The following is a 72,089-nucleotide window of genomic DNA, read 5'->3' on the forward strand; positions in this document are numbered from 1 at the left end:
CTCGTGGCAAAGCGCCCGGGCCCGACGGCTTCACAGTGGAGTTCCTCATCGCCGCGTGGGACACCATCCGCGACGACTTTGTCGAGGCCTTTGGCAAGCTCTACAACCTTAACGGTCGTGGTTTCCACAAGCTGAACGAGGCCCTGCTCACCCTCCTTCCCAAGCACCCGGAAGCCTCGTCCCTCGCCGAGTACAGGCCGATCAGCCTCATCCACCTGTTCGCCAAGCTGTTCGCCAAGGTCCTCTCCCTCCGGCTCGCGCCGCGTCTCGGCGAGCTTATCTCCACCAATCAGAGCGCCTTCATTGCTGGCCGTAGCATCCACGACAACTTCATGCTTGTCCAACAGACTGCCAGGCAGCTCCACAATCTTCGCCTACCGCGCGTTCTTCTCAAGCTGGACATCGCGCACGCTTTCGACTCAGTTTCCTGGCCCTTCCTCCTCGAGGTCCTGCAGCACCTGGGGTTCGGGCCTCGATGGCGCAACTGGATCTCCATCCTCCTCTCCACGGCTAGCACCAAGGTGCTCATCAACGGGCTCCCGGGACCACCGATCCGTCATTGCAAGGGGCTTCGCCAGGGCGACCCCGTGTCCCCCATGCTCTTCGTGATCGTCATCGACGTCCTCAACCGTCTCTTCCAGCGTGCCACCTCTCTGGGCCTCCTGCAACGGCTCACTGATCGTCACATGGCCTCCAGCCTCTCCCTCTACGCGGACGACGTCGTGCTCTTCTGCCATCCCGACGCGTGCGACCTCTCCGCGGTGCGCCACATTCTCGGGCTATTCGGCACCGCCTCGGGCCTCCGCACCAACCTCGACAAATGCACGGCCTTGCCCATCCAATGCCCTCCTGAGGTCCGGGACTCCATCTCCAACCACTTCCCGTGCCCGATCGGTGAGTTCCCCGCCAAGTACCTCGGCCTCCCGCTCTCCATTCGCAAGATCACTGCCTCCTCCCTCCAACCCTTCGTCGAGAGGCTGGGAAGAAGCTTTCCCCATGGTGGGCGTCTATGCTGTCCCGCGGCGAGCGGTTGGCCCTCATCCGACATGTGTTCTATGCGATGCCCACCCACATTCTGATCGCCATGTCGTTGCACTCTTCCATCCTCCATCAGGTGAATCGCCTCGTCCGTGCTTTCCTCTGGCAAGGACGCAAGACCACCAATGGAGGGCACTGCCTCGTCAGCTGGGCCAAGGTCTGCCGCCCCTGGCCTACGGGGGCCTTGGCATCCCCGATCTGCAGTGTTCTGCCCATGCCTTGCAAGCCCGCTGGCTCTGGCTGCGCAAGACGGACCCCTCCCGCCCCTGGCAGCACCTACACATCCCATGCAACCCGGCTGTTCAGGCCATCTTTCGCGCCTCCACATCTTGGCAGATTGGCGACGGCAATTCCTGCCTTTTCTGGGATGACCACTGGATCGACGGGCTCTCCGTCGCCGAGCTGGCCCCGCTCCTCCATGCCCTCGTCCCCCGCCGTATCCGCAAGGCTCGCACCGTTGCCGCGGGCTTGCCCTCCCGTGCCTGGATCCAGGACGTGCGCGGGCACCTTTCCCCCGAGGCTTTGGTGCAATATGTCCTCCTCTGGGCGCGGCTCCAGCAGGTCACTCTCTCCGACGAGTCAGACGTCCTCACCTGGCGCTGGACCACGAACGGCGTGTACTCCGCCAAGTCCTGTTACAAAGCGCTCTTCGCCGGCTCCATGATCGAGCCTTCCTGGCGCCTCACCTGGAAGTCTTGGGCACCCCTCCGCATCAAGGTCTTCCTTTGGCTCGCCTTTCAGGGGCGATGCTGGACCGCCGATCGCCTCGCTCGGCGTGGCCTCACGCACGCCCCGCTCTGCCTTCTTTGCGACCAGGAGCCAGAGACCATGACACACTTACTCGTGGGCTGCGTCTTTTCCAGACAAACCTGGCACGAGGTTCTCTCCTGGCTGCGAATCACCGACATGCCGCTCCCTTGCCCCGGGACGTGCTTCCGCGACTGGTTCTCCCAGTCCGTGCAGGACGCCCCCACCGCCCTTCGCAGCGGCCTCGCCTCGCTCATCATCCTTACTGCATGGCGCATCTGGAAGACACGAAATGCATGCGTCTTCGATGGAGCCTCTCCCTCCATTCCGCTCATAGTCAATGACATCAAGGAGGACGCCCGCAGCTGGGCCACCGCCGGAGCCAAGGGGCTCAGCAATCTGCTCCCACCTACGTAGTTCCCCTCTAGGGGGCGCGCATCCCCCCTTCTCTATGTATGCGCCGATGTAGCCCTCGCTCATGCCTTTGGTGTACGTGCTTGCGATGCTACCCCTGTATATGCTACCGTTCTTCCCCCCTATCTATGCAATGATACGCAAGGCTTTTGCGTATTCGCGAAAAAATATATTTTAAAGTGTAGATTAACTCATTTTGCTCCATATGTAGTCCGCATTGATATCTCTAGAAAGACTTATACTAGTATTTAATAACGGAGGGAGTAGATGATTTGGAAGTATGCAAAGTGGATAGGTGGTATTTGTTACATATAAATAAGTATATACTGACGGAAGCGTGTCGTGCGCGACGTAGTCGATACGGTGCTTGTCGAGGAGCTCCTGGTTGATAATCCAGGGAGCATCAGGTATGACTTGGTCGACCCACCTTCAATAAGATTCATAACAGAATGTAAGAGTAAGAAAAATTGCATTGCATTTGTTATGGCGCTGCTAGAAGGAGGACGCGAGAGGGCCGGCGGGGGCCTTTTGCCCATGGCCAGGCAAGAGGGAAGGGATTTCCTTCTTAATTCTTGCTTGATTAGATTGATACATCTTCCAAGCAAGGCTTACTTGACCCCTAAGCAAGCGACCCTTATCTCTAATTAACCCTAAGACTAATGGGCCCGTTAGGCCCATTAGGTACTCTAACAGCATTGCTAAAAAGGACGAGATTTTGAGCCAAAAAAAAAGAGTGAGATAAAATGCTTGCAATGGCGAAGCGATTCGTAGCGCTCCTCCTCGGTCATGACTGTCTTGCCCTTGTACCACTGCGTGACCTCGTCGCTGCAGCAGCCCACCAGCAAATAGGTGTTGGGGAATCTGAGGACAGAGACAAGAGTTCCAAACAAGGACATCATAATTCAGAACCGAAGGAGGTTTGCAACTGTGAAAGCAGGAAGGGGAGGAGAGCTCTCACGATTTCTTGGCCCGTTCGAGCGCGCGAGCATGGCCGAAGTGGAAGAGATCGTAGATGCCGTCGGCGTACACCCTGACAGCGACAGGCCGCTGTGTCCCCGGTGACGATGCCAACCGTCGCCGGCGGCTCCTGGCCCTGGCTTTCCCTTTCCTCCTCCGCTGGCTTCATCACCGCCGTTACCACGTGGAAACGGAGCCGCAAAATGCAACGGTTTCCTTTTCAGAGCGATGAGGCCACAATTCAAGCACGGCCATTGCTATTTACGGATACATAACAGATATGTAGTCCCAACGGTTTTTTCTTCTTTAACTTTGCATTTTTATTATCCTTTGTGAATTGCTTGTCATTATCATATTATTAGGGGGTTACAGTACATACGATCACACCTCATCAAACCTGTCAAGTTTCTCCTTGCATGAACTAGAAGACTCCAATCCTGCCAATCATGGTAAATTTGGCATTTGTTCATCAAACTACATAATAATTCACAAAACACATTAGAACTGAAAAAAATGCTTTCACTCTTTTACTTGCAACACATGATAATTCACAAAGGAAGGAGAAGATTGGAATTTGTACAATTTTCAAGGACTATTGAAATATGTGACTCAATAAGTGAACAAATTAACATTACACCGTAATCTGTATGGAGTAGTCAACAATTACTATCGCGATTTCTTCAACAAAGGAGCAGATCAGGAATAAGTACCCGCAAACCAAAAGTAACTAGACATACAAGCCAACCAAAGAAGAACATCTGAATTAGTCTGCATTTCATGGACAACTATGGGAGAGCTGAATTTGCTTCCGGAACGTCATCATTACTGCTGAGGCTGCCCTCCCCCTCCAAGAACCTTCCTAATATTCTGCCGCTGCTCCGATGACAGTCTCTTCGGGAAATCAACATCGAACCTGATTCTCAAATTGCCTCTCCTCCCATTTTCTTTCACAATAGGCATCCCCTCCTTGGCGATTGCAAGCTCATATCCCGGTGTTACCACGTCTGTCAGCTTGATCACCAGGTCACGCCCGTCGAGGGTCTTCAGATTCACTGTGGTTCCTGCCAATGCATCCACCAGGTCGATCTTCTGGTATATCAGCAGGTCGTTGCCTTCCCTCGTGTACTCATCATGAGGCTTCTCGTCGATGACAAAGACGAGATCGGCGGCGAGCTGGTTCGGCTGCTCATTGCCCTTGTCCGGAAATGTGATCTTGGTCCCTTTCTTCCATCCGGGTTTTATATCGATTGTCAGAATCTCCGATTCAGTGCCTAGTTGCCTGTTCAAAAATGAACAGGTAAGAAAAAGGTCATATGGGAGAAAATGAAATGGGTATGCATCAACCATCATGTTCTTGACATCTCCATCTGACTCCTGTATGGGGCCAGTTTGGAATGCAGGATAGAAATTCATGGAAATATCAGGGAATCAGTCCAATTACCCATTAGACCTGACAATGTTCCTGGATATCTTCATCTTGCGTGTCGAACCAGAGTATAGCTCTGGAAGCGTGCATGTAAGCTTCGTCTCCACGGGCGGTGGCTTCCGGGGCTGGCTAGAGCTGGCGCCGACAGGATCATTGTATGATCTGAATTTGCTCTCGGTGCCACCACCGAACCCACCAAAGGTGCCGGCGCCTTCTGTCTGGAACCTCATCGACTTGGCGCGCCCCATCCCCTCAAAAGGCTTGCTGCTGCCGAAGAACTCAGCAAAGACGTCCTCGGCATTCCGAGGATTGAAGCGGTGGTTGGTGGAGCCATTCATAGATGACGACGAGCTACCGGCGTCCGCGGAGGCCTTCAGGCCCTCCTCCCCATATTGATCATATATTGTCCTCTTCTGCGGATCACTCAGAACCTGAAAGACAGTAGATGTTGGTCATAAAAGAACTCCAGCAACCTGCGCAAGCATTACTTTGAAGCATCACCGTAAAACTTGTAAACATTTTAATCATAGTAGTACAATTCTTGCAAACAGATTAGCAGGCAGGCATAATATCTAGTATATTTGTGTGTGCAAAAATCAAGATTGATATTGGTCATAAAATCCAGCGATTTGAGCAGAATTATCTTAGACAGTTGACACGCTAACATTTTTATTATCGTAAGTAGGATTCTTGCAATCAGATTAGCATTTTTTTGTGTGTGAAAAAGTCAAGATTGACATAACAAACGACACATAACGCCCATAAAACTGACATGGCTGCAACGCTTTGTAGATCGCAGTCGAAACAGATAGTACTATGATGGTTGCAAGCGGCATTTGTAAGAAGGATTAAAATGGGAGAGCAAATGGGTTTGATTAGAATAGCAGTACCTCGTAGGCCTCGGAGATCTTCTTGAACTTGGCCTCGGCCTCTGCCTTGTTGTCGCCGGGGTTCTTGTCGGGGTGCCACTTCATGGCCAGCCGGCGGTACGACTTCTTGAGGTCGTCCTCCGTGGCGCTCCGGTTGACCTTGAGCACGCTGTAGTAATCCAGCCCCATCTTCCCCAACGCTCATGCCAAGAAGAACAAGGACGGACAGGAACGCACGCCGACGACCTCCCGTAACGGATCCGCACGGCGCCAACGAACTCCGACCCGCCCGGAACAAATGCGTGGAACTGGACACGATTCAGAGCAGGAGCGGCAATGGGAGGGAGGATAGCAGCGTCCCACTTTCCGTTCCGGTATTTGTTTTATCCAAATCCGATGGAAGCAGCCAAGATACCCGGCCAAACCAGCAGCGCCAAACGGGATCGAATTGGAAGGGGTCAAGGGGAGTTTGCGGGGAGGGAGAAGAAGAGACAAAGCGGTGTAGGAGATCTTGGAAGGAGGAAGAGGAGGAGGAGGAGGAGGTGGTGGCGGGGATGGAAGGGACGACGACGACAGCGAGAGAGAGGGGGGATGAAAGAGACAGACAGGGGGGAGACGCGTTGCGGCATTATTGGCCCTGATGCTCTCCGCCCAAATCTTCTTCCTTTCCGTGCTTTTTTGCCTTGCGGGAAGTAGCTACGCGCCATCCGCGGGCGGCGTATCACGTGGGGCCGCCATGTGGGCCAGACCAATCCACCTGGCTCCCGTTTATTCGTTGGGTGGTAGGAAGCCTTTGTTTGGTTGCTTCTAAGTGGATGCTATTTTTAAAGGCCCCCGCTACGCGTCCGCCGGCGGATGTGTTAGAAACATTCGCCGTCCGGAGAACCGTTGGATTAGACATCTGACAGCCGTCGGATGCAATCATCGCCCGCAACTGACCAGGTCATTATTTCCTGCAACAACCTTTCTGTTTCAGAAACCGCCGTCCACCAGGCACAGCTCCGCCAGCGCGGCGGCAGTCGCCACCACCGCAAAAATTGCTGCCACCGGCGCGCGGGGGCACCTAGTCCTTCAACACAAAAATCCTGCAACAACATGACGCACCACATCGCGCGGCAGATGCCGGGATCCGACGCAGATCGAGCTCGTCGGGGCCGCCTCTTCGAGAACAATTGCGGCCATCGTTCTCAGCTCCGACCACGGTCGCGGGGCTTCCTCCACGAGCTGGAGTATCATCCTGGTTCACAAACCCTCTGGTTATGTTTCCTGAAACTACTTCTACCAGATCAAATCAGGGCAGTTGGGTGAGTTTCCTGGCTCTCAAAAAAACATGAACTCTTGTGTGTCTCTGAAACTCATGGAAACCTATGTATCAGAAACATAGCTAGAATTTCCTATTTGTTTCATGTGTGTGGCAGCTAGAAATTCACTTTTGTTTCATGTGTGTGAGTGGAACCAAGGCAAATCCCCACACACTTGTCTGCATGCTCTATCTCTGCAAAACATGATCCTCTCTGTTACTTGTTATTTATCAACCTATGATACGATTTTGAATGTGTGTGCTTATGTGAGAAAAGGCCATTGACCGAAAATTTGTGTGCAAATGAAGCTGAAAAACCGTTGATAGATGTATCTGTGTACCTGAATTTATAAAACAACAATAGAACTGTTGATACCATGTAGAGGAAAAAGTACTTTCACACAAGACCTCTCTATTTACATGAAAAAACATGTGCCTTATTTCAGGGAGCTGGTGCTAAAGGGGAAGAGAGCTATGTCCAAAGGAACTTTTCTGTCGATAATCATGAAGATTCAGAGGGGTTGCTGCATGCTGATGATGTGATGCAAGATGATTCGGATGATGGAGATGTTTCATCGCAGCTGCTATCGCCCTATGTTGGCATGGTGTTTGACACAATTGAGGATGCCCAGAAATTCTACAATGACTATGCCTTCAAGTTGGGGTTCGGCACACATATATCTTCTACAAAGTACAGCCAAAAGAGAGGCCAGAAGCAAGAGGATGCAATAATGATCAAGAGGGTCTTTGGGTGTGTGCACGCTAGAAAACCCGATAAACCGGGAACAAGTAGCACCTCAAAGAGCATTGCAACAGAAACAAGCAACTCCAGCAGGCGACCTGGTGCTGAAATGGATGTGACAAGAACACGTCAGAAGAACAGGATTCTCCGTCATGATTGTAAGGCACACATGATTGTTGGGCTTAGGGAGTGGAGATTGACAGTCACTTGCTTTGTTGCGGAGCATACACATCCACTGATGCAACAACCAGAGCATGTTAACTACCGCTCGCACCGCAAAATACCTGCTGAGGATTATGAACTCTTGTTGATGTTGCATGATATTAACCTATCAAATTCAGATTGCATGAGTTTCCTTAGTACGATACATGGAGCTGACCCCAGGATACTGCCGTATGTGAAGAGGGATGTTGCGAATGAACGTGCAAAGCTTCGGGAAGTGATAACACAGCAAGACATGGATATGACAGTGAAGTACTTTGAGAGAAGGAAGGCCGAGAATCCAGAGTTTTTCTTTGGAAAGCAAAAAAGATCCTGCCATGAACTATGTGACTCCATTGTTTTGGGTTGATGGGAGGACAAGGGCGCTGTACCCAAAATATAAAGATTGTGTGTTCTTTGACACAACTTTTTGCACCAACATATACAACATGCCCTTTGGTCCTATAGTTGGTATCAACAACCACCTCCAAACCATTTCACTCGGATGTGCCTTGTTGCCAGATGAGACTATTGAAATGTTCAAGTGGGTCTTTGAGTAGTGGATGGTTGCAATGGATAATGAGCATCCAAAGAACATAATGATTGACCAGGACCAAGCAATGGCAACAACTATAGAGCAGGTGCTCCCAAATACTTGCCATAGGTGTTGCAAGTTTCATGTGTTTAGCAACGCGCGTTCTAAGTTGGGGTGGCTGCTGAGCAGAGATGAGGCGTTTGCAGATGTGTTTTACACTTGTATCAACAACTCTGAAACGATTGAAGAATTTGAGGAAACATGGCAGCGCATGTTGCATTGTTTCGAGGTTGCTGAAAACAAACACTTGAAGAACATGTGGCGAATAAGACATATGTAGGTTCTAGCGTACTTCAAGAACAAATTCTTCCCGTTCACAAGCACGACAGGCAGGTCCGAGGGGCTCAACTCATATTTCAAGACAATGATTTGTTTAGCTGATTCTGTATGGAGGTTTGTGCAACAGTATGAACTGTACCAGGAAACTGTGCTTGATCGTGAGGACAATGCTGGCTTCACTGGTGAAATGACTGCTCCTCCACTATACTCTCGGTAGGCCAGCTTCACTATACCAAAGCAAAAAATAAAAAAAATGTTTTGTCATGATTTGTTTTGTGAACTTTGCTTCCTTTTGTGATGTTGCAGATACAACATTGAGCGCCAAGCTGTTGATTACTACACACGCAACGTCTTTGGTGTTGGGGAAAACGAACACCTATGGGATCAGGGGCGATCCCCTCTACGTTCGGCGGGGAGAGGAGCTGCACGAAGAGCAGGTCTAGCGGTCAGCACAAGGGGATTTTTACCCAGGTTCAGGCCGCAAGGATGCATAATACCCTAGTCATGCTTGTGTGTATATATGTGTTCTTGAGCTTTTGAACTAGCTGTGGTGCATGTCCAGTCCAAAAAGTCCCAATCCTCTCTCAGTACGCCTTGGGCCTCCTTTTTGCTATAGTGCATGAGCATATCACTTGGCGCCGTAGGACAAACACATTTAATGCGCTGCCTACGTGCCCTCTTACTTTATCGGGGACGGCAACAGAAGCCATCTCATTCGTCGCCGCTCTTCCTTGCCTTGACATGCATCCAGGCTGTCGAGGCATGCCGTGCCACGCTGGCTAGCTAGCTGCTGTGTTGGCGCGATGGTAGAGCCTCCACGAATATCTGCATGCCGCCACGCAGGCGCCTGCTTAGTTGGCACGCTGGTCGTCGCACTAGAGTGGTGGTGAGGTGTCAAATCCTTGCCGGGCGCGGGCCTGGCCGCGGTCCAGCAATCGTCCCTGGTAAGGCTTTCCGGGGGACCTCGCGGTCATCCCCGGCAAGAGGTCTTCGTCTTCTGGTCCCACGTGGACCCGCAGGCCATCAATCTTCATGAAGATCTGCATGCTACCACGCATGCGTTCCCAAATCTTGGCCTTAATGTTGTCGATGGTGTCAGGACTCTCAGCCTCAAGCGTGATGGCCTTGCTGGTGCTGTGTAGGTTGCCCCGGCAAGGAGCTTGCCGGGGTTACGTATGCCGCCCCGACAAGGACGCTGCCGGGGGAGGTTCAGCCTGTCCTCTGCTCTTTGTTCGTTGTCTTGAGTGTTGTCTTAGCAGTCTTGTGTTTTGTCTTCTGCTGTCCTGTCGGGCCCGACCACAGGCGTGGCTACGACTACCCATGCACAAGTAAGGGGTACAGAAAGAACCCATACTTTTGTACACCAACAGGAGCCCCCGGGCCTGGGCCACACATGAGCGCAAGGCGTAGTTGGGCCAGGCCCAAAGCAGTGCGTGGGCGCGCGTGGCAGGGACTTAACTTCCACGATCTCTCATCAGTTGCGCTTCCCCACGACCCGCGTTGAGTGCGTGATGTGGGGGTCGTGCATGGGACGGCCGCAGCACGCCTGCGTCACTTCACAGTTAATGGTAAAAAAGGGCGGCCCACGCCTTCCCCATAAAAGAGGAATCTGCAGGGGCGCCACTCATTTACCCCCTGCGCCCTTCCCAATCTAGGAACCGCCGTTCCCCTCTTTTTCCTTGAGCAAAAACCAGAGCCCCACGCCTCCACTTGCCATCGCCGTGCCTCCATTGCTTCTCGATCCCTCGCCTCTTCTCAGTCGTCATGGTGCCCAAAGCAAGCAAAGGCAAGGGAGTGGCCAAGGCCACCGCGGGGAAGGAGATGCCGGAGAGCGAGCTGGTGAAGCTGCGGAAGAATTTCGCCCTCTTCGTCCTGATGGTTGACGCGCTCGTCCTCAGGGAGAAATTCAAGCCCCTGTGGGGAAGGGAGACGTCGGGGCATCCCGCCACGAAGATCATCCCTGCTCGCTTCGCCAAGCCCGGGTCAGGCAGATATCCTTTCTTCATTGATTATTTCTCCTGCGGGCTCTGTCCCCCTTTCTCTGACTTCTTCAACGACATCATGCACACGTACAACTTCCACCTCCTGGATTTTACGCCGAATGCCATGCCATGCATGGCCTTCTTCGCCCACCTCTGCGAGGGCTTTGCCGGGTGCACCCCAATACGACGCTCTTCCGCCATTACTTCGTCCCCCGCATCCAGACGAGGGGCGCCATCACCGGTTGCGTCACTTGGATCCCAAGGGACCATAGCAAGGGCGTGTACCCGGAGGGCTTCACAAAGGACAAGTGGGATGAGTGGCGGGGCCGGTGGTGCTGGATCGAGGACAAAGATCCACAGGAGTTCTGTCAGGTCCATCAAAAGCCGCCGATCTGCAACGATGACTGGAGCAAGCTCGACGCCAAGGACGAGAAGCTCATGATTGCCATCACCAGGATCCACCGCCTCACTGCAGTCGGGCTCACGCTCGAGATGATCGGGGCCGACTTCATCCGCCGCCGCATCGCTCCTCTGCACAACAAGGGGAGGCCGGCCTGGGACTACAAGAATATGGCCGACATCATGAGGCTTCGCCCCGGCCTAAATTACAATTTCACTGTGATCGAACACGCGCATCTTTGCAGCGGCTCTTTCAGCGCAAGGTCGATGAGACCAGCGAGGCCGAGAAATCCAGCAAGGCTGCCAAGACTGGCAAGGTGGACAAGCCGTTCCAGTTGCCAGTGGGGGTGGTCCCGCTGAGCAATAACTCCTGCCTAACCGCCATCTTCGCCATGATGCCGGTGTTCAACGCACACGGCCTCGACCCGACCTGGGTCAAGCCTGAAGCAAGATTGTGCAGGAGTTCTTCGACAATCTGTCGAAAGGATACATCCGTGCCAAACCACACCTTATCCACCCCACCACCGAGGAGGAAATGGAGTACATTGCCTCCAAGTTGGAGGAGGCGACACTTCTCGAGGAGGCCGACATCTTTGGCACTGTGGAGGACGAGGGCGAGGAGGCCGAAGAGGAGAGGAAGCTTGCCGCATGGAAGGAGTCTGCCGGTGGGCCCAGCGGCAGCGGTGATGGGCCTCCCCTTGTTGAAGAGACGACCAAGGATACGGCCGAGGAGGCGGCCGAGGGGACGGTCGAGGGAGCGTCCGAAGAGGCGTCCGAGGCGGACGAGTCTTCAGCCCCGAAGAAATGCGTCCTGCGGCGGGCTGACTCCGGCAGGGCCATGCAGCGGCAAGGGGCTCAGGCGCAACCCATGCACCAGATGAGGCGTGCGGCCGCGGAAGCGGTGGAGAAGGCCGTGGCGGCGAAGAGAGCCGCAGCCGCTGCTTCCTCCTCGACCAAACGCGTCGCCGCTTCTTCCTCGACCAAGCATGCAAGGACCCCGTCTCCTTCTCCTGCGGGCACCATCTCGGTGGCCGATTACGACCTTGGGTCTTTCAGCCCGAGGAGGAAGAGGAGGTCAGAGTGTCGTGGAATTGTCACGGCAGATGTCCTTAGTGTCAGGACTTAGTCGCGAGGCCAACGCATCTATGCGGTAGCTTGAGAGGGGTTGGGCGGAATCGAGAGACGCAACACAAGACAAGGATTTAGACAGCTTCGGGACTCGGGAAACATCATCCGGTAAGAACCCTACATCCTGTTTGTGGCTAGGTCTCATTATGCTCATGAGAGGAGTTGCCGTAAGCCGGCTCTCCTAGTTATGTCTAACCTAGCCCTTATTCAACCTCTCCTCTTAGGGTGCCCCGCCCCTCCTTATATAAGCTGAAGGGGTGGGTTACATGTAGAGTCCAACTCGGACTTAAGACTTAACCTATTTTGACGTCTTACCATGGGCTTCTCACCATGGGCTTCTTAACGTCTTGGGCTTCTTACAATCTGGCTTACCATCTGGCTCACGGTCTGGCTTATGATCTGACTTACCATTTGGGTTATGGTCTGGCTTACGATCTGACTTACCATCTAGCTTAACATCTGCCGGCTTAACTGTCTGGCTTATATGACTGTGTCTGCCGGGTTACATGACTGTGTCTGCCGGGTTATATGACTGTGTCTGCCGGGTTATATGACTATGTCTGCCGGGTTATATGACTGTGTCTGTCGGCTTACAATGCCTAACTGTTCCCGCCGGCTTATAATCTCCCGGGTCACCAATGAAACATCAAGTCCCAGCCGGGTCATATCTCCGGCCGGGTCATACTACGGGGTATATCCCCGACATTAGCCCCCAGTTTAATTTGGATTCATCCATGTTAAACTGATCCTGTAAACAAAACACAAAAAAAATTTAACAGGTTATGCTCCGGGTTAAATATTCTTGTAAGCCGACACCTGGTCATCCTTAACTCCTTGTTATTTCCTCCTTCGAAAATCTGGGTCAATGAGCCAACTTCATAATCAATTTGCTGACGTTGGTTTCTCATAGAGAAAGACTGTAAATAATAATTCATTTGACTCAGCTCCCAAATGCTTAAAAATATTGGTCTTGAAATACTCATGTTACCTTCAACCAGCTTAAAGATGAAAAAACTTGCCGGGTTTATAAATAGATGATGCCAAGTCATAATTGTTGCCGATGCCGGGTCAAAACTGAGAATTTTGAAGATTTCTCTCCCTCATATCCATATTACCTGTAGCCCCCAAGTCTTGAGCAGAACAAAGTAATGACTTAAGACTTGCTTCAACAAAAATATTATCACTTTGAAGAAATCCATGTTGTTTATCTCAATCACTAGTCCAAACTGAGTATTCCACATATGTAGCCCCCAAGTGCCGGGTCATTATGCAATAATGAGCAGGAACTTTGTAGATATGATCATGTATACTTGAACAACAACGTGTAGCCCCCAAGGGCCGACTCATTATGATATGATGAGTCGGGTCTTCAATAAGGCCAGTAAAAATGACTTTGCATTAGCCCCAAGTGTTATGGTGCATGCTTGCAACGACATGAGACTTGCACATTTGATGTAATCTCAACTTGAATAATGTAGCCCCCGAGTGTCGGGTCGTAAGCTTGCAGCGACTCGGGACTATTCCTTCCATTATAGAATAAATTATATCTATTGATAAAATAATATCCATTGCGCGAAGCGACTTTGAAAAACCTCAATCATAATATTGGTTATTGATAACCATAATAAAAATCCAGCCATGTTGGCTATTAAAGATTTGAATAATATAACCCGGTTTGAAAAACCGGTTCCTGTGATATTGAATCGTACTGAACTTCCAAATGTTTATGATTATCTCGTCCAAAGTCAGGCCGGGTTAATCGAAACCACATATATACTTCAGATATGAGCAAAAAGTCTCAAAACCCAAAAGATTGTGTTCAGAAAACTTAATCCAGACAAAAAGAAAATCAAGGCTTCTGATTCGAATACGATCAGTAAACCGTTCCAAAGGGGTTAAGCTAGGATTCGAATACGATCATGCAGCCCCAGTGGCTTTGGCGTTGCCGATCAAGAGGGTATCGACAGCTATGTTCTCTTTGGTTCGAATACGACCTATCTTTGAACAAGAAGCCCCCAAATGACCTTGAGAGTTGTTTAATGACGCTGATTCGAATACGATCCACGTCGGACCCAAAAGAGGTTAAGCTATGATTCGGATACGATCAAGAAGCCCCCTAGTGATTTTGGCAGTGTGCCGATCAAAAGGGTTTCGACAGCTATGTTCTCTTTGGTTCGAATATGACCTATGTTTGAACAGGAAGCCCCCAAGTGACCATATATTAGCATTGCACCGATCAAGAGGGTACCGACAGCTATGTTCGATGAGAAGGAAGCCCCCAAGTAACTATAATAAGATAAGCCGTAAGGCAGGATACCTATGTTTGAACCGCGCATCATGGTAGCAAGTTCTTTTTGGCAACCTTTAATTTTTCTTAGAACTCAAACTTGCGAGAGATTAATTCTTTTTGAACCGGAACTTTAAACCGGAGTTGAGAGCTTCAAAGCTTTGTAAGAGACAAATTTACCTTGAGCCGGATGTTGAACCGGATTTGAGAGCTTCAAAGCTTTGCGGGAGAAAGATGTCTCTTGAGCCGGATTTTAAGCCGGAATCTTTAATTTGAACCGGCAATTTTCTGACGTCCTTTAAATTTTCATCAATATGGCGGTGTCCTCCGGAACCGGGTTATCATTCCCTCCAATGACCCGGAGTTCCCGAGTCATGTCATTGTAGCCCCCGATCCTTAAGACGACTCGAGGAGTTGTCTTGAGATTCTCCAGATTTGACCGTGATATAAACCGGTACGAGTCATTCAATGTCTCAGTGATATAACTTGTCTTGCACTGGAGAACTTGCAAGCCAGAGTAATTGCTCTTTTAAAGAAATCAATATATAATATAAATATATTGGATGAATTTCACATGATGCGTCAGGTCAGTAATTATCACCACGGAGTTGATGATCACCATGGTGAAGCTGAAATCAATCACGGCCGAGCCGACCGCACGAGCAGACATATGAGTCGGCCGCGGTGTTGTAAGCCGGTGTGGACGAGCAAGTTGTCCTTTTTGTTGTAAGCCGGCGCAGACACGTGAACCGACCGCAAGAGCGGGCGGGCGAGTCGTCCGCGACGTTGTAAGCCGGCGTGGTTGCGAGAGAAGGCCACGGCGTTGTAAGCCGACGTGGTCGCGAGAGACGGCCACGGCGTTGTATGCCGGTGCGGGAGTCCGTTGAGTAACGACAACCACCTGTGCTAAAAGATGTTGGCATGCCTCCATCTCCGCGGTATAATATCACTTTATAATAAATAATTCTCCTGCATGTCAAATACAACAGGGCAAAGTAGTTTTGCTCGGATGAATTAATACATGTTTAAAAATAAATAGGATAAATAGCACCTGATTTTTGTCGGATAAGACAGATACTGATGCTGTACTTGTAGTAATTTTATATACTACAATCGGGCAGCTAATCCTTTGACCTTTGTAACCTTCAATGAGAAGAGACTGCCTTTGGTACCGCAGCTACACAGCAAGACGTGCCTGCAGGAACGCGGCGTAGCATCAGGCAGCCGGATGGCTCTGTGTACACACGCGCGCGCAGCAACAATAGAGGGCGAGCAGCTATGGAGGTCGGCCGTCACACCGGTGAGTCACTGATACGGGTCACACGATTCTCCTCCAGATCATGGTGATTTTGACTAATCCACATTCAAATCTTCCAAATCTCGGTGTCTTTAACAAAAGCATTTCACAGTTGCTCATGTGATGTCGTACTCAAGTAGTACTTTCCAAATCACGTCTTAGTAGTTTTTTGTTTAAATAATACTCCAACCTGACAGATCACTTTTTTTCCTTTGGACTGTTTTGACATGGAAGTAGCATGCAACGATGATGGTTAATCCCCTCCAAATATTGTGACAGCCATATAGACAGCATTTCAGACTTGCACTGTTGACGCTGAACGGTATCACATGAGCGGGAACAGCATCGTGCGACGCGACGCACTGCAAAGGCGGGAACAGGGCCCGTTTGGAGTGAGGCCGCGATGGTGAAATAGGCCATGCCGCCGCCGCCGACGGCTTGAGGCAGGGCGACTCGGGCGTAGGCGGAACAGGCGTGGAGAGCCGACAACCGGCTGGAACAGCCAACCGGCGAGCACGGCTGAGTGTGGGGGCGCGCCCATGGAGGAGGCCAGCACGTAGGGGCGTGGTGACCCAATAGGAGACAGAGTGCAGATTGCGGCGGCGGCTCAAAACTGGTGGAGCGGCCGGCGACTCACAGCTGTTCCTGCAGCACACTGGCGACACGGGACAGTGGTGGCTCATAGCAACGGCGACTCGCAGCTGGAGCGAGGGACACGGCGGCGCAGAATCGGAGGCGCGCGGTGATGACTCAGATTGAAGCGGCCATCGACCCTGGCGACAGAAGCAGGTCGGGGCCGTGGCCGTGCAGAGTGAATATAAGGCGCCCCGGCCTGACCAGGATATGGGACACCAATGAAAGCAGCGCGGGGTTGGTTTGACCCGGAGGCAGTGCGACGAGGCGGAGCAGCCTGCTGCAGAGGCCGACCGGGCACGCTACGGTGGCAGAGGCGTCCGAGTTCTGTGCGACGACTGTATGCATCTCCGGGTCGTGGTGGATTTGATCAATCAATATGCAGGTCGTTTTTCTGCTGGATCGTGCTCCTTTTTTTTATCCATGTGCCTATCCATAGGAAGTAGAACTCCGACTTGAACATGGTAGTGCTCTTTTAAATAATGTAGCTTTGATCCTTGTGCTCATCAGGCAGTAATAGTACGATGGTTAATGGAAACGTCCCTTAGCTTTTGGATTAGCTTCTGGACCTTATAATCTCTTTGCAGCTGTCCTCAAAATTGAGATAGATATTCTATTCAATTGTTGCCTGCTAGTCCTCAGTCAATCTCCGCATATAATGTTTGTTTCTTTATCCCTTGGATCTCTGTGGCGATTCTTTCGGGACTTGAAGCTGTAAGTGGATGGGGAGACGTGGCCAAGCTTCTGGCCGGTAGTGGCGTACAGCGGCTGGTTCGGATAGATGATCCATATGCAGACTAAATACTACTCTCTCCATTTCTTAAATATAAGTCTTTGTAGAGATTTCATTATGAACTACATACGGAGCAAAATGAGTGAATCTACACTCTAAAATGCATCTACATACATGCGTATGTGGTTCATAGTGAAATCTCTCCAAAAACTTATATTTAGGAACGGAGGAAGTAGTAACGATGGACTAGTATAGCCTCACATTATTTAAAATGGCAACTTGTGGTAGTACTTTTCACGTGAGATGCCTTGGAAAATCAATGGTTGTTGGGAGCCGTGCCGCTGCCACTCTCTTGCCGCTCCAGAGACGTCAACGTCTTTGGCAGAGCCGAGGTGCTCGAAGGCCGCAGAAAACCGGAGGACTTGCGCGTGCAGAGGCTTGCAGAAAAAATGACTCGCCACGGGTCTGGCGGCTCAAGGTTGCAGCGGCGCGACGACCCACCGCAAAGATGAAACAGCGGTGGTGGCGCGAGGCTTAGGCAGCCGGGCGGCTTATGGCACGGCCGTGACCGCAACAGCAGCCACTCGGTGATGCGGCGCGGCAGCCATGAAGTAGCGGCTCGGAGGTGCACCGGTGGCGGGTCGAGCGAAAAAAACCCGGCAGCGACTCGAAACAGAAACAGAAGCGGAGACTTAAGGCCTTTCGGTCTGGAGCGAGCGGTAGGGCGAGCCCGTGAAGGTCGAGTCCCATCATCTGACTTCACGTGTTTTATCTTTTGACCACTTGCGTATTAGCAACAATAGATAGCATCATGATGGATTGTCTTGATCGCCTTCCCATGCAGCAGTTTTTGGTAAGTAAAAAATTTGGAGTGGTAGATCAAACTCACCATCACGTGGCAGAGTAATAATTGAAGTAATACGATTGTCATTGTTGTCTCGTACGAACAGAGGCGTCTTCAGGCTTCTCGTGAGGACACCGCAGCGGGACCGATCCTTGCATGTGCGTGTACCTAGTTTGGCCTATTGGAGGAAAACAAGGACTACGACGATTTGACCATAGCGCAGGATTGCACCGAATCAGTCTTGGTATATCCATCCCGCAATTCGAGAAAGGAAACCTACAGCGGAAAGCTTAATCTCGGTCTTGGCGATCTTTCTGCCTCTAATTGTTTGACACCTCGGTCTCTGAATCGCCCGTCAGATGTCTCATCTTGATGCTTTTGTCAGTACGCGCAGCCAATAATCCACCATGGAATCTCTTGGTTTTAGATAAAATAGTACTTGGCGAGTCCCTGATCTTTAAGCGAGTCGGCAGATTCGTCGAGCCGCTCTTTTAGTAAGTCGTCGCAAAAACTTGATCCCTGTTGGTCGGCGGCTCAAAAAACTTCTTCAGATGAACCTCAAGACGACAGCGGCAGGCGGCTCGCAATTCAAATTTCTCTTTCACATATCATAAATCTTGAGGCTGATGCCAACCTTTTCAAACCGGTTCTTCTTCATCCGGAAAATTGCAAACTTCTCGAAACCCTAAAAAAGATCCCTTCAAGAACTCAACACCACCGTGCGCAGGTCCCACGGTGGGCGCCAACTGTCGTGGAATTGTCACGGCAGATGTCCTTAGTGTCGGGACTTAGTCGCGAGGCCAACATATCTATGCGGTAGCTTGAGAGGGGTTGGGCGGAATCGAGAGACACAACACAAGACAAGGATTTAGATAGCTTCGGGCCCCGGGAAACATCATCCGGTAAGAACCCTACATGCTGTTTGTGGCTAGGTCTCATTATGCTCATGAGAGGAGTTGCCGTAAGCCCGCTCTCCTAGTTATGTCTAACCTAGCCCTTATTCAACCTCTCCTCTTGGGGTGCCCCGCCCCTCCTTATATAAGCTGAAGGGGCGGGTTACATGTAGAGTCCAACTCGAACTTAAGACTTAACCTATTTTGACGTCTTACCATGGGCTTCTCACCATGGGCTTCTTAACGTCTTGGGCTTCTTACAATCTGGCTTACCATCTGGCTTACGGTCTGGCTTATGATCTGACTTACCATCTGGCTTACCATCTGGCTTACGGTCTGGCTTACGATCTGACTTACCATCTGGCTTAACATCTGCCGGCTTAACTGTCCGACTTATATGACTGTGTCTGCCGGGTTACATGACTGTGTCTGCCGGGTTACATGACTGTGTCTGCCGGTTATATGACTGTGTCTGCCGGGTTATATGACTGTGTCTGCCGGGTTATATGACTGTGTCTGCCGGCTTACAATGCTTAATTGTTCCCGCCGGCTTATAATCTGCCGGGTCACCAATGAAACATCAAGTCCCAGTCGGGTCATATCTCCAGCCGGGTCAGCAATGAAACATCAAGTCCCAGTCGGGTCATATCTCCGGCCAGGTCATACTGCGGGGTATATCCCCGACACAGAGGATGAGGATGAGTAAGCACTTTGCCTCCCCCATCCATTCTCTGATTCTTCATCCGGATTGAAGGAAATATGCCCTAGAGGCAATAATAAAGTTATTATATATTTCCTTAATTCATGATAAATGTTTATCATTCATGCTAGAATTATATTAACCGGAAACTTAGTACATGTGTGAATACATAGACAAAACATATAGTCCCTAGTATGCCTCTACTTGACTAGCTCGTTAATCAAAGATGGTTATGTTTCCTAACCATAGACATGTGTTGTCATTTGATGAATGAGATCACATCATTAGGAGAATGATGTGATGGACATGACCCATCCATTAGCTTAGCATTATGATCGTGTTAGTTTCATTGCTACTGCTTTCTTCATGACTTATACAAGTTCCTCAGACTATGTGATTATGCAACTTCCGAATATCGGAGGAACACTTTGTGTGCTACCAAATGTCACAATGTAAATGGGTGATTATAAAGGTGCTCTACAGGTGTCTCTGAAGGTGTTTGTTGGGTTGGCATAGATAGAGATTAGGATTTGTCACTCCATGTTTCGGAGAGGTATCTTTGGGCCCTCTCGGTAATACTCATCACTATAAGCCTTGCAAGCATTGTGACTAATGAGTTAGTTACAGGATGAAGTATTACAGAACGAGTAAAGGGACTTGCCGGCAACGAGATTGAACGAGGTATTGAGATACCGACGATCGAATCTCGGGCAAGTAACATACCGATGACAAAGGGAACAACGTATGTTGTTATGCGGTTTGACCGATAAAGATCTTCGTAGAATATGTAGGAAACAATATGAGCATCCAGGTTCCGCTATTGGTTATTGACCAGAGACGTGTCTCGATCATGTCTACATAGTTCTCGAACCCGTAGGGTCCGCACGCTTAACGTTCGATGACGATTGGTATTATGAGTTTATGTGATATGATGTACCGAAGATTGTTTGGAGTCCGGGATGTGATCACGGACATGACAAGGAGTCTCAAAATGGTTGAGACATAAAGATTGATATATTGGACGACTATATTCGGACACCGGAAGTGTTTCAGAGAAGTTTCGGATATAACCGGAGTGCCGGAAGGGTTATCGAAACCACCGGAGAAGTAATGGGCCTTATTGGGCCTAAGGGAGAGAGAGAGAGGGGCGGCCAGGGGCTGGCCGAGCCCCCCCCATGGGCCTAGTACAAATTGGGCTAGGGGGAGGGGCGCCGCCCCCTCCTTCCTTCTCCTCCCCCTCCTTCCTTCTTCTCCTAGTAGGACTAGGAAAGGGGGGAGTCCTACTCCTACTAGGAGGAGGATTCCTCCCCCTTGGCGCGCCCTAGAGGGTCAGCCGGCCTCCCCCTTGCTCCTTTATATACGGGGGCAGGGGGGGCACCCTAGAACACACAAGTTGACAATTGTTTTAGCCGTGTGCGGTGCCCCCCCTCCACAGTTACACACCTCGATCATATGTCATAGTGCTTAGGTGAAGCCCTGCGCCGGTAACTTCATCATCACCGTCACCATGCCGTCATGCTGACCAAACTCTCCCTCGGCCTCAACTGGATCAAGAGTACGAGGGACGTCATCGAGTTAAACGTGTGCTGAACGCGGAGGTGCCGTACGTTCGGTGCTTGGATCGGTTGGATCGCGAAGATATTCGACTATATCAACCACGTTAACTAAACGCTTCCGCTTTCGGTCTACGAGGGTACATGGACACACTCTCCCCTCTCATTGCTATGCATCACCTAGATAGATCTTGCGTGATCGTAGGAATTTTTTTGAAATTACCGCGTTCCCCAGCAGTGGCATCCGAGCCAGGTCTATGCGTAGATGTTATATGCACGAATAGAACACAATGAGTTGTGGGAGATAATAGTCATACTGCTTACCAACATGTCATACTTTTATTCGGCGGTATTGTTGGGTGAAGCGGCTTAGACCGACATTACACGTACGCTTATGCGACACTGGTTCTACCGACGTGCTTTGCACATAGGTGGTTGGTGAGTGTCTGTTTCTCCAACTTTAGTTGAATCGAGTGTGGCTATGCCCGGTCCTTGTTGAAGGTTAAAACATCACACTTGACAAAAAATTGTTGTGGTTTTGATGCGTAGGTAAGAAGGGTTCTTGCTAGAAGCCCGTAGCAACCACGTAAAACTTGCAACAACAAAGTAGAGGACGTCTAACTTGTTTTTGCAGGGCTTGTTGTGATGTGATATGGTCAAGCATGATGTGATATAAATTGTTGTATGAGATGATCATGTTTTGTAACAAAGTTATCGGCAACTGGCAGGAGCCATATGGTTGTCGCTTTATTGTATGCAATGCAATCACCATGTAATTGTTTTACTTTTATCACTAAGCGGTAGCGATAGTCGTAGTAACAATAGGTGGCGAGATGAAAATGATGCTACGATGGAGATCAAGGTGTCGCGCCGGTGACGTTGGAGATCATGACAATGCTTCGGTGATGAAGATCATGAGCACAAGATGATGATGGCCATATCATGTCACATATTTTGATTGCATGTGATGTTTATCCTTATGCATCATATTTTGCTTAGAACATCGATAGCATTATAAGATGATCCCTTACTAAATTTCAAGGTACAAGTATTCTTCCTGAGTATGCACCGTTGCTACAGTTTGTCGTGCCGAGACACCACGTGATGATCGGGTGTGATAAGCTCTACGTTCACATACAATGGATGCAAGCCAGCTTTGCACAAGCAGAATACTCGGGTTAAACTTGACGATCCTAGCATATGCAGATATGGCCTCGGAACACTGAGACCGAAAGGTCAAGCGTGAATCATATAGTAGATATGATCAACATAGTGATGTTCACCATTGAAAACTACTCCATCTCACGTGATGATCGGACATGGTTTAGTTGACTTGAATCACGTGATCACTTAGATGATTAGAGGGATGTCTATCTAAGTGGGAGTTCTTAATTAATATGATTAATTGAACTTTAATTCATCATGAACTTAGTACCTGATAGTATTTTGCATGTCTATGTTGTTGTAGATCAATGGCCCGTGCTATCGTTCCTTTGAATTTTAATGCGTTTCTAGAGAAAGCTAAGTTGAAAGATGATGGCACCAACTACACAGACTGGGTCCGTAACTTGATGATTATCCTCATTGTTGCATAGAAGAATTACATCCTGGAAGCACCGTTGGGTGCCAGGCCTACTGCAGATGCTACTGATGACGTTAAGAACGTCTGGCAGAGCAAAGCTGATGACTACTCGATAGTTCAGTGTGCCATGCTTTACGGTTTAGAATCGAGACTTCAAAGTCGTTTTGAACGTCATGGTGCATATGAGATGTTCCAAGAGTTGAAGTTAATATTTCAAGCAAATGCCCGAGTTGAGAGATATGAAGTCTCCAACAAGTTCTACAGCTGCAAAATGGAGGAGAATAGTTCTGTCAGGGAACACATACTCAAAATGTCTGGGTATCATAATCACTTGACTCAGCTGGGAGTTGATCTTCCAGTTGACTGTGTCATTGACAGAGTTCTTCAATCACTGCCACCAAGCTAGAAAGGCTTCGTGATGAACTATAATATGCAAGGGATGAACAAGACTATTCCCGAGCTCTTTGCGATGCTAAAGGCTGCGGAGGTAGAAATCAAAAAGGAGCATCAAGTGTTGATGGTCAATAAGACCACTAGTTTCAAGAAAAAAAAGGCAAAGGGAAGAAAGGGAACTTCAAGAAGAACGACAAAAAGGTTGCTGCTCAAGAGAACAAAACCTAAGTCTGGACCTAAGCCTGAAACTGAGTGCTTCTACTGTAAAGGGGTTGGTCACTAGAAACGGAACTGCCCCAAGTATTTGGCGGATAAGAAGGATGGAAAAAGTGAAATGTATATTTGATATACATGTTATTGATGTGTACTTAACTAATGCTCGCAGTAGCGCCTGGGTATTTGATACTGGTTCTGTTGCTCATATTTGCAACTCGAAACAGGGGCTACAGGTTAAGCGAAAATTGGCTAAGGACGAGGTGATGATGCGCGTGGGAAATGGTTCCAAAGTCGATGTGATCGCAGTCGGCACACTACCTCTACATCTACCATCGGGATTAGTTTTAGACCTGAATAATTGTTATTTGGTGCCAACGTTGAGCATGAACATTATATCTGGATCTTGTTTGATGCGAGACGGTTATTCATTTAAATCATAGAATAATGGTTGTTCTATTTATATGAGTAATATCTTTTACGGTCATGCACCCCTGCTGAGTGGTCTATTCCTATTAAATCTTGATAATAGTGATACACATATTCATAGTGTTGAAGCCAAAAGATTGAAGTTTAATAACGATAGTGCAACTTACTTGTGGCACTGCCGTTTGGGTGCGCATGAAGAAGCTCCATGCTGATGGACTTTTGGAATCACTTGATTATGAATCACTTGGTGCTTGCGAACCGTGCCTCATGGGAAAGATGACTAAAACTCCGTTCTCCGGAACAATGGAACGAGCTACTGACTTGTTGGAAATAATACATACCGATGTATGCGGTCCAATGAGTATTGATGCTCATGGTGGGTATCGTTATTTTCTTACCTTCACAGATGATTTGAGCAGATATGGCTATATCTACTTAATGAAGCATAAGTCTGAAACATTTGAAAAGTTCAAAGAATTTCAGAGTGAAGTGGAAAATCATCATAACAAGAAAATAAAGTTTCTACGATCTGATCGTGGAGGAGAATATTTGAGTTACGAGTTTGGTCTTCATTTGAAACAACATGGGATAGTTTCACAATTAACGCCACCTGGAACACCACAGCGAAATGGTGTGTCCAAATGTCATAACCGTACTTTATTAGATACAGTGCGATCTATGATGTCTCTTACTGATTTACCGCTATCGTTTTGGGGTTATGCTTTAGAGACGGCTGCATTCACTTTAAATAGTCCGTTGAGACGACGCCTTATGAACTTTGGTTTGGCAAGAAACCAAAGTTGTCGTTTCTTAAAGTTTGGGGCTGCGATGCTTATGTGAAAAAAGCTTCAACCTGATAAGCTCGAACCCAAATCAGAGAAGTGTGTCTTCATAGGATACCCAAAGGAAACTGTTGGGTACACCTTCTATCACAGATCCGAAGGCAAATCTTTGTTGCTAAGAATGGATCCTTTCTAGAGAAGGAGTTTCTCTCGAAAGAAGTGAGTGGGAGGAAAGTAGAACTTGATGAGGTAGTTGTACCTTCTCCCTTATTGGAATGTAGTTTATCACAGAAATAAGTTCCCGTGATCCCTACACCAATTAGTGAGGAAGCTAATGATGATGATCATGAAGCTTCAGATCAAGTTACTACCGAACCTCGTAGGTCTTCCAGAGTAAGATCCGCACTAGAGTGGTATGGTAATCCTGTTCTGGAAGTCATGTTACTAGACCATGATGAACCTACGAGCTATGAGGAAGCAATGATGAGCCTAGATTCTGCGAAATGGCTTGAGGCCATGAAATTTGAGATGGGAACCATGTATGAGAACAAAGTGTGGACTTTGGTGGACTTGCCTGATGATCGGCAAGCCATAGAAAATAAATGGATCTTTAAGAAGAAGACCGACGCAGACGGTAATGTTACTATTTACAAAGCTCGACTTGTTGCAAAAGGTTTTCGACAAGTTCAAGGAGTTGACTACAATGAGACTTTCTCACCCATAGCGATGCTTAAGTTTGTCCGAATCATGTTAGCAATTGCTACATTTTATGATTATGAAATTTGGCAAATGGATGTCAAAACTGCATTCCTGGATGGATTTCTGGAATAAGAGTTGTATATGATGCAACCGGAAGGTTTTGTCAATCTAAAAGGTGCTAACAAAGTGTGCAAGCTCCAGCAATCCATTTATGGACTGGTGCAAGCCTCTCGGAGTTGGAATAAATGTTTTGATAGTGTAATCAAAGCATATGGTTTTATACAAACTTTTTGTGAGCCTGTATTTACAAGAAAGTGAGTGGGAGCTCTGTAGCATTTCCGATCTTATATGTAGATGACATATTGTTGATTGGAAATGATATAGAATTTCTGGATAGCATAAAGGGATACCTGAATAAGAGTTTTTCTATGAAAGACCTTAGAGAAGCTGCTTACATATTGGGCATCAAGATCTATAGAGATATATCAAGACGCTTAATTGGACTTTCACGAAGCGCATACCTTGATAAAGTTTTGAAGAAGTTCAAAATGGACCAGTCAAAGAAAGGGTTCTTGCCTGTGTTACAAGGTGTGAAGTTGAGTCAGACTCAGTGCCCGACCACTGCAGAACATAGAGATAAAATGGAAGTCATTCCCTATGCTTCAGCCATAGGTTCTATCATGTATGCAATGCTGTGTACCAGACCTGATGTATGTCTTGCTATAAGCATATCAAGGAGGTACCAAAGTAATCCCGGAGTGGAGCACTGGACAGCGGTCAAGAACATCCTGAAATACCTGAAAAGGACTAAGGATATGTTTCTCATTTATGGAGGTGAAAAAGAGCTCGTCGTAAATGGTTACGTCGATGCAATCTTTGACACTGATCCGGATGACTCTAAGTCACAAACCGGATACATATTTTTATTGAATGGAGGAGTTGTCAGTTGGTGCAGTTCCAAGTAGAGCGTCGTGGCGGGATCTATGTGTGAAGCGAAGTACATTGCTGCTTCGGAAGCGGCAAATGAAGGAGTTTGGATGAAGGAGTTCATATCCGATCTAGGTGTCATACCTAGTGCATCCGGTCCAGTGAAAATCTTTTGTGACAATACTGGTGCAATTGCCTAGGCAAAGGAATCCAGATTTCACAAGAGAACCAAGCACATCAATAGACGCTTCAATTCCATCCATCATCAAGTGTCGTAAGGGGGCATAGTGATTTGCAAGATACACACGGATCTGAATGTTGCGGACCCGTTGGCTAAGCCTCTTCCACGAGCAAAACATGATCAGCACCAAAGCTCCATGGGTGTTAGAATCATTACTATGTAATCTAGATTATTGACTCTAGTGCAAGTGGGACACTAAAGGAAATATGCCCTAGAGGCAATAATAAAACTATTATTTATTTCCTTAATTCATGATAAATATTTATTATTCATGCTAGAATTCTATTAACCGGAAACTTAGTACATGTGTGAATACATAGACAAAACATATAGTCCCTAGTATGCCTCTACTTGACTAGCTCATTAATCAAAGATGGTTATGTTTCCTAACCATAGACATGTGTTGTCATTTGATGAGCGGGATCACATCATTAGGAGAATGATGTGATGGACATGACCCATCCGTTAGCTTAGCATTATGATCGTGTTAGTTTCATTGCTACTGCTTTCTTCATGACTTATACAAGTTCCTCAGACTATGAGATTATGCAACTCCCGAATACCGGAGGAACACTTTGTGTGCTACCAAATGTCACAATGTAAATGGGTGATTATAAAGGTGCTCTACAGGTGTCTCTGAAGGTGTTTGTTGGGTTGGCATAGATAGAGATTAGGATTTGTCACTCCATGTTTCGGAGAGGTATCTCTGGGCCCTCTCGGTAATACTCATCACTATAAGCCTTGCAAGCATTGTGACTAATGAGTTAGTTACAGGATGAAGTATTACAGAACGAGTAAAGGGACTTGCCGGCAACGAGATTGAACGAGGTATTGAGATACCGACGATCGAATCTCGGGCAAGTAACATACCGATGACAAAGGGAACAACGTATGTTGTTATGTGGTTTGACCGATGATCTTCCTAGAATATGTAGGAACCAATATGAGCATCCAGGTTCCGTTACTGGTTATTGACCGGAGACGTGTCTCGGTCATGTCTACATAGTTCTCGAACCCGCAGGGTCCGCACGCTTAACGTTCGATGACGATTGATATTATGAGTCTATGTGATATGATGTACCGAAGATTGTTTGGAGTCCCGGATGTGATCGCGGACATAACGAGGAGTCTCGAAATGGTTGAGACATAAAGATTGATATATTGGACGACTATATTCGGACACTAGAAGTGTTCCGGAGAAGTTTGGAATATAACCGGAGTGCCGAAAGGATTATCGGAACCACGTGAGAAGTAATGGGCCTTATTGGGCCTAAGGGAGAGAGAGAGGGGCAGCCAGGGGCTGGCCACACACCCCTCATGGGCCTAGTCTGAATTGGGCTAGGGGGAGGGGCGGCGCCCCCTCCTTCCTTCTCCTCCCCCTCCTTCCTTCTTCTCCTAGTAGGACTAGGAAAGGGGGGAGTCCTACTCCTACTAGGAGGAGGATTCCTCCCCCCTTGGTGCGCCCTAGAGGGCCGGCCGGCCTCCCCCTTGCCCCTTTATATACGGGGGCAGGGGGCCACCCTAGAACACACAAGTTGACAATTGTTTTAGCCGTATGCGGTGCCCCCCTCCATAGTTACACATCTCGGTCATATCGTCGTAGTGCTTAGGCGAAGCCCTGTGCCGGTAACTTCATCATCATCGTCACCACGCCGTCATGCTGACGAAACTCTCCCTCGGCCTCAACTGGATCAAGAGTACGAGGGACATCATCGAGCTGAACGTGGAGGTGCCGTACGTTCGGTGCTTGGATCTTTTGGATCGCGAAGATGTTCGACTACATCAACCGCGTTAACTAAATGCTTCCGCTTTCGGTCTACGAGGGTACGTGGACACACTCTCCCCTCTCGTTGCTATGCTTCACCTAGATAGATCTTGCGTGATCATAGGAGTTTTTTGGAATTATCGCGTTCCCCAACACGGATTGCTTCATCTTGATTTGATTTCATCCTCGCAGGGACACGGAGACGCTGGCTCAGAGGGTAGCGAAGAGAGCCAGGGTCCCGACGAGTGATGAGCCCCTGGCAAGCACTCCACGTGCGTCGGGGATGATCTTCATCAGCCCGGAGACCAGTCCCAGCGCAACCCCAAGCGTAAGTCTCTTACTTATCTCTTGCTGGTGGGCATGGGAGTGCTTACCCTTGTTGTTGACCTTGCCGGCTTTGTAGGAGGAGAGTAGCAGTAGGGGAAGCCACTAAGGGCCACCCCAACACGCCCCCCCTTGATCACACCAAGCAGAGGGGTGTCCCAGGCAAGGGCATCCACCAACGAGCCTACGCGCATGGAGGAGGAGGTGGTGGGCACATGTGCTGGCGACCCCGTCCCCGCAACGGATGTTGCCGAGGAGGGAGACGCGTCCTCTCCACTTGTCACAGGTAAGCTACTCGCCTCTGCTCCTTGCCATCGTCACCGTGATTTTCTTTCTTTTCTTTGTCTTTAACTTTTTGGTTTTGGCCCTGCCCCACTCTCCTTTTCGGTCTCCAAATCCTCCCCTAGTAAACCAGGTGGACGCCGATGCTGCGATTGAAGAAACCGCCAAGGACGCCGAGGCTGAGGCTGCCAACATTGCTGCCGAGGAGGCCGCCAAGGGATCCGCCGAGGAGGCCGGCAAGGCCGCCGCTGAAGAGGCCTCCAAGGGGCCTGCCGGGGAGGCCGACAAGGCTGCTGCCGAGGAGGCTGCCATGGGGCCTGCTGGGAAGGCCGGCAAGGCCGCAACTTGGGAGGCCGCCAAGGAGCCTGCCGGGGAGGAGGTGGTCGATGACCAGCCTTCTTCCTCCTCAGCCCCTGCCCCAAGCAAGTACTTGAAGGTGGGCGGTGATCTGTTCATCAGCCTCCCAGGGACGGCAAGCACTGGAGCGCCAGCCGAAGGGGAGGTGTTTGATGACGAGGTTCTCGCCACTGCCACACTCCAGGTTGTAGATGAACCGAGCACCAGCAGCAACAACACTAAGGAAGATCAGCTCTTCCAGGCCATGAGCGCTAACTTCCAGAAGCTCCAAGCGCTCTACCGCGCCCGCCAGGACAAGGTGGACTCCAGAATGGCTGCCGTGGAAAGGCAGAGGCAGACTTTCAGGAGCGTGTTGCTCAGATGAAAGTTTGGTTCACCGAGGCCCGGGAAGATCTGAAGGCCACCCAAATCCATCTGGACGAGCGCCAACAGGAGCTTCTTCTGAAGCACGCCGACTTCGACAAGGCATAAGAGGTGGCGAAAGCAAAGGCTGCCAAGGTAGAGTCTGACCAGACGCAGCGCCGCATCTTGCTCGACGCCCAGGAGGACTTGGTTGCTCGCGAAGCGGCGCTCGCCGCCACGCTTCGCGCCAAGGAAGAAGAGGTTGAAAAGCTCGTCGTGCAGCGGACCCAGGAGCTGAAGCAGGAGCATAAAGAAGCACTCGATGCTCTGGCCCTGGACCATGCCGACAAGCTAAAGGAGGCCGTCGACGGTGCTGAGGCCGCAGAGGCCGCCAAGGTTGAGCTGGCCGGCAAGGTGGAGAAGCTGGAGCTGGAGCTAGAGGAGCTGAGGAAGGAGACCTCGAAGCTGAAGAAGGACAGGGACATGACTTCCCACACCTTGGCGGAGCTGCAAGTCGCCATCTCCAACAAGACCAAGCTGCTCTCAAAGGCCAACGATTCCATTGCTGATCTGAAGCTAAAGCTGGAGACCTAGGAGAAGATGCTTTCAGAGACCAGGGCCGCGAGCAGACCCTGATCAAGGATCTCGCGGACGAGAAGCTGCTGCTGCAGGACGCCGCCACCTCTCACAACGAGCTCGTGGCTAGCACGAAACTTTGGACCAGCCAACTCGTGGATGTTGCGGAGAGGCTCACCGCAAAGCTGTCCACCATGGGCATGCCAAATGTCAGGTTCTCCCATGAGGTGAACGTGACCGACAGCGCCAGGCTGACCCTGTTCTTTGAGGGTGTCTTCGATGCCCTGAAGCTGCTCCACTCCACCAGGGTGACTTATCTGATCGAGGAGTCCCAGAAGCTTTGCCGGGGCGCCTTGACCAAGGTGCTCACCAAGGTGGCGCACTGGAACCCCAACATCGACTTTGCCAAAGCATTGGATAGCTTGCCGGAGTATGCGGACCTGAAGGCGCTCGAGGAGCGTATCAAGCCCATCATCAGCTGTGTTGTGGAGTCAAGAGGTTGGAGGGCCAGCGCCGGGATTAGCTACTCCATTCCTTGTTGCCGCTGTGAGTTCGCACCCAAGACAATTTTATCTTAAGTTAGAACCATGGCAATCACTGATGTAATATAACTTTGCTATGCTTTGAACTGAATGCATGATATTTCCCTATTTGATTTCTTTTTGTATGTACTATACCCTACGCTTAGTTGGATAGGCTTGCCGACGCGTTAACCCTTGTCGTGGGCGCTTTGAAGGATGGATCCTTAGCAGCCTGCTTGGGGGTGTCGCTGCCGGGCAAGCCACCTTGCCGTTCTTGGCGCAACCACTTGAGCTGTTAAGAGGACTCGAAATAGAATAAGGGTGCAGCCAATAGTGGCAGGGTTCCTTCGTGTGCAGGTTTTCCATACAAAGACCGAGACCATTTGTAACACCCCGAGACCGATGCGCTAGGTGTCTTCCATTTATGCGTCGTCATTGCCATGTCATTTGCTTGCGTGTTGCATTTTGCCATGTCATCATCTGCATTTCATCTACATGTTTTTCAAAACTTGCATCCGTTTGGGTTCCCCCGGTTCTCTCTGTTGTCCGTTCTGAGCCCAACCACACTCGCACGCACCCGTCGCCCCTCTCAGACCTTGTTTCATGAGTGGGAGAAAAATTTCTCAGAATGGGCCGAGATTTTCCGAGTGGCCTTGGTATATCAACGGTAGACCGCCCGTCAAATTTCGTTCCATTTGGAGGTCGTTTGATGCCCCAACGGTTAACCGAGTTAACCGAAATCCCTCTCTCTTTGCAGCCCAGCATCACTTCACAACAACCCTCTAGCCCATCTAAACCCGCTCCATGCTCTCCATCGTTGGATCACGATCGTGTGGGCGAAAACTGCACCTCATTCGGACTCTCCTAGCTCCCTCTACCTATATAAACACCCCCCCAAAATTTCGGATCAAATCCACCCCTAACCCTAGCCATCTTCATCCTCACGCCGCTGGACATGTCCGCCCGCCGCCGGACGAGTCCACCGCCGCTAGCCACGTCGCCCGGACCAATCAGAGAATGCCACGTCACCCGGCGCCGCGCCCGCAGCCAGTGGCCTCGCACCACGTTGCCCCGCCGTTCTTCCCACCGGGCGGGCCCGGCAGGCCCATCGCGGGCCCGCCAGGGCCCGGATCGCTGCCGCCGCCTCCCGCATGCCCCGCGCCTTGACTCCGCCGCCACCACTCCCGCCGGCGAACCCGTACCTCGCCGCGCCCGACCGCCATCGCCCCGCGCGCGCCACCTCTCCTCCCGTGCGCTGCTCCGCCGCCGTGCGTGCCTCCTGCCCGCAAGTGCCGCCGCGCCTGGAGCTCCTCTGCGCCGTCGGAGTTGCCGACCCCGCTGCCGGAGCTCTGCTCCTCGTCACCCGCTGACCGGAGTTGCCGTCCCCTGCCTCCCTACTCCACCCTCCGCCGGAATTCGGTGGGGCCGCACTCAGATCCGCCGGTCTCCGAGCGCCCCGCTGTCCGCTGCCGTGTAGCCGGCTCACCGGAGTCGCGGCGCCGCTCCCAATCTCGTTGCCGTCGACCTCGAGCAGGAGGATGACGACCATGCCAGCGATCCCCTGCATCGCCCCCCCCGTGTGGACCTCGTGGGCCATGCCTGCAAGGCCCAGCCGGCCCCTCCACTGCTCCGTGGGCCGAAGCCTGCGAGGTGATGCCCAAGGCCTTTTTGCCCCGTGATTTTCACTGTCTGGATCCATAGTTTTCATGTGTGCATGTTCATGATGGTGTATCTCTGTGCATACTGCTCCATTTTGCGTGCATGATATGTCAAGGTGTTCACCTCTTATTGCTCTACATGATGGATGCATTTGTATTCATGTTACTATTCATCTTGATGTCTTAATCTTCATTGCAAAACTGCTAAATGATATAATCTGCTGGAATCTGCTTGTTAACACCATGTATGCATCTTGTGAGTGCCATAACTTTGTCTCTATTGATCCTATGATGATGATCTTGATATAAAAATGTTCTGCCCTTCATGATCTACATGTTGGTGTGCTTTGAATTCATGTTAGGGTGCATCTACGTATTTTAATATCTGTTGCAAAAGTGAATGTACTGTTAACTACTGAAAACTATTATAACTTGCCTATTTGTCATTTTTATATCTTTTTGTGTGATTTTCTTTTGAGCATCATGTCTACATGTTTTAGGAGAATAATCATGCCATCTTTACAGGGATGCACCTTATATTTTTATATGCCCTATAGTGAGTGCATCAAGCTTGTGAAGTGGGCTACTTGCTGTTAACTTTCTGTCAAGTCTATTTCTGTCATATCATGATTCTATCTTTGCTTGATGCTACCAATTAATCCATGCATAATCTGGAGATTATTAGTTAACATGTTTTGATGTCTATGTTATGTTCTATCATGCCATGCCTTTTGATGCCCTATATATGTCCTGTAGCATATGTTTTCATTGCCATGAACATGCCTATATGCTGTTCCAGATTTCTATTAACTTCATGATGCCATGGTGTAAGCTTAATATTAGTTGATACATGCCACTTATGGAGATGATCCAATTACATGTTTTCAATTATGATATGAGTACTATGTTCACATTCCATGGTTGTTAATGTTGGGACTTCATATGCCTCTGTTCCATGCTTGCAAACATGCTATCATAATGTTGCTGTTTTACACTTGCTGAAACTGTTTCAACATCCAATCTTGTCTTGTTGGTTCCTACTAGTCCATGAGCCATATGTATATGATGCCATGATGTTATTTTCTCTTGGTTATGTGTAATTTGATGCCATGCCCTTGGTTGCTATGTTTACTTGTTGTAGCTTGTCTCTTCCTTGCTATCAAGATGCCATCATATTAACTTTGCTCATGTATATGCTCCTGTGTTATAAAGTTGCATTTTGCATTGATCATATTGGTTTAATCTTGATGCCTATGAACCTGAACCTTAATGATATTTGAAGTATGTTATCTGTACGTGATGCACATGTCAAGTTTGTGCTCACATGATTCCTGTAGTATGTTGTTTTGATGTTTGGAAAGTGCCTACTTGATGTTTTTGGCAGATTGTTGTTATATCTTGTTTGGAGTGTATGTGTTGCACCGTTGCTCCGTTTTGAGCATGCTCTATATGAAACTTGCTTGATTTTGCATGTAGTTTCATATTATCATGCTGCATCCATGTTTTGAGAGTGTTTGCTTGATGTTTGAATGTATTTTGCATCAATACCATGTTTGACTTGTTTTGCTCATATCTTCTAGGCCGTAGCTCCGAACTAAATGATCTTTATATGTAACTTGACTAGATTTTCGCATAGATCATCTTGGTGCATCTTAACTTGCTGTTTAACAACTTCAACTTAATGTTTGTTCAGATCTTTAACAATTTCGAAATTTGCATATGAGGACTTACCGGATTTGTTATATGTTGTTTCCGACCTCATTTAAACTTGCTTTGATGTGTTGTTCTTGTATGCATCATCTCTTGCCATGATTAGCATCATATATAGCCTTTGTCATGCATCATACTAGGTTGAGCATCATGTCATGTTTATGTGTTGTGTGTTTACCATGTTGTTTGCTTCTTTTCGGTTGTGCTTCTTCTCGATAGTTCCTGTTTTGTTGCGATCGTGAGGATTCGTTCGACTATGCTTGGTTCGTCTTTGTCCGTTCGTCTTCTTCATGGACTCGTTCTTCTTCCTAGCGGGATTTCAGGCAAGATGACCGTTACCCTGGATCTCACTACTATCATTGCTATGCTAGTTGCTTCGTTCTATCGCTACGCTGCGCTACCTATCACTTGTTTATCAAGCCTCCCAAATTTTCATGTCAGCCTCTAACCTTTTTCACCCTTCCTAGCAAACCATTGTTTGGCTATGTTACCGCTTTTGCTCAGCCCCTCTTATAGCGTTGTTAGTTGCAAGTGAAGTTGGAGATTGCTCCATGTTGGAACGGGATTATATTGGGATATCACAATATCTCTTATTTAATTAATGCATCTATATACTTGGTAAAGGGTGGAAGGCTCGGCCTTATGCCTGGTGTTTTGTTCCACTCTTGCCGCCTTAGTTTCCGTCATACCAGTGTTATGTTCCTTGATTTTGTGTTCCTTACGTGTCTGGGTTTATGGGAACCCCTTGACCGTTCGCTTTGAATAAAACTCCTCCAGCAAGGCCCAACCTTGGTTTTACATTTGCCTAACAACCTACTAACTTTCCCCTGGGAGTTATAAACCGGAGGGTCATCTTTATTTTAACCCCCCCGGGCCAGTGCTTCTCTAAGTGTTGGTGCAAACCGAGCAGCCTGCGGGGCCACCTCGGGGAAACTTGAGGGCTGGTTTTACTCGTAGCTTGTCTCATCCATTGTGCCCTGAGAACGAGATATGTGCAGCTCCTATCGGGATTTGTCGGCACATTCGGGCGGTCTTGCTAGTCTTGTTTTACCATTGTCGAAATATCTTGTAACCGGGATTCCGAGTCTGATCAGATCTTCTCGGGAGAAGGAATATCCTTCATTGGTCATGAGAGCTTATAATGGGCTAAGTTGGGACACCCCTGCAGGGTATAAACTTTCGAGAGCCGTGCCCACAGTTATGTGGCAGATGGGAATTTGTTAATATTCGGGTGTAGAGAACTTGGCACTTGACTTATTTAAAACGCATCTACTGCGTGTGTAGCCGTGATGGTCTCTTCTCGGCGAAGTCCGGAAAGTGAACACGGTTTGGGTTATGTTCGGACGTAAGTAGTTTCAGGATCACTTCTTGATTATTACTAGTTTGCGACCGTTTGCGTAGCTTCTCATCTTATTCTTGTATTCGTAAGTTAGCCACCATATCATGCTTAGTCGCTGCTGCAACCTCACCACTTATCCATTCCATACCTATTAAGCTTTGCTAGTCTTGATACCCATGGTGATGGGATTGCTGAGTCCTCGTGGCTCACTGATTACTACAACAATAGTTGCAGGTGCAGATAATGCGATGATCATGACGCGAGAGCAATGTTTGCTTGTTTTGGAGTTCTTCTTCTGCTTCTTCTTTGATCAGGGGATAGGTTCCAGGTTGGCAGCCTGGGCTAGCAGGGTGGATGTTGTTTGAGTTCCGTTTGTGTTTCATCCGTAGTTGGATGTTTCTCTTATGTATGATGTTGTTGTATTCATGTGGCATTGTATGCCTCTTGTATGTATCCCCCACTATTATGTAATGGTACAATGTAATGATATCCACCTTGCAAAAGCGTCTCCAATATGCGCTTCTATCCTTGGTGGGACCTTCGAGTTCCTTTAGGATAGGGTCGCATATTGGGCGTGACACCATTCGAGGAAAATAACCTTACAAAAAGAGAATTACTCAAGGTTTAGCGTGACTTAGCTTTTTGTTGCCGCACGGATCGTTGTTGCGGCTGCAAACGATACCGCTCACCTGGCTTCTCATATCTGGGTGGCATGGACGATCTTGATCTCCTCCGCCACCGGCGTCTGCCACATCGCCTGTCCGTGCTGGCATGAGCGGAGCGGCTCTGGACGAGCCGACCGCTGCGATCGTCTTCTTCTTCGGAGCCATGGCGATGAAGAAACTGCTCCACTAACTAATAGACCAGATTCTCACAACTAACTCCCCCTACCTGGCGTGCCAAAGATGTTGGGGAAAACGAACACCTATGGGATTAGAGGCGATCCCTTCTACGTTCGATGGGGAGAGGAGCTGCACGAAGAGCAGGTCTAGCAGTGAGCACAAGGGGATTTTTGCCCAGGTTCAGGCCGCAAGGATGCGTAATACCCTAGTCCTGCTTGTGTGTATATATGTGTTCTTGAGCTTTTGAACTAGCTGTGGTGCATGCCCAGTCCAAAAAGTCCCAATCCTCTCTCAGTACGCCTTGGGCCTTCTTTTATACGTAAAAGGGGTTGCCACAGTGGCACACAGGAGGTGGAAAGTGAGCTACAGTGCATGAGCTTATCGCTCGACGCCGTAGGACAAACACATTTAATCCACTGCCTACGTGCCCTCTTACTTTATCGGGGACGGCAACAGAAACCATCCGTCCATCGCTGCTCTTCCTTGCCTTGACATGCGTCCAGGCTGACGAGGCATGCAGTGCCACACTAGCTAGCTAGCTGCTGTGTTAGTGCGGTGGTAGAACCTCCATGAATATCTGCATGCTGCCACGCAGACACCTGCTTAGTTGGCAAGCTGGTTGTCGCACTGGAGTGGTGGTGAGGTGGCAAATCCTTTCCGAGCGCGGGCTTAACGAGCCGGGGGTCTCGCGGTCGTCCCCGGCAAGGGTCTTGCCGGGGGTCTTCGTCTTCTGGTCCCACGTGGACCCGCAGGGCATCAATCTTCATGAAGATCTGCATGCTACCACACATGCATTCCCAAATCTTGGCCTTAACATTGTCGATGGTGCCAGAACTCTCAGCCACAATGGTGATGGCCTTGCTGGTGTTGTATAGGTTGCCCCGGCAAGGAGCTTGCTGAGGTTACATACGCCGCCCCAGCAAGGACGCTGCCGGGGGAGGTTCAGCATGTCCTTTGCTCTTTGTTCGTTGTCTTGAGTGTTGTCTTGGAAGTCTTTTGTTCTGTCTTCTGTTGTCCTGCCGGGCCCGACCACAGGCATGGCTACGACTGCCGTGCACAAGTAAGGGGTACAGAAAGAACCCATACTTTTGTACACCGTCATTTGGCAAGTTCCAGAAACAAGTGACCACGTCTACCGGCTACATTATCAACCAAGACACTGAGTACCAAGGGCGAGGCCTCCTGTTCAATCTAACATCAAGCTTATATGAGAACCGAAAGCTCTTTTCTGTGTGTGTTATGATGGATGAAGGGGTGTTTCAATATAGTTGCCACTACTTTGAGATGAATGGCCTGGTTTGCGCCCACATAATAAGGGTGATGGTGCACCTCAATGTGCAAGTTATTCCACAACAATACTTCTTGGAAAGGTGGTCTGAAGCAGCAACAACAAGCATGGCCAGAACTGGGCGATTGCTGGAATTTGAGCACCCCTCGATAAACACGCTCAAATACAACTCCTTGTGCCGAAGGTTGACATGGATCGCCTCTGATGCATGTTGCAATGATGATGCATACAAGATATTAGATGAAGCAATAAAAGTTCTCGAGCCCGCCATAGCAGCGACGAAAAGAGGAGGACTGCTAGAACAACAAGCAACACAGCATAGTGAACCCCCAACACAACCTGCTGCTGCAATAGGAGCATTGAATGATGACCTACCACAATCTCAAAGCATAGAGATGCTACAAAACCCAGCTCGTGTTCCTAAGAAACGTAAGCCAACTGAAAGAGAGAAGAGGAAGAAGACTCTGGTGGAGAAGCGAGATGATAAGTAGAAGAAGTCAAAACAAGAAGAGAAGAAGCCAATGGGAGCAGTGAAGCCAAAGTCTGAAAAAAGGAGTATTCGCTACAACCTGCAAGTTATGCAAAGAAGAAGGTCACAACATGCAGACGTGTGGACCCCTAAAAGCTGCGACAGAGGCGGCGACAACACCACCTACATGTGAATTCTGCTCCAAGGTGGGGCATTCTATGCCAACTTGTGCATACTGGAGAGCCATGATGACAAATGATCCAAGAAATGACCAAGCAACGCAAGTCAACCTCTAGGAAGAAAAAAATGAGAGAAAAACATGGGAAAGTTCTTGGTCCTGTTGAAGTATGTTTTGCATTTTCTTTTTAGCCTCACTTCATGTGCTTGAGCAAAAACATTCAAATATTCTCTTTTTTGCAACCTTGATGATGTATTCAGGTTCCATTTCAATTTGAGACATACAAGATAGCTCACATTTTTGTTACAAGATATGTTATGTGTGTCCTGGATTTGAGACATACAAGAGATCTCACATTTTTTGCCGTAGTTTTGAGGTCTTTGCCATATTTCCAGTACTGCTTTGTTTCATGATTCATGTTGTACATTTTGTCCTCCATTTGCATATACATGAATGTACTATTTGCTTCATGTTGCGACATCATGTTTCCGTTGCTTGCAAAAAGCTATTGTGTACATGGATGCTGGTACACGATGATTTTAGTGTGTATCCTTGCTACAAACAAGTTTTCCCAGAGCACATACAGAAAAATATACCAGTAAGTGTCACTGTTTTTAGTGATATGTACCAGTAAAATTCACATGGCATGGGTTGTTATGGGTATGACTCACTATTTCAGTAGACCAGTAAGCAAAGAAAACAAACTGCAAAAAACCTAGTCATTTTCATTGCCATCTCTGCATCCGTCTCTAGTTCACATTGACAACACTCAAGTTCACATTGACACCACAACATGGATGATGCTCCAGACTTTCAAAAGAAAAAAGAGGAAAAAAGGGACATGCCCCAGCATGATACATGCTCCAGCTTGGGTTCCACAAAAGACAAGTAGATGGTTAACAACAACTTGCTGTTTCTAGTTACACAAAAGGATGTAGCGCATACATGGGCCCACAAAAATAGCCTAAAAATATCTAGGAAAGACTTTGCTCCGATTGGCATCTTCTATGAGCTACTCAACAGTTTTTGGAACTCTTCGGCTGAGTTGAGTGTGTTTTGAGGGTGCTTAAAAAGCTTCACTGCGACAAATGATCAGAATCTGAGCAACGACCTCATGTCCTGGGTATACAACAAGGGAGCTTTGTAAGTTATTTAGGAGAAAAATACAAAAAAACATGATTAGAGAACTAGAAGTAATAAAAAGGGTGTTGTAGAGAAATAAGTTTACTTCTATTGTAGTGAAAACTAGTGTTCTGAAAACAACAAGTTATTTAGCTAGTAGTGTTGCATAGCAAAATGGGCATATCGTGCTGAATGGCCTCATCCCTCTGTCAGTTAGATTCTCCATGTATAGAATAGCAAAGAACCCACAATCAAACCTGCCAAAAATAGAAAATATAGTCACAAATACATATAAATTTGCTCACTGGAAGACAAAACATAGAAAGTTGTGGATGGACATATGAAAAAAAGGAAAATGGAAAGAGAACAATACGTTGTTGACTGCTGCGGGTACCCATTCGGGCTGGAACAATCAAACTTGTCAAAGTTAAGGTTCCATGGGTTTCGTTCTCTGACCAAAGTCTTGAAGTTGGCTATCTACAAAATTTGATATTGCAAAAAGATGGATTACACAGTTGTATCTTCTTTGATTGGTACCTCAACATCAATTTTTATATAGGGAAAAAATGAAAAAAGAGAAAGGAAAAAGGTGTAGCGTCCATACCAGATTGCGACATAGCTGCTCAGGATGCTGACATAATCAGGGTCATCACTCCTCGAGTCAAAAACCTTGAATTGTTTGCGCGTCAAGTTTGCAAGCACAACTACCCAATGTCCGTCCTTGACAATGGTGAAGAACAGCTGCAAAGTTAAGAAACAAAAATTAACTTCAGAAAAATAGAGCATGTTGCGCCAGGATAGCTTTGATGCAAGAACGAAAGTTTTTACTTGATTAGATTTCATCATGTTGTTTCTTTCACAGGCCCTCTCAAGATCTTTGCTGGAAGAACATGTCTGAGATGAACTTGGGTCCATGGCAAGCTTAGACTGATGCAAGAACAAAGTCTTGGTTAGAAAAAAATGGATGTTGCATGCAGAAACTCTATTGTGAAAAAATAAAAAATGGGTAGTTGACTCACGGCTGTATGCGGTGAGAACGCAAACTTCCTAGGTTTGCTTTTGCTATATGTGTGCTTGATGTTGAAGCTTTCAACATAAAGCGACATGACCTCATTGTTCAAATGTGGTCGCTTTTTAGCCCATTGCTGAAATGCTTGAAGGAAACATCAAACCCACCTATCCTAATGAATGGAGGTCTGCATGTTGCAAAAAAATAGTGGCTCGCTTAGTGGCAAACAAGATGGATGGAACGAACAATTTCTTAGCAGAAAAAGTGCTAAAACACACTTACAAGGGCTCGCCTTCGGGAGGGTCCTTTATGTGGTAATTTGTGCAACAGTACTGCTTGTATATGGCATCGTCGGAAGCATTAACTTTGACCTTCTTCATCCTCTTTAGCTTGGGTATGTTTTCTGGTGATTTTGCAGCTCTCTTGAGTGTGGGCTTCTTCACATCATGTTTGCCCCTGCTGCTCACTTCAATCATCACCTCCTCTCTTGTCTCAACTACTCCCGCTTCTGCCCCACAAATGAAAAAGAAAAAGAAAACATAAACAAGATGAGAAAAAATGGTTTGGAGCATGGAAGTGCTAAGTTTCTGTAAACAAACAAAACATGGGTTGAAGCACAAGTAGTTGGGGGAGATGAGTGGTATAACCTGTAGGACGTGTTGCTATAGGAGTCACATCGAAAATTGGCCCAGCTGAGGTAGCCAGAGATTCACCAAACAAAGGGCTCCTCGCACAGATCGATAAAAGGAGTCCAAATCTGAAACAGATGTTTTTGTAGGGGATGTACGAACTTGAGGAAATTCCTGAAATAGTAGATCATCATCACTCCCGGTTTCAAACAATCCAAAAGAAGGTCTGTCTTCAAGCGTGCCTGGCCTCCTCGTTAGATTCACATGTGCGAAGCTTAGGCTGCGAGGGGACTTAAGTTCAGTGTCGTTTACCTTGCTGTCTGAATCTTCTACCCTGCCATTGCTCTGACATTGCCATTGCTTTGATCATTTTCAGTGTTGTCATCGCTCGTCCTAGGTGGGGCATCATTATTTTGACCTACTTCCGCTGTTGCATCACTATTCATTGCACCACTTGGTTGCTTGCGCTGTTGCGGAGATGGTACAGTGGCAGTGGCATCATCCATGCATGCAGTCCCGTGTGTGCCAGGATGAATGTTGGGCTGCTCCGGATGCTTGGGCTGTTGCGGAAAAGGTTCAGTTGTAGCCCCGTCAGACGTGCCTGCAGTAGAAGTCCCCCCTGATACATTGAAAGTGATGCCTTCACCTTTGGCTCTCTGTCGATGGATGTTACACTCAGCTTTGTGTGCCTCAGACAACATTAGGCCCATCCGCTTGTAGTACATTCCCTGCAAGACCCTCCCAAATGAGCTGAACGCAACATTAAGTTCTATGGCATGGAGCTCTTTGTGCTTGTTATATATGACTTGCATGTGTGGGGGCAACTGCGATGCACGGAAACAATGCAATTAGATTGGTAGGGACAATTGTTTATAACATGCCAGTGAAATGAAGATGCAAAATATGAAAAGGAAAAAGAAAAAAAATGAGTTGCGAGAAAAAAAACCCACCTCTAACTCCTTGATTGTTGGCAATGCATGGAGCCACTCCTCCAAAGAGCCGCACACATCGTTACCACTCTCCATGTTAGCTGGAGGCGGCTCATGCACATGCTCTGTGCTGCCATTGGTACCCCTGTACCAGCATGAGGTGGGCTTTGAGAACCTGCATCTGCTCCCACATGTACATTTGCTTGCATGTGGGGGCTCTCCGGCACATCTGAAGTGTGTGTTGTGCCCCCAACAGCACCCCCTTGGTCGCTGATTTTCGGCAACTCCTCCGTGACATGTTCATTGGCGGTTCCTTGGTGATGCTGATCTATGTATGACATGAACTCAACTACTGCGTACGGTGTACTGGTCCTGAACTTCATTACAAAAACAAGAAAATAAATTAAGAATTGCAACAGACAAATGTCTTCTATATAAAAACAAAAAAGCGAAGTCTTTCAGTTTCAATCACTTACTGGACGCTCCCCAAACCCATCATCCAGGGTGTCCACTGCGACAACAACATAAAAGTCCATTTCATGAACAAAACAAGCTCTAGGAAGCGAGTAGTTGATGGTGTGATCAACTAAGCATCCTCTTTGCACATCAAGATGGTCGATGTAAATTATCTGCAAAATGAAAAAGACACAAAAAAGAAAAGAAAAACATCAGTGCCTCAAGAAAAGGTTTGTTGTTCTGAAAAAGGAGTGGGACATTACTGGAATGAAGGGGGGTGTACCGGAAGCATTGGTAGACATCCACCAATGAGAAGTTTCACTTTACCCTCATTCCTCTTATCCTAGTATTTTTTAACTTCTCTCATCACATCACACATGATATGCTCATCCCACTCGAACTCATGGACCACACTCATATCTCGTAGGGTGTAAAGATAATATAGGGGGACCATGTTTCGTGTCCCAGGAGCTAGGACCAAAGCCAGACACAGTAATACCCATGACCTCTCGATGGTGTCCTCCTCCTCCTCATCTGCTTTTGATAAAACAGTAACTGTGGTGGCTATCGGAGCCCTATCCCCGCCCAGATAAACTTCACGGAAATCAGCTTTGCTCCTCTTCTCGAACTCTACCAGTCTGCTACCAGATGGGACATTTAATATCTTCTTAACCATGTCTTTTGAAAAGTGGATCTCCTTGTGGTCATTAGTCCTGCAATTCAAAAAAAAATCAGTAGATGTTGAGAGAATAAAGAAAACAAAAGGTGTTATGCAACATAAAAGAAGTTCAAAAAAGCAAAGATTACATACTTCAGCACACGATTCTTAGGGTCAATGCTCATAACAATGAAATCAAGAAGCTCTTCAGGAGGAGGGACCAAAGGAGATATAAACAGCAAATCCCCTAAGCTGGACTTGCCTATTACATCTCTCCTTTTCCCTTTGATGGCATTGTCTATTTCACGCAGCCACTTTGCCGACCAACGAGTTTGGAAGATAGGGATGCTACGAAACAAGAGAAAAAAATGAAAACATGGAAACTATCAGCAATGCATATCTACTTATCAGAGAATGAAAAGTATTGAAGCAAAAGTTGAAGATTCCTGTAGTTTCAGAAACATAATTAAGCTATGGACATAACCTACTAACTAGTTTCAGATAGGTGAGTTTCTCTGAAATATCTTTGTGCTTCACAAACCCCCCCGGTTGTGTTTCCTGAAACTACTGCGACCCGATCAAATAAGGGCAGTTGCATGAGTTCCTGAATCTGAAAAACCGAACTGTGTATCTCTGAGACTCATGAAGATCCTATGTATCAGAAGCATGGCTATTTGATTCATGTGTGTGGCAGCTAATATTAATGTTGTTCCATGTCTGTGAGTCAACCCAAGGCACAACCCTACACCCCTGTCTCCTTGTATCTCTGCAACATGATCTCCTCTGTTACTTGTTGTTTATCAACACAAGAAACACATAGTTATTTGCTGTCTCTGGTTTCATTCTTGAATGTGTATGCTTGTGTGAGAAAATGTCAGAATCAGTGAAAATTCACCAAAGGATAGCATGAAAATTCACCGAAGGATAGCATAAAAATTCACTAAATACATAAAAAAAATCATCGGTTTCAGAAACTTGTGGATGGGCACTTGGAAAAAACAAGAATGGGAAGAGATGCAATAACATTAGCTAATCCAACTAGTTTTCATAAGCAATAGCATTCCTATAGCATAACCTACACACATAGCCAGATAAAAATGCTACAAACATAACCTACAAACAAGTTTCAAACATGTAAATCTAAAAAATACAAGATGATACCATGAGCTACAGAAGCTTTGAGGTAAAAAAATAAAAGAAAATACATTCAGTACTGCATCACTACAGATATTTCTCTCTGAACATCAAGTCTGCACCACTAATTCCTACAGCACTAATCCATCACTAATTCCTACAGAAACTTCTCTCTGAACATCAAATTGGCTACAGAAACTTCTCTCTGAACATCAAAATAATGTATCACTAAAATTCAAGACAAAAAGCTACAGAAAACTTTGAGCTGCAAAAATTCAGAGATTACCTACTAGCCAATTTGAGCTACAATAACCTAGAACATCAAAGGACAGGTGTAAAAAACTAAAACACAGGAAAGGGATAGCATACACGGAGCACCTGTAGCCAATTTGAGCTACAAAAATCCCTGCATCACATCACTATAACGAGCCAATTTTAGCTACAAAGGAATCAGAAGTTTCTGCAACAATAGATCTGAGACATTCCAATCCCCTGCTACAACTACACATCTACATCACAACACCTACACATCAACGCATCCCATCGGTGGCACCGACGAGGGTGTCACCCTACAATGGAGCACCGCTACGATGAGGCGTGTAGCCGCCGAGGAGGAGCCGCCAAGCAGGGGAGAACCACCTCAGGGCCGACCAGAAATGGGGAAAGGATCACACAACCGTACCTTCTTGTGTCGCCGCCGGCCACCACCAATCCCGAAGCCGTTGTCGTCGCCACCACATCGGATGTGCCCCATCACCAACACCGTGCACCGTCGCCTCCCCCATCGCCCTCCCAGATACCACCATCGTCGCCCTCCCAGACACAATGGAGTCACGGGAGCACTGCAGGAGCATTATGCAGCTGCATAAATGAGTGCTGTAACAGCCGCCCAGTTTCAGAAACGTCCGTTCGTGATGCGGAAGCGAGGGACGCTCTCGTCCGTCTGATCAACACACGATCCAACAGACACGGAGCCAGCAGATGCGCGAGCGTTATCAGTCGGTTGAAGGTGAGCTTTTGCCATTTTTAAAACTTACTAGGAGGAGCATCTACGATGGAAGATGTATACATACTACCTTTTGCACCACCTCTCCAATAGATGATGTTGATGTGGAAAAAAAATAACATCTCTGTTTTCCGAAGATATAAACTACAACACCTCGAGGTGCAAATTTGCATCTCCACCATATGGAGATGTAAAAACGCAACTGCCCACCAACTGCCCAACTGTCCATTTGTCTTCCACGCGACCAGCCGCCGTCTGACTCCCGCCCGCCAGCCTCCCGCCCACCACCCGCCGATGTCGATGACCCCGTCACTTTCTCTAACTCCACCGCCGGTGCCCTGACCCACCTCGCCGCCGCCGCCGCCTCCGCACCAACTTTCCCCAATGCGGCCGCCTCCACCTCCATGCCGCCGCCCTGGATTTGCCCCACCCCGGCCGGTCGTTGTTGACATGGAGGCTACGAAGAAGCAGCAGGCCGACAAGCCACACAGTGGAGGCATGAAGCGGCCGGCGGCACGGGGCCGCAGCCCGATGGGGTACCAACCTCGGCCGGCCAAAATCACGAAGTTGTACGCGGCTACGGCGGGCGATTTGCAGCCGTCGCTGACCTTGGCGTCCTCCTCCAGCCACAGAGCTCCTCATGCACCTCCTCCTCTGTCGTTGCCGTCCTTGGCGTCCTCCTCCGGCCACAGAGCTCCTCATCCACCTCCTCCTCCATCACCGCCAGCCAGGGAGGAAGATGTGTCCACGCCGACGGCAACCACATCCAACGTGTTCGATGATATGTCACCAAGGTAAAAAAAATCTTTGTGCACTTCTTTGTTGTTTCAATTATTGATTCCAATAGAACATGAAGTTGATTGCATGTACATCCATTCCAGTCTATATGATGACACTTTCATGCGCGGGACAAATGTGACAAATGATGATTATTCACATGATTATGCATCACAAGAATGTGAAACTCCACAAGATGGTGATGACAGTCTCGACATGAATGATGAGGGCTTCGTTATGGAGGGAAGAACTGCAAACTATACCAGCGCCGAAGATGTGTTGATTTGCATTGCATGGAAGAAAGTCTCTCAAGATGCAACCGTTGGGACGGACCAATCCACCAACACTTATTGGCAACGCATCAAGGAGTACTTCGATGCACGCAACACTAGTGACCACTAACACTCAAGTGACTCCCTTCGTCAACGTTGGGACACCATCAACAACGAATGTCAAAAGTGGGCAGGTTGCTTGGCAAGTGTTGATCGCATGAACCCGAGTGGTTGTGGTGATAGTGACTTGCTAATAATCATTTGTTCTTGTGTGCTTTCTCTACTTTCCGCAATTGTTGAAATGTTGACTAGTTTGACAATGACATGTTGGTTGTTTTTTTTTGTAGAAAATGATTGCGCTAGGATATTTCAAGATAGGAATAACAAAGGAGAGAAGAGGAAGACGAAAGGAAGAGCTTTCACTTTTCATCATTGCTACAAAGAGCTCAAGGATGAGGAGAAGTGGAAACCTAGAGAAGTTTTTGATGCTTCGAAGAAGAAAAGTGTTTTGGTGGAGGATGAAGAAGATGTCCTCGGTGTTGAGAGAAGGAGCCCAACCCCTCTCTCGGCAACTAAATCATATAGGCCTGGTGGAACTAAGAAAGTGAAGGTAACCAGGGCCGGAGACAATGATAAGGAAGGATTTGATGACATCGTCATGGCAAGGAAAGAGTATGCATAGGAAGAAAAATGTTGAAGCTCAAAGAAATGGAGGAGAGGAGTGAAGCCGAGCGACGAAGGGCGGATGCCGAGGAGAAGAGGGCGGCTGCCAAGGAGAGAAAGGTTGAGGTTGAGGTGAGAAAGGCGGTGTCGAGGAGATGAAGATGGTCAAGGAGAAGGCACTCAAATTTATGTTCATGGACACATCTACTCTTGATGCCAAGGAAAAGGCGTATGTCGAACTTTGTCGCGATGAAATGCTCATGAAGAAGAAAATGCTCATGAGAAGCATGATGGGAGGAGGAATGGGAGGTGGAAAGGGGGGGTACATGAACATGATGGGTGGTGACATGAATGGTGCATTTGGTGGAAACATGGGAGGTGGCTTTGGTGGCAACATGGATGGTGGCTTTGGTGGCATGGGAGGTGGCTTCGGTGGCAAAATGAGCTCAATGGGAGGTGGCTTTGGCGGCAACATGATGAGTGGCATGGGAGGTGGCTTTGGTGGCAACATGATGAGTGGCATGGGAGGTGGCTTTGGCGGCAACATGATGAGTGGCATGGGAGGTGGCTTTGGCGGGAACATGATGAGTGGCATGGGAGGTGGCTTCGGTGGCAACATGAGCGTTGGAAATATGCCCTAGAAGCAATAATATTGTATTATTATATTTCCATTATTCATAATTAAGAGTTTATATTTCATGCTATAACTACTATGATCCTGGAATATGCGATTCAGTGGAAAACTCATATGCATGTGTAGAATGATAAATGGTAAACAAAAGGTTCTCGGGCCTTCATCTAAGATTGGCTCAAGTGTTGTTGGTGATCACGTTTTTCGGATCTTAGGATATCGTTAAGCATAACAATAGTCCTAAAACAAACATTGACGGTATGGCATTAGAAGAATGATCATATTGAATCGACCCAAACTTGTATGTTATACTTTGTGATTATATCGTGTGAAATCATTTATTATAACACAGAGTGTTAGCATGTGTTTTAGTTCCTTAGACCATGAGAGTGTCTCGGTTACTTCCTACCAGAAGGTGGGCTTTGGGGTTGCTCAAACGTCACCTGTAACAAGATGATCACAATGAAAACTTTCATGCTCACCAGAAAGTTTGACAAGTGACCGAACAACTCGAGAGTGGGATTTGCCCCTCTAACAATGGAGAGATATTCTTAGGGCCCTCTCAGTGTGACAACATCCATCATCGTCTAACCAAACATAGGTGATTACGTCATGGGGATGCCGGAACACGTTAACGAGAAACAAGAACAAAACCAGTAACGGGAGCAAGGTATAGTGGGCATGGTGATGACTTGAGAGGATACCGATGCAAACCGGGTTTTGTAAAGTATCACAAAGCAAAGGGAACATCGATAACATAAGGTTCACTCAAATATCATTCGTGTAATCATAGGGACCGATATGGATGTCCACGGTTCCGCTATCGGTCATTGAACGAAGGAGTTTTGTTCATGTCTATGATCTATCGAACCTACGGGGTCACAAGCTTAAGGGAATCACGTGCTGAGTATTAGTAGCACGGGAGTAATGACAATATATTTTTGGAATTGTTTCATTAATATCCGGAATAGTTCCGAGAGGCTCTGGAAGTGTTTCGGGGTCACTGGAAGGGTTTCGTTGAATATCGGGTAATACCGAGTATTACCGATTAATATATATATATATATATATATAGGTGGAAAATGTTTCTGGGGATATTAAATTATATATATAATGCTCTAAAAAATGTTTAGTACATTTTATATTTAATTTAAATACCAACGGGCCTAAAAATGCCAAGAGGCGGAAGGCAACTTGGGCCACAAGGCCCAAGTAGGAAGTGGCGCCCCCTTGCCATATAGGGGGCGGGGGGGGGGGAATTGGACTAGGGGAGGATTCCTACTCCTCCCTTGGCCGGCGCCCAAATGAGGGACTTTCCCTCCTTGGTGGCTGCCCTCTCCTCCCCTCCTAACCTATATATACTAGAGGATTTCTCCCAATTGGAACATAAGTTTTGGAGCCGCCCCTAGTTGATCTAGTGCAAGTTCTAGTTGGTCCTAGTTGAATAATTAGAGCAAGCCCTAGCCACCTCTAATCCTCATAATTAGAAGCCTGGTCTGATTCTAAACTCCTCCCTCTAATTCTCCGGTGACGAGTAGCTCTGGACGGAGAAGTGCTGCCGGATCGTGAAGACCGTATGCTTGCAACCAAGTAGAGAGGGCGTGCTTTCGGTTTCTGTTCGAGGGATCGTTTGAGGGTGCTTCGCGAGATGGCCATCGGTGTTCGAGGGACTCCAAGTATGATCTACACTCACTCGTCTACCTCAGTTGCACTCCCGGAGTCGGTAACGATCGTTGATCACAACCCATTATGCATCTTCATATTGTTCCTGGGTGATCATAGGGTGATTTTTTTGTTTTCTACTGCGCTTCCAAACAACGAGCAGCATGGGAGGTGGCAATGAAGGTGCTTCTGGAGGAGTTCGCAACAACGAGACTTCAACGCAAGAAAATGTCAACAAAGAAGCCATTGACGATGATCATACCACCATCCACAGTGGCACTAGAGACAACGGAGAGGACGCAAATTGAGTGATGTCTATGTGCATTTTCATTTGTTGGACCAACAACTTCTTTTGAGACAACTGACCTGTACTTGTAGGATTTAAAACTATGGTTGATGATGCACTTCTGTTGCTAGGATTATGAAAATTCAATGTGCAAATGCGGATGTGCAGTGGTTGAACAACAACCGCGAGACTGGCGACCGATTTTACATCTCTAGTTTGCATCTTCTGTTGGAGTAGCTATTTTACATCTCCGTTTTGCATCATCTATTGTAGTTGGCACTTTTTTGGTGATGTAAATTTTTACATCTCCTGTTTTACATCTCCAAATTTGCATCTTCTATTGGAGATGATATAAGCATTGGAAGAAAAATATAGGAAAATGTTCTGCTCCGACCGGCTAGAAACTCGGCCGGCCGCCGCACACTCGCTCGCAGAACGGCCAGATCACGTGTCCTATCGTTGTCCACGCGCCGCTCCGCCCTGGGTTTGTTTGGTTCCTCGCATCGATTTTGCCTGCATTGCGTACATGTGTTAGTTATGTCTGATTGAGAAAAAATAGGCAAAAAACCATCATCACATTGTTGGTTGCCTTCATTGGCTAGCCTGATGCAACTACATTGCGTTTGGTTGCATACATGCAGCGAGGTCTGCTTACTTTGTAGCCTATGTGGTGAACTTACCAACTATAGCTTACACATGATCACAACAATAAAATAACACTACAATCACGATAAACTGGACGATGATGATGAAGTTCTTCAGCCAAAACGGTTGATCTGACTTGCTCACTTCAACACTGCTTGCCTGCTTGAGCACGGCTGATGTGGAGCATCCTACGTGAAGTAAATATGCACTAGAGGCAATAATTGTTGGGGAACGTAGTAATTTCAAAAAATTTCCTATGCACACGCAAGATCATGGTGATGGCATAGCAACAAGAGGGGAGAGTATTGTCCACGTACCCTCGTAGACCGTAAGCGGAAGCGTTATGACAACGCGGTTGATGTAGTCGTACGTCTTCACGATCCGACCGATCCAAGTACCGAACGTACGGCACCTCCGAGTTCAGCACACGTTCAACTCGATGACGATCCCCGGGCTCCGATCAAGCAAAGCTTCGGGGATGAGTTCCGTCAGCACGACGGCGTGGTGACGATGATGATGTTCTACCGGCACAGGGCTTCGTCTAAACTCCACGACGATATGACCGAGGTGGAATATGATGGAGGGGGGCACCGCACACGGCTAAGGAACGATCCTTAGATCAACTTGTGTGTCATGGGGTGCCCCCCTGCCCCCGTATATAAAGGAGCAAGGGGGAGGGGGCGGCCGGCCAAGGGAGGGCGCGCCAGGGAGGAGTCCTACTCCCACCGGGAGTAGGACTCCCTCCTTTCCTAGTCCAACTAGGAGAGGGGAAGGAAGGGAAGGAGAAGGAGAAGGAAGGAGAGGGAGGAAAAGGAGGAAAGGGGGGCCGACCCCCTAGTCTAATTCGGTTTGGGCTAGGGGGGCCGCGCGCCCTGCCTCCTCTCTTCCACCACTTGGCCCATGAGGCCCATTGCTTCTTCCTCGTATTCCCGTAACTCCCCGGTACCCCCGAAAATACCCGAATCACTCGGAACCTTTCCGAACTCCGAATATAGTCGTCCAATATATCAATCTTTACGTCTCGACCATTTCGAGACTCCTCGTCATGTCCCCGATCTCATCCGGGACTCCGAACTCCTTCGGTACATCAAAACTCATAAACTCATAATATAATTGTCATCGAAACCTTAAGCGTGCGGACCCTATGGGTTCGAGAACAATGTAGACATGACCTAGAACTATTCTTGGTCAATAACCAATAGCGGGACCTGGATGCTCATATTGGCTCCTACATATTGTACGAAGATCTTTATCGGTCAAACCGCATAACAACATACGTTGTTCCCTTTGTCATCGGTATGTTACTTGCCCGAGATTCGATCGTCGGTATCCAATACCTAGTGCAATCTTGTTACCGACAAGTCTCTTTACTCGTTACATAATGCATCATCCCGCAACTAACTCATTAGTCACATTGCTTGCAAGGCTTATAGTGATGTGCATTACCGAGAGGGCCCAGAGATACTTCTCCGACAATCGGAGTGACAAAACCTAATCTCGAAATACGCCAAGCCAACATGTACCTTTGGAGACACCTGTAGTACTCCTTTATAATCACCCAGTTACGTTGTGATGTTTGGTAGCACCCAAAGTGTTCCTCCGGTAAACGGGAGTTGCATAATCTCATAGTTACAGGAACATGTATAAGTCATGAAGAAAACAATAGCAACATACTAAACGATCAAGTGCTAGGCTAACGGAATGGGTCATGTCAATCACATGATTCTCCTAATGATGTGATCCCATTAATCAAATGACAACACATGTCTATGGTTAGGAAACATAACCATATTTGATTAATGAGCTAGTCAAGTAGAGGCATACTAGTGACTATATGTTTGTCTATGTATTCACACATGTATCATGTTTCCGGTTAATACAATTCTAGCATGAATAATAAACATTTATCATGAAATAAGGAAATAAATAATAACTTTATTATTGCCTCTAGGGCATATTTCCTTCAGTCTCCCACTTGCACTAGAGTCAATAATCTAGTTCACATCGCCATGTGATTTAACACCAATATTCACATCTGCATGTGATTAATACCCATAGTTCACATCATCATGTGATCAACACCCAAAGGGTTTACTAGAGTCAATAATCTAGTTCACATCGCTATGTGATTAACACCCAAAGAGTACTAAGGTATGATCATGTTTTGCTTGTGAGAGAAGTTTAGTCAACGGATCTGTCATATTCAAAGCCGTATGTATTTTGCAAAATATTCTATGTCCACAATGCTCTACATGGAGCCACTCTAGTTAATTGCTCCCACTTTCAATATGTATTCAGATTGAGACTTAGAGTCATCTGAATTGGTGTAAAAGCTTGCACCGATGTAACTCTTTACGACGGGCTCTTTTATCACCTCCATAATCGAGAAATATTTCCTTAGTCCTCACTAAGGATATTCTTGACCGCTGTCTAGTGATCTACTCTTAGATCAAAATTGTATTCCTTTGCCAAACTCAGAGCAAGGTATACAATAGGTCTAGTACACAACATAGCATACTTTATAAAACCTACGACTGAGGCATAGGGAATGACTGTTCATTCTTTTATATTTTCTGCCATGGTCGGGTTTTTAGTCTTACTCAACTTCATACCTTTGCATCACAGGCAAGAACTCCTTCTTTGACTGTTCCATTTTGAACTATTTCAAAAATTTATCAAGGTATGTACTCATTGAAAAATCTTATCAAGCGTCTTGATCTATCTATATAGATCTTGATGCTCAATGTGTAAGCAGCTTCACCGAGGTCTTGCTTTGAAAAACTCTTATTCAAGTATCCTTTCATGCTATCCAGAATTTCCATATCATTTCCAATTAACAATATGTCATCCACATATAATATTAGAAATGCTACAGAGCTCCCACTCACTTTCTTGTAAATACAGGCTTCTTCAAAAGTCTGTATAAAACCATATGCTTTGATCAACTCATCAAAGCGTATATTCCAACTCCGAGATGCTTGCACCATTCCATAGATGGATCGCTGGAGCTTGCACAATTTGTTAGCACCTTTAGGATTGACAAAACCTTCTGGTTGCATCATATACAACTCTTCTTTAAGAAAACCATTAAGGAATGCAATTTTGACATCCATTTGCCAGATTTCATAAAATGTGGCAATTGCTAACATGATTCAGACAGACTTAAGCATCGATGCGAGTGAGAAAATCTAATCGTATTCAACATCTTGAACTTGTCAAAAACCTTTTGCAATAAGTCGAGCTTAGTAGATAGTAACACTACTATCAGTGTCCGTCTTCCTCCTGAAGATCCATTTATCTAACATGGCTTGCTGATCATCGAGCAAGTCAATCAAAGTCCATACTTTGTTCTCATACATGGATCATATCTCAGATTTTATGGCCTCAAGCCATTTCGCGGAATCTGGGCTCATCATCGCTTCCTCATAGTTCGTAGGTTTATCATGGTCAAGTAACATGACTTCCAAAATAGGATTACCGTACCACTCTGGTGCGGATCTTATTCTGGTAGACCTACGAGGTTTTTGTAGTAACTTGATCTGAAGTTTCATGATCATCATCATTAGCTTCCTCGCTAATTGGTGTAGGAATCACTGGAACTGATTTCTGTGATTAACTACTTTCCAATTCAGGAGAAGGTACAAATTACCTCATCAAGCTCTTACTTTCCTCCCACTCACTTCTTTCGAGAGAAACTCCTTCTCTAGAAAGGATCCATTCTTAGCAACAAATGTTTTGCCTTTGGATCTGTGATAGAAGGAGTACCCAACAGTTTCCTTTGGGTATTCTATGAAGACGCACTTCTCCGATTTGGGTTCGAGCTTATCAGGTTGAAAACCTTTTTCATATAAGGACCGCAACTCCAAACTTTAAGAAACGACAGCTTAGGTTTACTGTTAAACCATAGTTCATACGGTGTCGTCTCAACGGATTTAGATGGTGCCCTATTAAACATGAATGCAGCTGTCTCTAATGCATAACCCCAAAATGATAGTGGTAAACCGATAAGAGACATCATAGATCGCACCATATCCAATAAAGTGCGGTTACGACGTTCGGACACACACAAACGTTGTGGTGTTCCAGGTGGCGCGAGCTGTGAAACTATTCCACATTGTTTTAATTGAAGACCAAACTCGTAACTCAAATATTCGTCTCCGCGATCAGATAGCAGAGACTTTATTTTCTTGTTATGATGATTTTCCACTTCACTCTGAAATTCTTTGAACTTTTCAAATGTTTCAGACTTGTGCTTCATTAAGTAGATATACTCATATCTGCTCAAATCATCTTGTGAAGGTCAGAAAATAATGATACCCGCCACGAGCATCAACACTCATTGGACCGCATACATCGGTATGTATCATTTCCAATAAGTCACTAGCTCATTCCATTGTTTCGGAGAATGGAGTTTTAGTCATCTTGCCCAAAAGGCACGGTTCACAAGCATCAAATGATTCATAACCAAGTGATTCCGAAAATCCATCTTTATGGAGTTTCTTCATGCGCTTTACACCGATATGACCCAAACGGCAGTGCCACAAATAAGTTGCACTATCATTATTAACTTTGCATCTTTTGGCATCAATATTATGAATATGTGTATCACTACGATCGAGATCCAAGAAACTATTTTCATTGGGTGTATGACCATTGAAGGTTTTATTCATGTAAACAGAACAACAATTATTCCCTGACTTTAAATGAATAACCGTATTGCAATAAACATGATCAAATCATATTCATGCTCAACGCAAATGCTAAATAACATTTATTTAGGTTTGACACTTATCCCGAAAGTTTAGGGAGTGTGCGATGATGATCATATCAATCTTGGAACTACTTCCAACACTCATCGTCACTTCCCCTTCAACTAGTCTCTGTTTATTCTGTAACTCCTGTTTCGAGTTACTAATCTTAGTAACCAAACATGTATCAAATACTCAGGGGTTACTATAAACACTAGTAAGGTACACATCAATAATCTGTATATCAAATATACCCTTGTTTAGTTTTCCATCCTTCTTATCCACCAAATATTCAGGGTATTTCCGTTTCCAGTGACCATTTCCTTTGCAGTGTAAGCACTCAGTTTCAGGCTTTGGTTTAGCTTTGGGCTTCTTCGTGGGAGTGACAACTTGCTTGCCATTCTACTTGAAGTTCTCTTTCTTTCCCTTTGCCCTTTTCTTGAAACTAGTGGTCTTGTCAATCATCAACACTTGATGCTCTTTCTTGATTTCTACCTTCGTCGATTTCAACATCACAAAGAGCTCGGGAATCGTTTTCGTCATCCCTTGCATACTATAGTTCATCACGAAGTTCTAGTAACTTAGTGATGGTGACTAGAGAATTCTGTCAATCACTATCTTATCTGGAAGATTAACTCCCACTTGATTCAAGCGATTGAAGTACCCAGACAATCTGAGCACATGCTCACTAGTTGAGCGATTCTCCTCCATCTTTTAGCTATAGAAGTTGTTGGAGACTTCATATCTCTCAACTCGGGTATTTCCTGGAAATATTAACTTCAACTCCTGGAACATCACATATGGTCCACGACATTCAAAACATCTTTGAAGTCCCGATTCTAAGCCATAAAGCATGGTGCACAAAACTATCAAGTAGTCATCATATTGAGCTAGCCAAACGTTCATAACGTCTGCATCTGCTCCTGCAATAGGTCTGTCACCTAGCGATGCATTAAGGACATAATTCTTCTGTGCAGCAATGAGGATAAACCTCAGATCACGGATCCAATCCGCATCATTGCTACTAACATCTTTCAACACAATTTTCTCTAGGAACATATCAAAATAAACATATGAAAGCAACAACGCAAGCTATTGATCTACAACATAATTTGCAAAATACTACCAGGACTAAGTTCATGATAAATTTAAGTTCAATTAATCATATTACTTAAGAACTCCCACTTAGATAGACATCCCTCTAATCCTCTAAGTGATTACGTGATCCATATCAACTACACCATGTCCGATCATCACGTGAGATGGAGTAGTTTCAACGGTGAACATCAATATGTTGATCATATCTACTATATGATTCACGCTCGACCTTTCGGTCTCCGTGTTCCGAGGCCATATCTGTATATGCTAGGCTCGTCAAGTTTAACCTGAGTATTCCGCGTGTGCAACTGTTTTGCACCCGTTGTATTTGAACGTAGAGCCTATCACACCCGATCATCACGTGGTGTCTCAGCACGAAGAACTTTCGCAACGGTGCATACTCAGGGAGAACACTTCTTGATAATTAGTGAGAGATCATCTTATAATGCTACCGTCAATCAAAGCAAGATAAGATGCATAAAGGATAAACATCACACAATATAAGTGATATGATATGGCCATCATCATCTTGTGCTTGTGATCTCCATCTTCGAAGCACCATCATGATCACCATCGTCACCGGCGCGACACCTTGATCTCCATCGTAGCATCGTTGTCGTTACGCCATCTATTGCTTCTACGACTATCGCTACCGCTTAGTGATAAAGTAAAGCAATTACAGGGCGTTTGCATTTCATACAATAAAGCGACAACCATATGGCTCCTGCCAGTTGCTGATAACTTCGGTTACAAAACATGATCATCTCATACAATAAAATATAGCATCACGCCTTGACCATATCACATCACAACATGCCCTGCAAAAACAAGTTAGACGTCCTCTACTTTGTTGTTGCAAATTTTACGTGGCTGCTACGGGCTTAGCAAGAACCGTTCTTACCTACGCATCAAAACCACAATGATAGTTCATCAAGTTAGTGCTGTTTTAACCTTCGCAAGGACCGGACATATCCACACTCGGTTCAACTAAAGTTGGAGAAACAGACACCCGCTAGTCACCTGTGTGCAAAGCATGGCGGTAAAACCAGTCTCGCGTAAGCGTACACGTAATGTCGGTCTGGGCCGCTTCATCCAACAATACCGCTGAACCAAAGTATGACATGCTGGTAAGCAGTATGACTTGTATCGCCCACAACTCACTTGTGTTCTACTCGTGCATATGACATCTACGCATAAAACCAGGCTCGGATGCCACTGTTGGGGAACGTAGTAATTTCAAAAAATTTCTTACGCACACGCAAGATCATGGTGATGGCATAGCAACAAGAGGGGAGAGTATTGTCCACGTACCCTCATAGACCATAAGAGGAAGCGTTATGACAACGCGGTTGATGTAGTCGTACGTCTTCATGATCCGACCGATCCAAGTACCGAACGTACGGCACATCCGAGTTCAGCACACGTTCAGCTCATTGACGATCCCCGGGCTCCGATCCAGCAAAGCTTCGGGGATGAGTTCCGTCAGCACGATGGCGTGGTGACGATGATGATGTTCTACCGGCGCAGGGCTTCGCCTAAACTCTGCGACGATATGACCGAGGTGGAATATGGTGGAGGGGGGCACCGCACACGGCTAAGGAACGATCCGTAGATCAACTTGTGTGTCATGGGGTGCCCCTGCCCCCGTATATAAAGGAGCAAGGGGGAGGGGGCGGCCGGCCAAGGGAGGGCGCGCCAGGGAGGAGTCCTACTCCCACTGGGAGTAGGACTCCCTCCTTTCCTAGTCCAACTAGGAGAGGGGAAGGAAGGGAAGGAGAAGGAGAAGGAAGGAGAGGAAGGAAAAGGAGGAAAGGGGGCCCGGACCCCTAGTCCAATTCGGTTTGGGCTAGGGGGGCCGCGCGCCCTGCCTCCTCTCTTCCACCACTTGGCCCATGAGGCCCATTGCTTCTTCCTCGTATTCCCGTAACTCTCCGGTACCCCCAAAAATACCCGAATCACTCGGAACCTTTCCGAACTCCGAATATAGTCATCCAATATATCGATCTTTACGTCTCGACCATTTTGAGACTCCTCGTCATGTCCCCGATCTCATCCGGGACTCTGAACTCCTTCGGTACATCAAAACTCATAAACTCATAATATAACTGTCATTGAAACCTTAAGCGTGCGGACCCTACGGGTTCGAGAACAATGTAGACATGACCTAGAACTATTCTTGGTCAATAACCAATAGAGGAACCTGGATGCTCATATTGGCTCCTACATATTCTACGAAGATCTTTATCGGTCAAAACCGCATAACAACATACGTTGTTCCCTTTGTCATCGGTACGTTACTTACCCGAGATTCGATCGTTGGTATCCAATACCTAGTTCAATCTTGTTACCGGCAAGTCTCTTTACTCGTTACATAATGCATCATCCCGCAACTAACTCATTAGTCACATTGCTTGCAAGGCTTATAGTGATGTGCATTACCGAGAGGGCCCAGAGATACCTCTCTGACAATCGGAGTGACAAAACCTAATCTCGAAATACGCCAACCCAACATGTACCTTTGGAGACACCTGTAGTACTCCTTTATAATCACCCAGTTACGTTGTGACGTTTGGTAGCACCCAAAGTGTTCCTCCGGTAAACGGGAGTTGCATAATCTCATAGTTACAGGAACATGTATAAGTCATGAAGAAAGCAATAGCAACATACTAAACGATCAAGTGCTAGGCTAACGGAATGGGTCATGTCAATCACATCATTCTCCTAATGATGTGATCCCATTAATCAAATGACAACACATGTCTATGGTTAGGAAACATAACCATCTTTGATTAATGAGCTAGTCAAGTAGAGGCATACTAGTGACTATATTTTTGTCTATGTATTCACACATGTATGATGTTTCCGGTTAATACAATTCTAGCATGAATAATAAACATTTATCATGAAATAAGGAAATAAATAATAACTTTATTATTGCCTGTAGGGCATATTTCCTTCAATAATAATGTTGTATATTTCCTTATATCATGATAAATGTTTATTATTCATGCTAGGATTGTATTAACTGGAAACTTGATACATGTGTGGATACATAGACAAAACACCGTGTCCCTAGTAAGCCTCTACTAGACTAGCTCGTTAATCAAAGATGGTTAAGTTTCCTAACCATAGACATGTGTTGTCATTTGATGAATGGGATCACATCATTAGGAGAATGATGTGATGGACAAGACCCATTCGTTAGCTTAGCATATTGATTGTTCAGTTTTATTGCTATTGCTTTTTTCATGTCAAATACATATTCCTTCGACTATGAGATTATGCAATTCCCGGATACTGGAGGAATGCCTTGTGTGCTATCAAACGTCACAACGTAACTGGGTGATTATAAAGATGCTCTACAGGTATCTCCGAAGGTGTTTGTTGGGTTGGCATAGATCGAGATTAGGATTTGTCACTCCGAGTATCGGAGAGGTATCTCCGGGCCCTCTTGGTAATGCACATCATAAGAAGCCTTGCAAGCAAAGTGACTAATGAGTTAGTTACAGGATGATGTATTACAGAACGAGTAAAGAGACTTGCCAGTAATGAGATTGAATTAGGTATGAAGATACCGACGATCGAATCTCGGGCAAGTAACATACCGATGGACAAAGGGAATAACATATGTTGTCATAACGGTTCGACCGATAAAGATCTTCATAGAATAAGTAGGAGCCAATATGAGCATCCAGGTTACACTATTGGTTATTGACCAGAGAGGTGTTTCGGTCTTGTCTACATAGTTCTCGAACCCGTAGGGTCCGCACGCTTACCATTTGATGATGATTTTGAATTATATGAGTTGTGTGATTTGGTGACAGAATGTTGTTCGGAGTCCCGGCTGAGATTACAGACATGACGAGGAGTCTCAAAATGGTCGAGAGGTAAAGATTGATATATCGGACGATAGTATTCGGACACTAGAAGTGTTCCGGAGGGTACCGGGTACATATCGGGTCACCGAAAGGGGTTCTGGGCACCCCCGGTAAAACATATGGACCTAATGGGCCAAGAGGGGAAATGCAGCAGCCAACAAGGGTTGCTGCGCCCCCCATATGGGCCGAACCAGAGGAGAAGGAAAGAGGGGAAGAGAGAAGGAAGGGGAGGGATTCGGCCTCCCCCTTCCTTCCCTCCTCCCTCCTCCTTCCTTCCCCCTCCGGAACTTATGGAAGGGGGGAGGCCGAATTGGGGAGGCATCCAACTAGGATTCCTCCTACTTGGGGTGCCCCCTTGCTGATTCCCTCCCTCTCCCACATATATATACATGGGGAGGGGGCGCCTAGAACACACAACAACATCTGCTAGCCATGTGCGGCGCCCCCTCCACAGATTACACCCTCGGTCATATTCTCGTGGTGCTTGGGGGAAGCCCTGCGTGGATCACTTCACCATCATCGTCACCATGCTGTCGTGCTGATGGAACTCATGTACTTACTCGAAACTTTGTTGGATCAATAGTTCGAGGGACGTCATCGAGCTGAACGTGTGCAGAACTCAAAGGTGCCGTATGTTCCGTACTTGATCGGTCAGAACGAGAAGAAGTTTGACTACATCAACCGCATTGTCAAACGCTTCCGCTTTCGGTCTACGAGGGTACGTAGACACACTCTCCCCCTCTCGTTGCTATGCATATCCTAGATAGATCTTGCGTGAGCGTAGGAAGTTTTTTGAAATTGCATGCTACGTTTCCCAACAGTGGCATCTGAGCCAGGTCTATGTGTAGATGATATGCACGAGTAGAACACAAACAAGTTGTGGGCGGTGATGTTCATACTGCTTACCACCAATGTCTTATTTTGATTCGACGGCATTGTGGGATGAAGCGGCCCAGACCAAACTTACATGTCCACATACATGAGACCGGTTCCACTGACAGATATGCAACTAGTTTTGCATAAAGGTGGCTGGCGGGTGTATGTTTCTCCTACTTTAGTTGAATCGGATGACTACGGCCGGTCCTTGAAGAAGGTTAAAACAGAAAACTTGATAATTCACCGTTGTGGTTTTTGCCGTAGGTAAGAATGGTTCTTGCTAGAAGCCCGTAGCAGCCACTTAAAACTTGCAACAACAAAGTAGAGGACGTCTAACTTGTTTTTGCAGGGCATCTTGTGATGTGATATGGTCAAGACATGATGTGATATACATTATTGTATGAGATGATCATGTTTTGTAGAAGTTATCGGCAACCGGTAGGAGCCTTATGGTTGTCTCTTTATTGTATGAATGCAAACGCCATGTAATTGTTTTACCTTAACACTACGCGTTACCGATAGTTGTAGAAGCAATAGTTGGCGAGACGACTGAGGGAGTCCTGGATTAAGGGGTCCTCGGATAGCCGGACTATATACTTTAGCCGGACTGTTGGGCTATAAAGATACAAGATTGAAGACTTCGTCCCGTGTCTGGATGGGACTCTCCTTTGCATGGAAGGCAAGCTTGGATATTCGGATATGTAGATTTCCTTCTTTGTAACCGACTCTGTGTAACCCTAGGCCCCTCCGGTGTCTATATAAACCGGAGAGTTTAGTCCGTAGGGCAACAACAATCCTAATCATAGGCTAGCTTCTAGGGTTTAGCCTCTACGATCTCGTGGTAGATCAACTCTTGTAATACTCATATCATCAAGATCAATCAAGCAGGAAGTGGGGTATTACCTCCATCGAGAGGGCCCGAACCTGGGTAAAACATCGTGTCCCCTGCCTCCTGTTACCATTAGCCTTAGACGCATAGTTCGGGACCCCCTACCCGAGATCCGCTGGTTTTGACACCGACATTGGTGCTTTCACTAAGGGTTCCACTGTGCCGCCCCGATAGGGTTTGACGGCTCGCCTCGTTGTCAAGGACAACATCACCTCCGGAGGATCCCTGGCTGTAGGCCAAACTCTCCGGCTGGGCGGTTTCGTCATGACCGCCCGTTCGGTAGCCGCGCCGACGATGACTTCTTAGGTCATCAAAAACAACCTCCGCGTCAGCCCGGAATTCACCAAGCAGATGGATCCATTGGAGCTCTCCTCCCTAAACGAGCTATTGGATCGCATCACCGCCCTGGGAGTTGTTATGGATTATGATCGGATCGGGCTTAAACCCGACCTAAGGGAGATTAACTCTTCGCCGGTCACCCATCAGATAGCGGTGGTGGAGGAACAAAACGACAATTCTTCCTCTATTTTGAGGACGAACTATGTCCGGATTCCCGAGCTCTCTGAGCCGGATACCCGTCTACGGGAGGACATGGCCCGGGCTCCAAACTTAGAATCGGGCAACGGGCCACAAATATTGGGCAACATCCTGGAGCCCGAGCTGCCAAGCTCTGGAGCTCCTTCGCCCCTGGGTTCCAGATTGGGTCAGGATGTGGACTTAATTCCACCCACCCACCCAGACACAAGTGATCTTTCCCACATCAGACAAGAGCCCCAAGAGACAGTACACAACTTCTGGGCCAGATTCCTCCTTGTAATGAGCAAGGTTAAGGACTGTCACGAGGAAGTCGCAATCTCATTATTTTGCAAAAATTGCACGGACAAGGGAATTCTCAATGCCATAAGTCGCCGTGACATAGCACACTTTGCCGACTTGGCTGCCATAGTACAGAAGTACTGCGCGATGGAAAGCGCCTGGAAGACCCAAACAAAATTTTGGGATCCTCCGGCCCTAACTAAACCCCTCGTCCGAACTAAAAGGGTGCTCTCTCGCAAGTCACCCAACCCAATTACAAAGAAGCCAAAGCCCACTACAGGGCGTAGAACCGTACTGGAGGTATGGCTCAATAGGCCATGCAAAATTCACAGCACGCCGGACACCATACCAACACACAACCTTAGAGCATGTCGGATACTCCGGCAGGTGGCCAAGAGCGGCGAGGACCTTCTCATCAACAATACCGCAGAGCACCATCCCGCAGAAAATAACAATACAGTACTGACCGTCTTCGAGACTTTCGCCTCAAACAACAGGCGCAAGCGAGCGCTCCGTAGCCTCGCCGAAGTCAGCCACGTCGCAACAGTAAACTCGCGGAACGATACGGCCATAACCTTCAACGCCAGCGGCGAACCTCAATTTCGAATAGTCCGAGCACCAGCCGCTTTGGTCCTTAGTCCAATTGTCGATGGATTTCAGCTTACTAAAGTGCTCATGGATGGCGGCAGCGGATTAAACCTCATCTATGAGGAAACTCTCAACAAAATGGAAATGGATAAGAGCCGCATTGAGCAAAGCAGCACGACCTTCAAAGGAATCATCCCTAGCCGGGAGGCACGATGCGCAGGAAAAATCACACTGGATGTGGTATTCGGCACCCCGGAGAATTACAGGTCCGAAGAAATCACATTCCAAGTGGCCCCGTTTAGCAGTGGATACCACGCCCTTTTGGGGCGAGACGCATTCACAGGCTTCCAAGCTATACCCCATTACGGGTACATGAAGCTCAAGATGCCGGGGCCCAGTGGAATCATCACTCTAGCCAGTGATCCGGACATAGCACTCCGTGCCGAAAATAAAACTGCCGCACTAGCCCTGGAGGCATTATCCGAAGCCCTCACGAATGAAGAGTTAACTGCGCTGCGCTCTGCAATAGACAAGGACGACGTGATACTCGACAAATGACCCAAGTCCACCTCTTTTAGACCAGCAGACGAAATAGTCAAATTCCAGGTCCACTCAATGGACCCCACAAAAATAGCATCAATTGGGGTACAGCTGAACCCCACAATGGACGCCGCACTACGAGAGTTCTTGCGCGAGAATTGGGACACTTTCGCCGGACATCCTTCAGACATGCCAGGTATCCCACGCAGGATGGCTGAACATAGCCTAAACATATTAAAGGGATACAAGCCGATCAAGCAGACTCTTCGGCGCTTTTCAGAACCCAAGCGACAAGCCATGGGAGAAGAGGTAGCCAAGCTACTCGAAGCCGGATTCATCAGAGAAATAAAACATCCGGACTGGCTAGCAAACCTGGTGATGGTACCAAAGAAGGACAAATCCTGGCGCCTATGCGTCGATTTCAAAGACCTTAATAAGGCTTGCCCTAAGGATCCCTTCCCCCTCCCCCGCATCGATCAAATTATCAACGCTACCGCAGGACACGATTCATTGTGTTTCCTCGATGCATACTCCGGATACCACCAAATCAAGATGGCGGAGTTCGATCAAGCCGCAACATCATTTATCACCCCATACGGTCCCTTCTGTTTTAACACCATGCCTTTCGGGCTCAAAAACGCCAGTGCAACCTATCAATGCATGATTCAGACATGCCTGGAAACACAAATTGGCAAAACAGTGGAGGCTTATGTAGACGATGTGGTTATCAAAACCAAACACATCGGAACATTAATAGACGACTTGAGGCTTACGTTCGACAATCTCCGAACATATGACATCAAGCTCAACCCAGAAAAATGCGTTTTCGGTGTTCCAGCTGGAAAACTCTTGGGCTTCATTGTTTCCAATAGAGGAATCGAAGCAAACCCGGCTAAACTCCGAGCTCTGTCATAGTTGGCTACCCCAACAGACCTCAAGCAAATCCAGAAACTAACTGGATGCGTGGCCGCCCTAGGCCGCTTTATTTCCCGATTAGGAGAAAAGGCGCTACCTCTTTATTGCCTTCTTCGACGCACCGAACACTTCGAGTGGACGGATGCGGCTACAGCTGGGCTGGAGGAAATAAAAGCCCTCTTGGCCACCAATCCAATTCTGGTAGTGCCAAATGTCGACGAACCCATGCTACTATACATAGCTGCAACACACCAGGTTGTAAGCGCAGTGCTCGTCGTCGGACGAGAGACAGATGGACATAAATTCCCATTACAAAAGCCGGTATACTATGTATCCACTGTCCTCACTCCATGCAAGTCACGGTACCCACATTATCAAAAGATAGCATACGCGGTCTTCATGGCATCCCGAAAACTACGACACTACTTTCAAGAGTGTTCAATCATGATGGCCTCTGAAGTACCACTCAATGACATAATAAATAACCGCGATGCCACGGGCCGGATTGCAAAATGGGATATCGAGCTCCTCCCATTCGACATAACATACAAACCACGGCGGGCCATTAAGTCGCAAGTACTGGCGGACTTCGTCGCCGAATGGACGGAAGCCGAACTCCCTAAAGAATACGGCGTGTACACCAATTGGATCATGCACTTTGATGGCTCTAAGATGCTAGCTGGTCTAGGGGCTGGCGTCGTCCTGACGTCCCCCACCGGAGATACAGTCCAATACGTACTCCAAATACTTTACACAGATTCCAACAATGCAACAGAGTAAGAGGCATTGTTGCACGGACTCCGGATGGCGGTCTCCATGGGCATTCAACGCCTAGAAATACATGGGGAGTCAAATCTCGCAATATCTCAAATAAATGGAGACTTTGATGCCAAGGATCCGAAATGGCGGCTTACCGTAATGCCATTCTCAAAATGTCAGCTCGATTCGAGGGGCTCGAATTCCACCATGTGGTTCGAGAAAACAACCAAGCAGCGGATATCCTTGCCCGCATCGGCGCTAAACGTGACCCTGTCCCACCAAATATTTTTTTGGAAAGTCTGTTCAAGCCATCTATGGTATGGGAAGGGGAGTCCGGCAATACTAGTCCGGATCCGCATACAACCCTAGATCCTGAACAATCTGACATAATCTGAGGCTCCGCCACCGAAATCACACCTTCGGCCCACGTGATCATGGCGGTCATCGCCCCGTGGACGGAACCCTTCCTACCTTACTTAAATAGGCAGGAACACCCGGAGAACCAAAACAAGGCACGTTGCATTGTGCGGCGCTCCAAAGCCTACAAGGTCCACGAGGGAGAGCTTTATAACAAAAGCACAACCGGAGTGCTCCAAAGGTGCATCTCCGAAGAGGAAGGGCGGCAGCTCTTGGGTAAAATCCATGCCGGACTCGGCGACCACCATGACGCAGCTCGGGCGCTCGTAAGAAATGCCTTCCGTATAGGTTTCTACTAGCCGACAGCCCGAGCAGACGCACAAGACCTTGTCCAACACTGCATCGGTTGCTAGCTTTTTGCAAATCAAAGCCATATGCCGCCCACCGCCCTCCAAACAATCCCCATAACTTGGCCCTTTGCGGTCTGGGGGCTCGATATGGTTGGACCCCTTAAAGGAGGAAGCCATAAGAAGAAATATTTGTTGGTCATGGTCGATAAATTCACCAAATGGATAGAAGCCAAACCAGATAAAACGGCTGAATCCAGACCAGTGATAGACTTTATATCCGGGGTCGTACACCGCTATGGTGTCCCCCACAACATCATCACCGATAACGGCTCAAACTTTACAGCCGATGAGGTGAAAACATGGTGCAGCAAAATGGGCATAAAACTTGATTACGCCTCTGTCTATCACCCCCAAACAAACGGTCAAGTCGAACGAGCGAATGGTCTTATTATGAGCGGCATTAAACCCAAACTAGTGCGATCCTTGAAGGAATCAGATATGCACTGGGTCGAGGAGCTTGACTCCGTATTATGGGGGCTGCGGACCACGCCAAATCGCACAACCGGATACGCACCATTTTTTATGGTGTATGGCGCTGAGGCAATGCTACCCTACGATATCATCCATGATTCACCTAGAGTGCGCATGTACGAAGAGAGATAAGCCGAGCTGGATTGGCAGGACAGCTTAGATGCCCTGGAGGAGGAGCGTGACATCGTGAAGGCCCGTTCTGCATTCTATCAACAGCAGGCTCGAAGGTATCAAAGCAGAGAAGTGCGGGCCAAAACATATAACATTGGCGAACTCGTTCTACGCCTACCAGAGAAGAAAAAGGACAAGCTCAAGCCCAAGTGGGAGGGCCCCTTCATCATTGACAAAGTTCTCACTGGAGGTGCGTACCGTCTGCGTGATGCATCAGACAATCGACTCGAGCCGAACCCATGGAATGCGGCCAGACTCCGAAGATTCTACGCCTAGCGCTGAACTCCGTGTTTGTCTTTTTACCTCCGTCTCCCTTTTTAAATTATATCCTCTCTCTCTCCCTTTTACATTTATAGCCTTAAAAGCTTCAAGTATGCTTTGACCGCACACTCTGGCCGTGCTATGCGCGCTCAATATACCTGGGGGCTTCTTACACAGAAGCTTAATTGTCTTCTGGGCTTTATGCCCACCACATATGCGTCACTTTTCTGTATATGCCTTTTTTCACCACTATATGCATCGATATGACTTAAGTTTTGGCCAAGCTGGGTTGCCTGGCTCTTGTGTTTATGCCCTACGTTCCCGTTAATTCGGCTAGGGCATAAGGGGAGCACCTCTACGATTGTTACTGCCGGGTCAGCCGGATGTGTACCTCAGACTGGGTGAAGTCGAAAGCTAGCATTCTTAAGGGAATATTCGGTCGGTGAACAAAAGATGTATTTTACCTATTACAAAACATGCCCCCAAATGATTACATCCTGCGTCAATTTTCGCAGTTCGAACATGCACACCAATGCATGAACACCCAGGGAAAGGAACCCTTAACGGAACTATTCTCCCTGGAATATGTTTCTTACTACCCATGTAATATAACGTAACTAGTTGGGTACTTGTCTGTTCAAGAACTTATGACCCCTACGCCTTGTTTCCACGCGTTCCCCGATTTTCACGTAACTGAGCGGGTATTCGGATACACTCCGGACTGTCGGGTCCAGAGGTTGAAGCGAAAAGGTCGGCCAAGACAAATGATTTACAATCCGGCTAGGGACAAAATGTGTCCTTCAAAGTACAAAGTCACTTAAACTAACTAAATTCTTCTTCTATACCATCCAACATGCTGTCTAGCCTACAGTCCTGTTGGGAATACTTAGCGGCTAATGCTACCTGGTCATACACCAGATGTACAGGGATCTCCTTCCCATCTGACCCTACAGGTCCGACCTCGGCCATGTGGTTCGGGTCAGCCTTGGTGTATCACGTCTTCACCATGGCCCAGGCTTCCCTTGCTCCTTGTCGGCAGGCCGATATCTTCCATAATCAGAAGCGCTGCCGCGCTCCTTTGAGCATCTCCATAAGCTCCCCCACGCCTCCTGGCAGGGAGGCGGATGTCCACAAGGCTTGGGCAATGCCTCGCAACACCTGCCGAACTTGTTCGTGCAGTTGTGAGAGTCCCGACAGAAGATCGCCTGCAGATCCGGGCATCTCCTCTTCGGGACGACCGGTCAGCATGCCTACAGAAATAATTCTGATTAGCATGATTCTTCGCCGAACTTTATAGTGGTTCGTCAGAGCACTTACTGAATATGCCACGTCGAAGCCTCTTATTATCCTTTATGGAGTCAGCAAGCTGGGCCCGAACAACCTTTAATTCGATGTCCAGTCGGACGTTCGCGTCCTGGAGAGTATTTTTCTCCTTTATAACCTTTGTAAGCACACGCTGGCCAGCCTTCAGCTGTCGCCGAACATGTTGCTCATCCTCTGGTACGATCTCTGGATTGCCTCCGGGATTGTCTACAGATTCTCTTGTTAGAATCGCATTCATGCCGAATACTTAACTGGTACATGCAATGACATCATTCTTGTTTAATGCAAATATTACCAGATGGGGCCTTCGTAGACTCCTCCATCACGGTGATTGCGGCCCGTAGTTGGGCCTTGCACTCCTCCAACTCTTTGGATAGCTGGGTATTCTTCTCTTTCAGAACCTATGCACACGAGGATCCTTAAATCAGTTGTGTCAACTGTTTCAAGTCTCAGGGGCTACTAATATACATACTTATCAAATTTTCTTACCCGTATATCCTTTACGTACTGGTCCGTGGCCCTGGCAAGGGCACCTTGAGCAGCCCGGATGTACGCGTCCCCTAAGTTGAAGGCATCGAACGCCTCTTCAGAGAAACTAGGGTCGCGTAATGCGGCCCGTCGGCGCCTATGATTTATGGCGCTCTCCACTTCGGAGTTTGTAGCGGAAAATCTACCCGCATCCTCTGTAGGAGGATCGTCTGTGTTGACCTCCACCCCTGAGTCCGACCTAGGAGTCTGGCTAGTGGAAGTGTGACCGGTGGGCTCTCCGGATACAGTCCGGCGAGCGATTTTTCTGTCATAAGGCAGTGGACATTGTTATATTTTAACGATGACAAATTCGTGGCAGGTTTTTAAACATACCTTTGCAACGGTGTCTCGGTCCTGACCGCCTTCCTTTTAAGCCTACCCGACTTCGGTGCCCCTTGTTGGCGAGTCACTACGGGTTCAGCTTGGCGCCGCGATGGCCTCCCCTGTAAGACGCAATACATGTGCGGTGGGTGAAGTGAAAAGGGGGAATCCTTTTTGGAAGTTGGGACTCTGGCTTTACTTACCTGTGATGCAGGGAGTAGGCCAGGATAATCGTCTATGATGGCCACCATCACACCACCGCGGCTCAACTGGTAAAATGTCCTGTCGACGAGCTCCACAAATGTGTCTGGATCTTCTTCGAGTCCGGGGTCGAGAGCCCGGTTAGGGTCCTCTGGCTGTGGAGATGGGCTGTGAACATCCTTCATAGCCCTTTGCAGTTCTTGCTATGAATTGACAAATTAAACATCTATGCTAAAAATGTGGGAAAGATTGGAATAAAAGATAGCGACTCACCCAGCTTGGGGGGTTGTACATGGAGAATCCATCCCATGGCTTGATATGGATGAACTCCTCCTCTTCTCCTCTGTACAAATCGGACAATATCTGGCTCGGAGATCCACGTTGACCAGTGACATGATAGTGCGCTTGAGTACAGGGTGTACATGAGGGGGATTTGGGGGAACTGGAGTAGGAATCGAGATTCCAAAGGTGGGGGAGGGGCGGGAGATTGGGGATGAAAAGGTAGCATGAATTTCGAACACGCGCCAATATGCTCTCGGTGCGCAAGCGCACAAAAACACAGGTGGCGCCCACATGTCAGCCTAAGAGTCCTTATTCTTTCTTTTTTGGAGAGACCAACCTTTTTTATGGATCTTTTGAGAGCCCAACCTGAGAGTCATAATTGACCTGTTTGGCATTGCGTTACTACTCGGCCCATATTCAACGACACCTCACTGGCCCAAACAAGTGTACATCATCGAAAAGACACTGAGCTCAAATTATAACTTGAAAAAAGGAGATATACTCTGAACACTGGAGAATGGTGATGCCCTTATTTAGCCCACCAGCAGTTCGAGACAACAAACAGTTCGAAACAACGATATATACAACATTCAAACACTGACTAGTGACTACTACTGACATAAACAACAAGACATTATAGTTCATAAGAAGTCTTGCTACATCACCAAAACGCACCCATCTGTAGCGCTCAGACTCTCGTGATCCAGATGAGAATGACATTCTAAATAGAGGCAACTATTACATAGTAAGAGTGACATAGACTAGGATGACCAAATGACAAGGAATATGCATAACAAAAGAGAGAACTACCCATCCAGAACAAGCAGCAAAGACAACAAATCATTCAAAGAGGGATGATCCAACACCATCATAATTTGCAGCCCCGCTTCAGCGACCAGTGATCCGGAGACACCAGTACCCCACCCTTTCGACGCAACAGCCAATTACCTATCAACCTGAAGGCTTGAACACATCACTGTCTGTCGTAATTGAGAAATCCAAGGATCAAAGTTAATCTAGATGCCTTTGTCATTCTCACCTTCTTTTGGCTGCAGGCTGTATTGTTGACAATCAGGGGAGTTTTCTCCCGAACTCCTAGGGCTCGCCGTGTAGACACAGTTTTCCATAGCAAACAGAGCCTCTCTGCCATCAAGGTCCTTACCAGTGGTGATCTCCTAGTTAATCGGATAATTGAGTCCGAGAAATAGAGAGTGTGAACCAAGGCTGTTGAATCGCCTCCAACTCAAAAATCGTGAAGGCCCCAACAAGCTGGTATTCTGCTCATAGACATAACAGCCACTATCCGGATACTCACATATTTCACAGTGCTTGTATATAGTGGGGTTTTTGCAATATAACTTTTCCGGGTGTACGAATGATCATCAGTCTTTTGCCGTCGTCTGATCAAGCGAGGAACCAGTTGTGCTTCCGTATTTTTGGCAAAGGTGGTGTGATTACAAAGGGCAGTAACTGTAGGGACACCGCATCATATCAAAAAGGACAGGCATTGTTAATGTAAGATCAGCATTATTCAGATTATGAGTAGGATAATGCAAGAAGCAACATTGATATGTCCCTGTTGGAACTGGGAGGAAAATACAGGGAAATGTGTACTAGGTTCGAAAATATAGAAGTGCCATGCATGGTTATACTCATGTTATCTCGCAATCGATTCCTCACAGGAAACTACCATGTCATGCATGTTATGTAATCATGTTTTGTCCTCACATACAAATTCTTCAAGGCAACTAACAAACCATGCATTGTTATATACTCGTGTTCTGTGGGAATTTTTTTTGTGAGGATATTATTCTAGCCATTGATTGCTGAAGGGCGAATATAGGTATGTACACATGGTAAGCATTACAAGATTTCACTACTCCCAAATATAGAGTTCTCCATATGCACATTTACTTCCCTAATGTATGGTTAGATGAAACCAATAGTGTGGTGGATGTTTCTACATCATGAAAATGAGGAAACTAACATGACCATTGATACACACTCATATTTAGTAGTAATATATAGATTACTGTAAAATAAGGAGAATATCCATATATTCCTAACCATTTGATTATTCAAGGGTACAAATTGGCTGTAATGACATGGTCACAATCGCATGAATTAACTCATTCCAAATATAGCTGATTTACAGCGTCTCTAATACATTGCCATAGTTCTACTCAAATTCTGCTCAAACAGGGATATGCCAATCATCACAAAAAGTTCAAACAGTGTCATGGCGTCATCGTTAACATCAGACGGAAACAACTTACATGCACCGTCCTAGCAATACGTGGTGCCATATGCTTTGTCGATCGCGTAGATGATGTCATTGTGTTCAATAGCATCACAGAAGTGTGTATCAGCTTTGACGATGATCCACTGTGAGCTGAGTTGTCTCCAGCTAAAGAAGGCACCAACGTAAAGATAGGTGAGTCCGCGGTCGAACAAGGCAATTAGCTTGAAGTCTGCGTAATTCGCATGTCATGTGGGCACTTGGCAGATTACAATCTTCTGCAAAACAAGGTCCTTCCAACTAACATGGTAATCTTGATGACTTGGACCGCGATGATAAAACTCTATATAATCCAGCGGGGGAAGGATAATCTCATGGGAGGTCTGGAAGTTCACGAGCACCAACTGTTTCCCATCTTCTCTGACGGCAGCCATCCAGTGGGAGTTCATGCCAACCTAGTACGTACTTGCCAAGAAGTTTTGTCGAAGTCGAGGGAAATGATGTACGGTGACCCACTACATACCTGCAAAGAAGTTTTGGCTAATGGAGATCTGATTGAAGTGGAGGGGCATCATGTACGCCTCCGTATCATGGTGAGCAAATCT

The 72,089-nt window shown here is 47.3% G+C and overlaps 2 protein-coding genes and 1 pseudogene across 3 annotated transcripts; 1 reads left to right on the top strand and 2 right to left on the bottom strand.

Moving 5' to 3' along the window:
* Nucleotides 1-2,321: 2,321 nt before the first annotated feature.
* Nucleotides 2,322-3,411, bottom strand: LOC119338903 (choline-phosphate cytidylyltransferase 2-like). Its single transcript, XM_037611113.1, has 5 exons — nucleotides 3,338-3,411; nucleotides 3,158-3,229; nucleotides 2,947-3,060; nucleotides 2,531-2,626; nucleotides 2,322-2,325 (listed from the first exon to the last, which is right to left on the bottom strand). The coding sequence occupies exons 1-5, from the start codon at nucleotides 3,409-3,411 to the stop codon at nucleotides 2,322-2,324; spliced, it is 360 nt and encodes a 119-aa protein (XP_037467010.1).
* A 327-nt stretch (nucleotides 3,412-3,738) lies between these two features.
* LOC119338093 (dnaJ homolog subfamily B member 4-like) lies at nucleotides 3,739-6,095 on the bottom strand. Of its 2 annotated transcripts, none has more exons than XM_037610391.1 (3): nucleotides 5,473-6,095; nucleotides 4,607-5,013; nucleotides 3,739-4,435 (listed from the first exon to the last, which is right to left on the bottom strand). In XM_037610391.1, the coding sequence occupies exons 1-3, from the start codon at nucleotides 5,638-5,640 to the stop codon at nucleotides 3,979-3,981; spliced, it is 1,032 nt and encodes a 343-aa protein (XP_037466288.1). In that variant the 5' UTR covers nucleotides 5,641-6,095; the 3' UTR covers nucleotides 3,739-3,978. The 2 variants fall into 2 exon arrangements, with proteins under 2 accessions (XP_037466288.1, XP_037466287.1); XM_037610390.1 differs by having other exon boundaries at nucleotides 4,598-5,013.
* A 1,198-nt stretch (nucleotides 6,096-7,293) lies between these two features.
* Nucleotides 7,294-37,778, top strand: LOC119338904 (annotated as a pseudogene).
* The last annotated feature ends 34,311 nt before the right edge of the window (nucleotides 37,779-72,089 follow it).

Source organism: Triticum dicoccoides, chromosome 7B (assembly GCF_002162155.2).
Source record: "Triticum dicoccoides isolate Atlit2015 ecotype Zavitan chromosome 7B, WEW_v2.0, whole genome shotgun sequence".
NCBI lineage: Eukaryota > Viridiplantae > Streptophyta > Magnoliopsida > Poales > Poaceae > Triticum > Triticum dicoccoides.

What these genes read in the sequence shown, in the direction of transcription:
- LOC119338903 (XM_037611113.1), bottom strand. Translation starts at nt 3,411, where the DNA reads ATGGCCGTGCTTGAATTGTGGCCTCATCGCTCTGAAAAGGAAACCGTT. An exon ending in CTCGAACGGGCCAAGAAATC is followed by an intron (nt 3,061 to 3,157) that starts GTGAGAGCTCTC and finishes CTCTGTCCTCAG; the next exon opens with ATTCCCCAACACCTATTTGC. An exon ending in GAATCGCTTCGCCATTGCAA is followed by an intron (nt 2,627 to 2,946) that starts GCATTTTATCTC and finishes ATCTTATTGAAG; the next exon opens with GTGGGTCGACCAAGTCATAC.
- LOC119338093 (XM_037610390.1), bottom strand. Translation starts at nt 5,640, where the DNA reads ATGGGGCTGGATTACTACAGCGTGCTCAAGGTCAACCGGAGCGCCACG. An exon ending in AGATCTCCGAGGCCTACGAG is followed by an intron (nt 5,014 to 5,472) that starts GTACTGCTATTC and finishes ACTGTCTTTCAG; the next exon opens with GTTCTGAGTGATCCGCAGAA. An exon ending in AACATTGTCAGGTCTAATGG is followed by an intron (nt 4,436 to 4,597) that starts GTAATTGGACTG and finishes ATTTTTGAACAG; the next exon opens with GCAACTAGGCACTGAATCGG.